This window comes from Nuphar pumila, chromosome 5 (genome assembly GCF_984573655.1).
Source record: "Nuphar pumila chromosome 5, dmNupPumi1.hap1.1, whole genome shotgun sequence".
Lineage (NCBI taxonomy): Eukaryota > Viridiplantae > Streptophyta > Magnoliopsida > Nymphaeales > Nymphaeaceae > Nuphar > Nuphar pumila.
This window is the reverse complement of record NC_143253.1, coordinates 111,670,280-111,742,368: the sequence shown is the minus strand read 5'-3', so window position 1 is coordinate 111,742,368 and position 72,089 is coordinate 111,670,280. Positions and strand designations below refer to the sequence as shown.

Below are 72,089 nucleotides of genomic sequence, written 5' to 3'. Positions count from 1 at the left end.
CATAATCAAATACTCCTTGAGATGAACTCAACGGGTTAGAAGAGGAATCTAACATGTCTACATTATCAAGCTCCTCCCTACCATCCAATCTGGCGTTCCCCTCCCCAGATGCCAGATTGACTGGTTGCTCCTCCAATCTTGGTCCATTACCTTGAATAGGAATCAAATCCTCCAGCATCTTCTTGATAGCATCCACCCCAAACACTTCCACAACACTCAGTGTGCAGTAAAATTCTGACCCATAATGGGTAAGGAAATTTAACCTTAAGTACCGAACCCACTTTGGTTCCTGAAGAGCGAATCTTTGTGTATGCTTTACATTTCCAGCATGGAACTCACCAAGGTAGGTCCAGTTCTCTGTGGGAAAGACCAAACTGCTGAATAGCTCAAAATCCTTCAAATTTGAAGAGTAATGTTCGAGATTTGCAATTTCTATTGTGTCAACTAAGGTTTCCTCTGAGAGTTCTATAACAACAAACTTATGTTCCGCAGAACATGGATTGCGAAGGTATTTATCCTTGTCTTTGTTTAAAATATTTGAGGCACCCTTTGCCTCTTTGTTATAATCCAAGACCTTAGCTCCCTTTGATGCAGCAGCATAATTGTATTCCTTCCCACCAGGATCCAGCCTGTCTATGACGCTCCCAAGCTGATCCCTCCCAGATCTGACCTTGGAACCCATAGCTTTACTTCTGAATTCATCAAGATCAGGTGCTGTAACAGGGAACAACCTATCGCTCTTTTGAGCATCCTCTTTTACATGCGCAGGTCCATAACTTAAATCCTGTGAGAAATGTCTAACATTTTCAGGTTGAACTTCCACAGAGTGCATCAGATCTTGTGTTTCCTCACCCATTTCTCCTGGTTGAATCCTTCCGTAATTAGAAGAAAGTATCCATTCAGCATAGGAGGAATCTGCCACCACTGATTTTAGTCGTCCAATTGAATTCTCAGTCTTTGCATCTTCACCATCAAAGGCATCGGTAGCCATAGATGACAGCAATCCATATCCTCTGATTGAATTAAGAACGTGTGAATAGAAGGAACCATTCTGCTTAGATGCAAACTCATCTCCTAAATCAACACAAAGCAACAGATACCCACAAAAGAAGATGAGCAAAACACCGTGATGACTGCTCACAACAAGATGCCGGAAAAAAAATAGTTTGAAGCTGAAGTGAAATTACACAAACCCATTCAAGATATCAAAGAACGAAATTGGAAATAAAAAAACTCATGGACAAATAAATCAACTCAAGGACAAAAAAACATGATGGATAAACACCGCATTACTAATTCAAGAATATGTGATTACAATCTTACGTCTGTATCCATCACCGCGGTCCATCCACGAAGTCAGAAGAAATATGAGACCCCACGAAAGGAGAACCAGGGATACCGAGAGCTTGTATAACCGCTTTCTGCGCAGGATGATATTCTCCAGAGATCTTCGCTGGAGAAGAGCTCTACGTGATCGCTGCATCGTCTCATCAGACCATATTGCAACTACAAAGTCAGACAGAACGAGTGTAAAAAAAAAATCGTCTTCACAGAAAATAGAACAACCTCTCCCGGAAAGGCTTCACGACAACTTTAGTTTTGGAATAAAGTTCAAGAATTCAATTCCTTTCAGTTTTCAGATGAAAAGGGGAGAATTAACTAAAGAAAAAGTCGAAGAATAAACTTCTGATTCGATAGCATGAATTTCGATACAGTTGGAAGCCCCAAAAAATTAAATTTCCATCCTTCCATCACCACACCAACCACCAAAAAAGAAAAAAAACCTATACAATTATCTCATGAAATAGAACGAAAATCAATCTGTGTTTATCCCTCCCAAAACTAAGATGGTTGCAACGTGGGGACTGTAAACCCCAATATGAAGAAATCAAAGAAAACTGAGTGGAGTACCTTGGCTGACAGGGGATCGATATGGTCGCCAAAAATGACGGAAGAATAGAAGACTTCACAAGCGCAAACAAGACCACAAATTCGTAAGAAAGAGAAACCGATGATCTGCAGAGAGTTCGGACAAATATGTAAACCAAATCCTTGGAATTCCGCAAAATAAGGAGTAATGAGAAATAATTTGAATAGCAATAGCCACCACTTTCAGTGTCACAAACGCACTAGAGAAACCAAATTTATGCGGGGGCACAATTGTCAAGATCCCGCAAAATTCCAAAGATAGGAATAGGTGTTCAACAGACTGGAGACCGCCAACTGTCAGCCAGCCCTAATTTTTCACTTCCAAATTTGAAAATTCTGGGTCCAATTAACATTTGAAGTTTGAACCCGCATAGTATAAGTTATAACAAGTAAAATCGTAACCAATAAGGGTTAAAAAGTAAAGCGAATCTGGATTTCATACATGCTATCTGTGGCCATATCTAAATTCAAACAGAACCAACCCGTTCATAATCACAGATCTAGTTGCTACGGCTACTTTTATATTAGAACATGGGTGATGGGGCTAGGAGCAACGAAAGCTTGACCAAATATTCATGTAGCATCTACGTTCTACTTCTCCGGACCATAGTGACAAATATCGCGATAATATTGCGAGAAATTGCCTGAAAGTTTAAAACGGGCAATTTCTCACGAGATTTTCAAAATATCGTGAGATTTATGAAAAAAACATAAATACTGTGATTTAAACGAGATATTTAAGTTTTAAACGGCTATTTATCGTGGAAAAATAGTGTATTTTTATTTTTAAATAATTTTTATTAATATTTTCTTATAAAAATAATTTTTATATTTTTTAATTACATTTTTTATTGCCAAGATTTTGCCGAAAAAATGTGAGATTTATGGATTTTTTTTCAATTTCTTATGAGTTTTTGAAAAACGAGAAATTGCCCGTAAAAACGTTTGTCACTATGCTCCGGACTATAAAAAGAGGCCCGGCCCATTAGACCCCCAGCCATATCCCCGTACAAAACCGTTGCGTGACCCCAAAAACCGGAAAACCTTGCCCACATGCAACACCTCCGTAAGGGCATAAAAATGAAATTTTCAAACATTAAAAAAAAGTAAAACAAATTACAGTACGTGCATGAACCATGATCCATTAATCGATCTACAAGAGACTGAATTAAGCTTCCAGTTAGTTTTCACTAGCTTACAATAAATCGCGAGAAAAAAAAAACTTATCAGCTATTCACAAATAACTGGCTAACTTTTCAGTTACTCCATTTAACTGTCTGTGTTTTCATGTTTGTAACCTGACCATTGATCAGTCAAACAAAATAACTAACTCGTCCTGAGGCACAATAAGAGAAAACAAAAATGCGGGAATCTGCCTGAGAAAACGATGTCAAATGTAAGAATAAAAAACCAAGAGATTTTTGTAAATAACTTATAAAATGGCCATCTCTTTCAGATTTTACTCTTTTTTTATTGTTTGCACCTACTTAGAGCGTGAAAAATACATTTGTAAGCTTCATTCATAAATTAGATCCCTCCATCTTCTTTTAAAGACATATTATTTGACTAATCATAGAGAGCTTATGAATTATCAGGCCAAACATATACAAAAATATATATATTCGGTGGTTATTTGCAAATGCATGATAAGCTAGGAAGTTTTTCGAAAATTTTGGACTTATACTCTGTATGAAATATCGACGACAATTTCTTGCATGTAAAAGAAATAAAGAATCTAATTTTTGGTGTAAAAATAAAAATATAGTTACCGAGTCTTATGCTTAATTTGAGCTGCGATCCTAACCAGCAAAGGACCATTCCAGGGTCCTTTTTAGTCAGACGATCCAACACTTAAAAAAGAGAAAAGAAAATATCGGAATCTAATACGTTTCAAGCACGATAAATTGACGAAATCTTCCCTTTTAATCCATAAAATCTTTAAACGAAAGATGAACGAAATCCAAACAACAAAACGAGTAAACACCAAAGACTCTTAGGTAGTAGAAAACAACAAATCAAAATGAGCACTAAAGAAAATCGAGATAGAAAGCGATCCGACTAAACAACCCAAACATTGAGGAGAGTTAACGATTTTAAAAGAATTAGAAAGCTAACAAGAAACACAAGATTAAACTCGCAAGGCATTTCGATCGCAGCAAATTTTGATGGTTTTCAAAAAATAAATAAAGGAGAAAAATGAAAATCAAGAGAAGAGAAGGAACAGTAAGAATACCTCGATGGAAACAGAGAGCTTAGGTGGGAAAAATAACGAGCGGAAATTCCAGAATTCTCCACGCAAAACCGAGATATCGAAAGAAAATCAAGCCAAAGCAAGCATAAACTGATTCGATCCGCACGAATTACAGACGATCCCTGAGAAACAAGAATTGTGAATTCTGTAAGGGGATAAAGAATGCCTAAATTTCCTCACCTGCGTTGAATTCCACACCTGCATTAACGATCTGAGACCTAACATGCAAATTCTCCAAAATGAAGCCATCAAAGGGAAAAGCCTAAACCAATTCAATCTGCATAAATCACACATAAACCCTGGGAAAAAAGAACCAGAAAATCAATAATGAACAAAAAGGATACCTAAATCCTCTCTTATCTATGAAGAACTCCACGGTCATTTCCACGATCCGAATTAGCGAAGCCGAGAATTAGCTGGAAATCAAGCGAAGGAAATCCAAGCCTGATAGGAGCTTTTGAAGAACTAAGAATCAAGAAAACTATAGGGAACACAAAAGAGGAGAGCCTAGAGTTTCAGTTGCTACATCGAATTCCACATGCACATTCACAAAACGAGAAGTGTTTCGCCGAAATCAAACCAAAGAAAGTGTAACTACCGAAGAAGTAACAATCGTATACTCTACGTGAACAAGAACACCTAAAGTCCCCTCCCGAATCTCTGAATTCTCACATTCGCGATGCAAGAGCTAACGAGAATTTTCTATACAAAATCAAGAAAGATGACTGAGACCAAGCTAAAGAAAGCCGAACCACGAAAAGAAGAAAGAATGACCGACTTTATATGGGCAAAAAGAGTACGTATACGATTTCTCGCTTCGTAAATTCGACACGCACACTCGCGGCAGGAAAACTTGCAAGATTTCCCTCAAAAGGAACTGAAAACTAGCAGAAATCAACGAAAGAAAGCCTAGCTAGTAAAGAAGAAAGAATCGTAAACCCTACAGGACAAAAAGAGCACCAAACTCCCCTCTGGCTTCATCGAAATTCCGCACGCATATTCGCGTTCGATAAATAACGAAAAAGTCCCGAAATTCACGATGAAAGCGAAAAGTTAAAGAAAACCAGAGCTCAATCCGATCGGCTGAAGTTACTGAAGAACCACGAATCGCAAACGCTTCAACCACAGAGGCACGCCTAAATCTCCTCTACCACACTCAAATTCGCGATCTGAGCTCTCTCTCCGGCAAAGAATCAGAGGGAACCGAGGCATGGGAAGATCTGAATTTACTTCCTCGATCTGCAAAGAAAGAGCGCGCGATTTCTCGCGAGATCCAAAGCAAAACCAGAGAACGAAGAGCTAAGAGAAAGGGAGAAAACCGAGGCCTTCTTCGGCGCTCGATCGGATCGTCGATGCCTCGGCCAGCAAGGGAGCTCGTGAAGGATCATGCCGATGGCATCCAACGTCCCGTTTCTTATACTCATTTCCCTTCTCGTCCCCACTTTTGGACTCGGAGTCGCTCACGCGCACTCTCTCGCCCTTGTTTGGGAGAAAAAAACAGGGAATCGGGAATCCAAAGTCGGGGAATTCGCTCGATCGTAGGAAAAAGAAAAGAAAAGAAAAAAAATACCCCGAGAGAAAATTCACCGTTGTGGAGGTTTCGAAAAGGAAGAAAGAAAATGCGGTGGAGCGCTCATTTTGAAGTTGGGGAAAAAAGGGAGGGCTTTTCTTTGATGTGCGCGCCTGTGAGAATTTTGAAAACGGGTGGACCCGACCGACTCAGTGGGGGGAGCTGAGACCTGGGGCCCACTGTCTGGGTGGGAGCGTAGCGTAGTTCCGGGCAGTGTGTGGGACAAGTGGTGGCCCTGGTGGGGCCTCGACCGAACTGGACTGAGGACGAAAACAGGGTCCGGTATATGGGTTGGGCCAACCTTGGATCAGGACTTTGAAATGTGGATCATATTTGGATCTGGTTCTTGTTCCGGAAAATACACACGAATGTACCAAAAATATGGTCGGTTAATTAGTATATAGATCCTTAGGGCCTGTTTGGAATCTCAGCGCTGGGATAGGCGTTTATGCATTTGGTGTTCCTCAGGCAAAATCTTGATCAACCCTCATGGTGATCCCGTTTGGAATATCGGACCTTGGACTTCCTTTTTTTTATGATGAGGAACCTTCGCCCAAGTGAAGAAAACCCCTAATGGAGCCCCATGACCACTGTCTGCCATTCTTTTAAAAAAATCTTATCTTGAACACATCTGGACGAGATTCCTGCTCTGAATTTATCTTAAACCCTTATTTGGTTCATTTTTTAAGATAAAAAGGTGCATCCCAAATAGGGATGGCAGTGAACCGGGGGAAAACAGGGCCCTGCCCCGCCTCGCCCCGTTTGGACCGGGGATGAAGGATATGAAACGGGGATGGAGGCGGGGACGAAGGTTAAAATCCATCCCGGTTCGGAGATGAACGTACCAGTTTCTCCACCCCGCCCTACCCCGTCCCTACCACTTTTCCCCGCCTCATCCCCGTTTGAACCAGCGATGAAGGCGGGGGTGGAGGTTAAAATCCATCCCCACCAGTGATAGAGGCGGGGATGGTGGTTCTAATCTTGAGGCGGGGCGGGGGTAGAGACCTTGTCCCCCGCCCCACCTCGCCCCATTGTCATCCCTAATCCCAAACATGTCCCTGGAAGCGGAGAATCCCTAGTAGATTCCTAAGGGCATGTTTATAAGCGAAAAAGATGTAGAAAAAGTGATGTAAAATTAAAAAAAAAAAATGTACAAATTTTTTGACCCTTTCAAATCAGAGACTTTTTTTTTGTCTATGAGAGTTTTTTTAAAAGAATACAATTTTTGACATAAAACATTTCACTCCTTCGTAGAAGAATGTTTCCTACCAAAAGAAAATTTATTTTTACACTCTTACCACCGCCACTACCACTACCACCATTGGCCATCTTACTATCACAACCATCATCCATCTCACCACCACGCACCTCCTCTCTCTCACTTTTTTCACATTTTCTCATGCTACACAAATAAGCTAAAAAACTTTTTGTAAAACCTCTCTAATAAAAAAACTCTCATAGATTAAACTTTTTTTTTTCTATAAGAGTTTTTCTCCCTTCCAAACTTGCCAAAGAGTGCTTAGGAACAACCCTAAAGATTTACCAAATCCATGACCTCAGATCCAATAACCAGTTTCCAAACATGCCTAATAGCAATCGTGCACTAGAAAAACAGCCTACACTGAACACGGTCGTCGCATCTTTGGCTATTAAATATTAAGATAATTTTATGTATAGGCAACTAACTTATGAAAAAAACAAATTACTCAAATGATATTAAAATTACTTATTTGACATTAACTGTGTGACAACTACAAAAGTGACATTTAAAAAAAAAATAAATGGTTAAAGTGTCCAAACTCTTACAAAATTACTTATTTGACCTTAGGTGCATGACAACTACAAAAATTAACATTCAGTTAAAGAAAAGAAATAGTTGATGTGTCATTTTTACAGAGTAATAAAGTGAAGTGATAAAAAAAATAGCTTAAAGCGGTTAATTATATGAGCAAATTCTTGAAAAGACAAAGCTTTTATATGAAAAGTTTTTACAAGGTACATAATTTTGTCATAAGTTAGATGTCCATAACGTAAATTCCTCTACTATTAATTAATGGTTATATATGTTTGTTTGCTTGATTGACAACCAAAGCATTGCAATTTAGGGGTCTCAACGGGTAACAGGTAGAACCAGACTTGGATCAGATTTCCCGGCATGATATTGGGCCTGGACTCGGATCTAATCAGGTTCACTATTAGAAAAACCATACTTGAATCCAATAAAAACTACACGGACCAAACCCGGCAAAACCATATTTTTTATCAGTTTTACATTGGAAAATTGCGGGTCTTAATTGAAACTCTAGTCGGGTTCAGGTCTGGTATAAAATTTCACAAACTATACCTGGGTCCATGTATTAATCCAACCTTCCTATCCAGACCCAAGTCTTCTTATTTACCACCATACCCTAGTGGGTTTAGCTTGGGTCGGGTTCGGGTAAACCAGGCCTGATGACACTTTATGCCTTGTTGCACCCGAAGTGATAAATATTGTGATATTTATAAAAAAAGTATAAAATAATGCTAGAAATTACATAAAAGTTTTAAACAGTAATTTCTCATGATATTTTCAATTGTCGTGATTAAAAATCAGATTTTTTCGTAAAAGCATAAATAGCTTGTTTTAAATGTGATATTTATTTTTTGATGAACCTTTTGCCCTTAATTTCAAATACATGGTGATGGAAAACGTGAGTCAATTCTTGTATTGTCACTTGAAAACTAAAAAGTAGCATAGTTAACTTTTAATGATGAAGGTCATTTGTAATTTGACTTATGATTTAACGCAGGTCTAAAGACAATAAAAAATCTTGTTTGACAGTTTTCAGGAAAATTTTAGCCTATATTTGAAATTTCAGAAACTTGTAGCTTATATTTGGAATTAAGAGCAAAGGTTGGTTCCTAAATGATTTTTTTTTATTTTTAATTGCTATTTACAGTAAAAAACGCAAATTATTTTTTATTTGTATTTTTCATAATTAAAAATTATTTATACATTTTTTAATTTGCTTATTATAGTCAATATATTACCAAAAACCACAAGTTTTTTTATAGGGAAGCTGGGGTTAGGCAGACCTCCACCAGTTATATTTCATACCATTGGGATTTGAACTTGCAACATTTCAACCCAAGGTGACGTAAACTAACAGCTCCTACCAAACGGGCGGAGGCATGTTGTTGTTTTTTTCTTTTTTCTTTTTTTTTTTGCAATTTTTTTATGCTAATATTCTGGCTTTTCCTCCCCTATCCCCACTTGGATATGATACTGAGTTGGGGCAGGGGGGGAAGCAGTGGTGGAGCCAGAAGTTTTTTGTTGGGTGGGCAGACTTCGGGTGGTGATCATCGACCTCTGTCAGTGGCGCAGTGGCACGAAGCTTCCATGGTGGTGAAGATCATACATCGAGATCGAAAGCCTGTTTCCGTAGTTGAGACACCTCCTTCTCGGTAGTGATCCAGCAGCAAGCCGAAGGTCTTCCAACTGAGGTGCCTCCTCAGCACTCTCTCGGAGGGGACGGTCCTCGCCACAGCATCGAGGCAGAGCAACTCTGTATCGCAGGGAGGCGTGATCTCCACTCCTGCACGACCCTGCTCTGATCTTCTTGAAAGAATGCAACCTCCAAATCGTGGGGAATGAAGAAGAAGACCCGAGTTGTATCATATTTCGACTCGGTTTCTAATTCTGGGATGGGCGACCGCCCACCCATGCCCACCCCTGGCTCCGCCACTGGGGGGAAGGCTTAATGATCTAATATTTTTGCCGCATTTCTGATTAAGTTGGCGCTTCAAACATAATTAGCTCATATTTTCCTCTTTCATCCTGATTCCCATCTTAAAGAAGTTCCTTCTCTAACTCTAGAAGATCCATCAACTCAGCTTCCCTTTGCGAACATGTCATGGTTGAGCCAACCTCTTGGTCGAGTCAAGTCTTGGACCTATATTTGGGCTCTGATTGGCAAAATACTTCTACAAGAATAAGTCACAAATCTCATTCTATAAGTTTCTTTGCAAGTGATAATTTAATAAACTTGGTTCTTTTTTTTAATTATCAACAAGTCTATGCATGTTTAAGTTTTAAAAAATAAATGTGCATTGCATACAAAACCAATAAAATGTAACAAACATTACTAAATTTTTGTTAAATTTGTCACCAAATCACAGTAGTAACGTGTTATTAAAAAAGGAAAGAGAAAGGGGGCTCCCCTTGTCTGGTAGGAGCAGCTAGTGCACGTTGCCGGTTCAAAACTCAATGGCATAGTTGTATAACTGGTAGGGGTCGGACCAATCCCAGTTTGCCTTCAAAAAAAAAGAGAGAGAGAGGGAGAGATTTTTTAATTTGAAACATTTTCTCAAATCTAGCTTTTTTGTGAAATTTTGTTACATAGATTATGAGATATGTTTTTGGTGGGATGTAATATTCTGACATTGCAAGTCCACTCAGAATCAACCAAGGGGTTAGATCGTTACATACACCTCCCCCCCTTTTTTTTTCAAAATATGTGACGTTATCAATCAGTTTTTATGTGTCAAGGCATGATCTCTGAGGCAAAAGTGCAAAACACTTCTCTCAATGAAACACTCAAGTAACCTCACCCATTATTAAAAAAATATAAATGATAAAAAAAGTAATTACGTAAATGTGATTCCGACTTGAGTAAGGCTATGTTTGGGCAAAGCAGGTTATATGTCCCCCCCCCCCCCCCCCCCCGAACAGGGCAGTTAGCTACATCTCATGTTCGGGGGTCCCAAAGAGCACCACGTATGTAAGCATGTGTGTCTCGTATCTCCATGTTTGTCAGCATTAATTAGCGTTGGAGTTTGATGCGATTGCAAAGACTTAAGTACCCTCACCTCCATTGGTGTAAAAAAAATGACTATTCTTGAAAAGGAGTGGTTGTAAAGACTTAAGTGCCCCGAAGATGATTATTTAAGACCCAGTCTCTGCACTGCATGATTATCCGAGAAAGAAATCTCTCCTGGAGGAGGCCATGAACATCAACCCTCTCACTCACTCTCTCCTTTCTATTTTTGCTTCTGTGCACATCTATTAGAAGATCATACATTGCTCCATCAAGCACCGACTGACCTGCACATTGACTGTTGTGGAGCCTGATTCAGAGTTTTTACCCTTACAGGAGGAGGGTTTGGGGGCTCATCCCAACGTGGGTAGCATCATTCAACTAAATGAGTTGTAGATCCTGATTCAGAGTTTTTACCCTTTCAGGAGAGGGGTCTGGGGGATCCTCCCAGCGTGGGTAGCATCATTCAACTTGAAGAGTTGTGGAGTCTGATTTAGAGTTTTTACCCTTACAGAAAGGAGGGTCTGAGAGCTCCTCCCAGTGTGGGTAGCATCATTCAACTTGAAGAGTTATGGAGTCTGATTCAGAGTTTTTACCCTTACAGGAGGGGGGTCTGAGGGCTCCTCCCAGCGTGTTCATGGCCTTTTGCCCTTACAGGAGGGGGGTCCGGGGGCTCATCAACCCTCTCACTCTCTCTCTCCCTTCTATTTCTGCTTCTGTGCACATCCATCAGAAGATCCTACATTGCTTCATCAAGCACCAACTGGCCTGCACATTGACTGTTGTGGGTCCTTACTGATGAGTTGCCTCTAAATTTATTTGACTCTGGGTCCTTACTGCACTTGAAGTTGAGTCGTTGTATTTTTTGTTGTTCGGTGGGTGGTGAGGCCCTCCTCTACTCTCTCAAGACTCTTAGCTTGGGCAATCTTTCTTTTGATGATTGTGGTTGTAATGTATCGTTGAAGTTAAAATGAGAAATGAAATGACAATAGAAATCGTTGAAAATTTACAGAAATAAACTAAACTCAATAACGAAGACACCACTTTTTACGGATTTGGAATATGACCTCCGGTTAGGGAAATATGGCCCTAACAAGTTGGTCCTAATTCGGGTAGCGATTTACAGCGATTTGCTTACTGAATAACACTACAAATCGCTATAGCGATTTGCGGAAGAATCTACAAATCGCTATAGCGATTTGCGGAAGACACTACAAATTGCTATAGCCTTATTGGAAGGCCCGATAATACTACAAATCGGGTAGCAGGATCTGCGCCGGGGGTAGCCCCCGGACCCCCCTCCTGTAAGGGCAAAAACTCTAAATCAGGCACATAAGTAGAGAGAGAAGGGAGAGAGAGTGAGAGGGTTGGTGTTCATGGCCTTCTCCAGGAGGAACTCTTTACCTCCCTTGATTTCTTCTCTAGAGAGAGAGAGGGTTTTACAGTGTTTTACAAAGAAGGAAGAAGAAAAAGATGGCGATGGAGCAATGTAGGATCGTCTGTTGGATGTGCACAGAAGTAGAGAGAGAAGGGAGAGAGTGTGAGAGGGTTGATGTTCATGGCCTTCTCCAGGAAGAACTCTTTGCCTCCCTTGATTTCTTCTCTAGAGAGAGAGGGGGTTTTACAGTGTTTTACGGAGAAAGAAGAAGAAGACTTTGAAGAGTCAACATCATCCTCGACTTTCTGGATAAAGGACATGTTTATCCTTTTTTTGAACAGAGAAAGAAGAAGACTTTGAAGAGTCAACATCATCCTCGACTTTCTGGATGGAGGACATGTTTGTCCTTTTTTTGAACAGAGAAAGAAGAAGAAGACTTTGAAGAGTCAACACCATCCTCGACTTTCTGGATGGAGGACATGTTTATCCTTTTTTTGAACTATTTGTTTTTTTTTTTGAATGAAGGGTATTTTTGTCATTTTCTCAAACCATCACTTTATGAGAAGAATAGCAAGAAAGGGTACTTAAGTCTTTGCAACAACACCAGAGTCCGATGCAAAGTTATGTCAACATACACGGGAATACGAGCCCCATGTGCATGTATACGTGGTGCTCATTCAAAGCCCCGAACACAGACGTGGGATTCAGTGAATCATCGGGGGCGAACATACACCACCCTCTCGTGTTTGGGAGACTTGAATCGTAGGTTGTGTTGTGGTTTTTGAGGAGTAGCTTCGCTAAAACAGTGCACTAGGAATAGTCCCCCAACATCAGGTTTCAACACCATCCACATATTTCAATATCACACATTGGCAAAACAACAGTTTGGCAACACACTTAAACCGTGTTTCCATCTCATTGCAACCTAAGTTGCTTAGGATTGTTATCAAACATTGGACTGGGGCGGAGGTGAGGGACAAGGTCTCCACCCCCACCCCGTCTCAATATTTTGCCCTTCATCCCCGCACGGGTTTTGATTTTGACCTCCATCACTGTTTCATGTCCTCCATCCCTGGTACAAACAGGGTGAGGCGGAGGGAGGCTGTTTTTTCCCAGTCCACTGCCATCCCTATTAAGCACCCTCTTTGAAGTGTTGCCCCCATAGTTAAAAGAAGCTGGTGTGAAAAACAATCCATGAGGGGAGAAGCTTTTGGTTTAAGAATTATCTTGTGGGATGAAGGATGAAGCATTTAAGAGGCAAACAAGAAATACAACAAAATTGAGTACGAAATGACATAAAAGTATAGCTAAAACATATATTTTCATACTTAAAATTAATTTAGGACTTTTCATTAAAATATATGTGCAAATTTCACAATAAAAACAGAATTTTTTGGAAGAGAATAAAAGCATAAAAAGATAAATTTAAATGATTATACAAAAAGGCATTTCCAATGTCAAGAAAGATGATTTTCATTAGAGGTGGGCTAACATAAACTATATATTATATATGTATAATATATTATCTATATATTATATATAATATAATAAGACTGGTTCGATTAGGCCCTTTCACATAGATAGAGAGGCAAACTTTTTATTTGGAAGAGTTCTCCATAAATCATGGGAAGCATGAAAGAGTATTTAAACATTTTTTTTTTATGATGAGGAGGGGGGGGGGATCGGGGGACCCCAGTGGAATTCCACGACCACCCTGTTTTAATTGGCTCACCTTTGAAAGCTATGAACACACCTGTGTGCCAGCTAGGTTTGATCCGGTGCCTTCATTACAACACTCTCACAACCACCCTGCTGGCCACACGTGTAATATCCCGTAACTTTTCCATGATTTTTAGCCCAAAAAACTATAATATTCAATTATATGCTTGATAACATCATGAAAAATAACTGCATATTAGGTGACGTCAGTTGGGTCTAGACTTTGTCCAGAGCCCACTGATAACATTTAAAAATGTTAAGAATAATCTAAGAAATTTATTATTTTAAACCTTTAAATTTGAGTGAAATTCAAGTTAAGTTCAGGTGAAATTTATCTAAGACCACCATTAGAACTGCCTCAGAACATAGATCTTATAGGAGACCTATTTAATCAAAATCGGATTACGGTTTACCTGAAAATGTATTTTTTTTAAATAATTGACCTCTATTTTTTGAGCTTTTTTTGAGTTAGATCGGACTAGATCCGCTCTGTTGGACCCAAGTTAATATAGGTCCTGACCTAGTCCAGGATTCAAATTGAATAGGATCTAGTTTAGATTGAAATCCAATTGGATATTGGATTTGGATCATAGATCTAATCTAGATCCATAATCCATCCATGACAATTTTAAAACTAGAATGAATTTAAAGTTTAAAAAATAACTTTTAAGTTAAAATAAGGATGAGTAGAATTCTACCTCATATGAACTTTCAGAAGGGAGCATCCCCCTTAGAATATTTTTTAAAATATATAATAAAAAATGTATTAATAAAATAGATAAAAATCTATAAGGGAAAAGAAAGTAGAGTTCTACACTTGGTAGAACTCTACCCTTAACACTACAAGAAATCTGTGGATTAGTGACGGACGTTATCCGATGCTAATCCATCGCAAATCCATCGTTGAATTGTTTAGCGACGGATTGGCGATGACTTAGCGATGGATAGCGTTCATCGCAATTCCTTGGTCGCTAATTAGCTGCATAACTTATTTGTCACTACTTTTGTCGCTAATTTGTGATGGATTAGCGAATGCCATGATCCATCATGAGTCTGTCCCTAAATAAGCACTAATTTGGTTTTGCGACAGAAACATATCTGTCGCTAATTCATCACAAAAAATTAACGATGAATATGGATTCATCTCTACATTTTTTTACCAATTTAGCGACAGATTAGCGTTGAATTACATTCCATCGCAAAACATCAGTTGATTTAGTTTTTGAGACAGATAAATATATGTCTCTAATTCGTCACTAAATTTGTGATGGATATTATTCATCGCCAAATACCGTCGCCCTTTGCGAATGAATTTCTTGGGAAAATCCATCATTGAATATTAGCGACGGATAATATTCGTTACAAAATTTTAAAAAAATAAAATAATTTTGTTTGAAATATAAAAATATCGAGAAAATTTTTCTCGTTATACAATTTATATAACCTGTGTATAAAAAATGAAGTACACATAAAAAATACATATACAAAGTAGGTGAAACAAATTTAACAACCAAGTATAATCCTCGCCAAGTTCTAATTAGTTACAAGTGAACATATACAAAGATTTTCGTTTGAAATACAAGTACGTGAAACAAATTCAACACATGAAGCTACTCCTTGCCAAGATTCGGAATATCATCTTCTTCATTGTCTCGATCTGCCTCCTCCATCAGTTCCTCTACATTGATCATCTCAAGCACCCTACAAGAGAACCGAAATGTTAGTATTGATAAACAAAATATAATAAAATAAATTATATGCATTGCACCTAATCTAAGGCAATCAAAGTAACATGGTTGAATGACACATAGACTAGCAATAAAGTGAAGGACATTAACAAAATTCAGAGGTTGTCAAAAAAAAATTATAGCGATGAAATCATGCTTATATGTGTTCTAAGGTTATCAAAAAACTTTCATAGTGATTCAATCATGCATATATGTGTTATAAAGCAGTAAAAAAAAATTCATAGTGATTCAATCATGCATATATGTGTTCTAAGGTTGTCAAAAAAAAATTATAGTGATTTAATCATGCATATATGTGTTCTAAGGCTATCAAAAATTTCATACTGATTCAATCATTTATATATATACTCTAAGTCTGACAAAAAAAAATCATAATGATTCAATCATGCAGATATGCATTCCAAGGTTGTCAAAAAGATGTCATAGTTATTCAAGCATGCATATATATTTTTTAAGACTGTCAAAAAAATTTCATAGTGATTTAATCATGTATATATGTGTTCTAAAGCTGTCAATAAAAGTTCACAGTGAATTCGTACATGCATATATGTGTTCTAAGGTTGTCAAAAAAATTACATAGTGATTCAATCATGTATATATGTGTTCAAAGGTTGTCAAAAAAAATTATAGTGATTCAATTATGCATATATGCGTTCTAAGGTTGTCAAAAATTTCATATTGATTCAATCATTTATATATATGCTCTAAGGCTGACAAAAAAAATTCATAGTGATTTAATCATGCATATATGTGTTCTAAGGTTGTCAAAAAAAATTTATAGTGATTCAATCATGCATATATGTGTTCTAAGGTTGTCAAAAAAAATTTATAATGATTCAATCATGCATATATGTGTTTTAAGGCTATTACAAAAATTGTATAGTGATTCAATCATGCATATATGTGTTCTAAAGTTGTCAAAAAAAATTATAGTGATTCAATCATGCATATATGTGTTCTAAGGTTGTCAAATAACTTTTATAGTGATTCAATCATGCATATATATGTTCTAATGCTGTCAAAAAAAATTTATAGTGATTCAATCATGCATATATGTGTTCTAAGGTTGTCAAAAAAAAATCATAGTGATGAAATGATTCTTATATGTGTTCTAAGGTTGTCAAAAAACTTTCATAGTGTTTCAATCATGCATATATGTGTTATAAGGAAGTAAAAAATTTTCATAGTAATTCAATGATGCATATATGTGTTCTAAGGTTGTCAAAAAAAAAATCATATTGATTCAATCATTTATATATGTGTTCTAAGGCTGTCAAAAGAAATCATAGTGATTCAATCATGCATATATGTGTTGTAAGGCTGGTAAAAAAAATTATAGTGATTCAATCATGCATACATGTGTTCTAATGCTATCAATAAAATTTCATAATGATTCAGTCATGCATATATGTGTTCTAAGGTTCAACAACAACAACAACAACAATAACTATGCCTTCATCCCAAAATAATTGGGGTCGGCGATATGAACCAACAAAGAAAATCATTTTGGGTCTTCCAGATGAATTCTTCTCCTCCAATCATTTCTATCCAATGCCATGTCCTCGGTGAGGTTCAAAGCATTCATATCCTTTCCTATCATCTCCATCCAAGTCTTCCTAGGCCTACCCCAACCTCTTTTAACTAATATATTTTTCAATTACTCTATCCTTCTAACTGGAGCATCATTAGGCCTTCGTCGAATATGTCCAAACCACAGTAAACAATTCTCTCTCATCTTATTTTCAATGGGTGCAATGCCTACCTTCTTACGTATCTCCTCATTCTGAATCTTATCTTTTATTGTATTTCCACACATCCATCTAAGCATACGCATCTTAGCTACACTCATTTTTTGAATATGATGCCTCTTGGCAGCCCAACATTACGTACCATATAGTAAAGCGGTCCTAATAGTCATCCTATAAAACTTTCCTTTCAACCGCAATGGCATTTTACGATCGCACAACACTCCAATTGCACTTTTCCATTTCATCCACCCAACCTTTATCCTATGATTTACATCTTCATCAATTTCTCCATACTTTTGAATGATAGATCCTAAGTATTTGAAACAATCATCCACCAGTATTTCTTGCACACCAAGCTTCACTACACTCCCATCACTACTTTGTTGCTTACTAAACCGACATTCCATATATTCTGTCTAAATCTTACTTAACTTAAAACCTCTTGCTTCTAATGTTTGTCTCCATAATTCTAACTTAGCATTAACCCCAACTCTAGACTCATCAATCAAAACGATATCATCAGCAAACAACATACACCACGACATATTTTCTTGAATTGATCTCGTAAGCTCATCCATCACTATAGCAAATAGGAAAGGGCTTAAAGCAGATCCTTGATATAACCTAACCGTTATAGAAAAATTGGTTGTCACCCCTCCACAAGTGCGGACATTGGTTACTACTCCTTCATACATATCCTTAATTATACTAATGTACTTGAGAGAAACATCTTTCTTCATCATTGTCCACCAGAGAACGTCCCTAGGTAATCTATCGTATGCCTTCTCCAAATCAATAAAAACCATATGCAAATCTTTGTTCCTCTCTCTATTTCTCTCAATAAGTTGTCTAAGAAGATGTATAGCTTCCATAGTTGATCTTCCAGGCAAAAAACCGAATTGATTCTCCGATATCATATCAACCTTCCTCAACCTAGACTCAATCACCATCTCCCAAAGTTTCATAGTATGACTCATGAGTTTTATACCATGATAGTTTGTGTGATCTTGTATATCACTCTTATTCTTATGTAGAGGCACCAAAGTACTCTTCCTCCACTCATTAGGCATCTTATTTGTCCGCCAAATCTTGTTAAAAATATTTGTCAACCATTTTAAATCTTTCTCTTCCAAGCATTTCCAAGCCTCGATAGGTATACCATCTGGGCCAACTGCCCTTCTTGATTTCATTTTCTTCAAAGCCTCTGCAATTTCTTTCTTTTGAATCTTGCGCATAAAGTCATGATTCATCTCATGAAAAAGAATGGACGAGTCTCCAAGATCCTGAGCATGACTTTCATTAAATAGCCTATCAAAATAATTTGTCCATCTCTCCTTAATCTCCTCATCTTTGACTAAAACCATTTGTGTTTCATCTTTGATACATCTAATCATACCCAGAACCCTCGATTTCCTGTCTCTCATCTTTGCTAGCCTATAAATATCCTTCTTGCCGTCTTTGGTATCCAACTTGTCATAAACCTCCTTATATACCTTATCCCTCGCGTTTCGAACTACTTTTTTAGCTTCCTTTTTTGCTATCATATACTTCTCCAAATTCTCATTATCACGATTCTTACTTAGATTTCTATAACACTCTCTTTTTACCTTAATAGCTAATTTGGCATCCTCGTTCTACCATGATGTATCATTACCTAGCGGTGCAGCGCCTTTAGACTCACTCAATACCTCCTTAGCCACCTTTTTCATGCCACCCGCTATCTTATTCCACATTGATTCTAAATCCTCCTCGAGACACCAATCAACTTCCTTAACTACCTGCTCTACAAACATTCTTTGTTTAGCTCCTTTTAGTGCCCACCACTTAATTCTATGATCTATCCTATGTCTATCCCTTTTGCGGCATTGTCTAATTCTAAGATCTAAAATTAAGACTCTATATTGTGTAGCTACACTTTCTCCCGGTATAACCTTACAATTGATGCAACAACCCCTATCTCTCTTTCTAAGTAGGAAAAAATCTATCTGACTCGTATTAACTCCACTTTTAAATGTTACTAGATGAGACTCCCTCTTCTCAAACCAAGTGTTTGCTAAGATTATATCATAGGACAAACCAAAATCTAAAATTCTTTCTCCACTTTCGTTTCTTTCTCCTATACCATAACCTCCATGGATACTCTCAAATTCATCCCTACTAATGCCTACATGTGCATTAAGGTCACCGCCGATGAAAAGCTTTTCACCATAGGATATCCCTTGTACTACTCCATCTAAATCTTCCCAAAATTGACGCTTAATGGAATCATCTAAACCTACTTGAGGTGCATAAACACTAATAATATTAATAATATCCGTACCTAACATTAATTTAATAAGTAAAATCCTATCACCCTTCCTACGGACCTCAACTACATTATCTATAAACTCACGACTCATAACAGTCCCTACTCCATTCCTATTTCTATTTATTCTTGTATACCAAATCTTATATCCCCGAGGTTCTATCACTTTTGCCTTCTCACCTACCCATTTGATCTCTTGTAGACATAAAATATCAATCTTTCTCCTACACATAACATCTACTAACTCTACCAACTTACCAGTTAAAGATCCTATGTTCTAAGTGGCTAACCTAATTTTATGGTCTTGGACTAACTTCTTTACCCCCACCCGTCCAACAAAGTGAGGTAACCCATGCCTATTTGATAGCACACCCGGGCGCCAGTGTGACCCGTCGCTTCCGGGCGACGACCTAGCAACCCTTGCACATTTATCACTGCCTCGAGACCTATAGAGTACAACGCGTCGCTCAATAGGAAACGCCTCAATGAAATTCTCATAGTTTTTCTTTGTGAATCGAGTGTTCAATTTGCATCAAAGTAGTATCAAAGCAAGGTTCTTCACCGTGATTCCATTTAAGGGATGATCTTGTTGATTTCAGGAGGTGTTGGATGTTCAACTCGAGGAACGACATTGGATTCATGTCAGAAAGATTGCATTCACATGCGAGGTATGATTATTCTACACATGAGGTAGTTGGTAGCTCCCTGACTGATTTCCCAAACAATCGGCATTCACTATCATCGATCAACCTGACCGATTACCCAAACCCTAACCCCACCTATTCTACATACTCACCTTCGTTTTCTGTCTTACCCAGCCAACATCTCTGTGAGAACCCCTCTAACATCCCCCACCATTGTTGTATCTTCATTTTCCCCCTTGCTTTCCACCTCCCATTGGTCTTCCTCTTCTTCACCACCACTGCTCTCCCCACTTTCTTCTTCATTCCAACAACCAGCCAACCCTGGCCAGTGGTGGAATTGGTCGCCAAGGGTTGACCCATCTCCTTCCTATGATGGTGCCAAAAGGTGGTCATTGGCGAACCCAGATTGATGGCACACTTGGTCAACCGTTGTCAGCCCGTGGGGCGAGCCTCCACCAACAACCTCTCTCTCTCTCTCTCTCTCTCTCTCTCTCTCTCTCTCTCTCTCTCTCTCTCTCTCTCTCCTTTCATCTTCGTTCACGTCTTGAAGACTTATAAAAGCCAGACAAAAATATATACCTAATTGCAGGGAACCACACAATATTAAAACATATGTCATGTATCACATCATATGGCATATTAAGATAGAAGCATATCATCAAATCATAGTCATATATCACCTCGCAAACATCCATATGTTCATAAATTGAACCTTGAAGTATGAAGTTCCATGTATGCATATGTGAACAAGTATATCTCGTAATACATGATGACTAAATCTCAATCATATGTAGTTTTTACGTAGTTCAAAATATACATTATGCATATTCAATCTCATATATATATATATATATGTGTGTGTGTGTGTTCTACACGTACTATTATAGTTGTCTTTTATCTGGTGTCAAAACATCACAAACTTATAGCCAAAGTTAATGAAGATGCAATTTCAACTTAGGAGTCTCCTCTCCCAACTCAAGAGTCAACTTACCAAGTTTTGGGATGGCTCTGGTGCAGAAGAGTTGATTCCCAAAGCATAAGAGTCAACTCATAGTCAGAAGTGTTGACTCTTAATCAAAAGTGTCGACTCAACAAGAAGAAGGGTTGACTATTCTTAAGAAGAGTCGACTCAAACCATCATAAGGATCAAAATCTGGGAAGAGTCGACCCTTAGTGAAAAGGGTCAACCCTCATGGATCTTCATAGCCAATACCATACACCTTGCTACATAGGTCGACCCTTAAGAAATAAGGGTTGGCTCCTGCTCCAAACAGTTTGTGTACTCACCTCCAAACTATGTTGAAACTGAAACTCTGAATATAATTATATATTTTAACATTGTGTAATCACATGCAAATGGCATGTGAAATTTTATACCTTGAGATCCATGAGGTATGTTCACTGATAATCCAAAAGTTGAAGCCTAGAGAATGCCTTGAGTTCCTTGTTGCACGTTAAGCAACCTTTACCTAGCTCAAACCATCATAAACCTGCAACTAGAGTCACAAGGGTTGTTATAACAACTTAGGAGTTGACGCATACAGACTAGGGGTCGACACTTGTATATCAGGAGTTGATACCTGCAGATCTGTTGTCGACACTTGCAAATCAAGAGTCGACACCTGCATATTAGAGGTCGACATCTGCAGAGCAAGTGTCAACACCGACATATCAGGAATTGACAACTGCATATTAGGAGTTGATACCTTCAAAGTAAGGGTCAACACCTGCAGACCAAGGGTCGACAGCCGTAGATCAAGAGTCGACACCTGCAAAAGCTAACAAAGGCTCGGGGTCAACTTTTTCTATAGAAGTTGACCCTCTAGAGTGTAAGGGTAGTAGGGGTCGACCCTCTGCAGATCAGAGGTCGACTTTGCCAGTCCAAGCACAATGAGGAACAGGGAATCGACTCATTGCATGGCGTGAGTCGACCCTTGAGCAAGACAAAACTTAGTATAGCTGCAAAAATATACATTTAAAACATAATTTATGAAATAACATGCAATTTACAAGCATTCGATATAAAAATCTATATTTCACGTGCATGATTTGGAGAAATAGTCAGGAGTGTGTGCGGTTGCTTCGACTCTTGTGTGAAGAACTCGGCTTGTGCACTAAAAGTTGCAGTGGTGTAGACGGCAAAGTGGCTAGGGGTTGGTTATGTTACAGCTTAATGGTCAGTGGGGGCTGGAGCAAAGGGATTTCTAAGAAAAAATATCAAGAGGGATTTAAGAGGGTTAGTGAAAGAGGTAAAGAGAGGGACTGAGAGAGATCTTGGGCGGAGGGGGGTGAATGAAGTTTCGTATGGCTGAGTGAGGGTGAGAAGCGGGTTGTGAAGTATTTATAGAGGGAGAGAGATGCTAAGTGTTGAATTTCATTCAACACTCGGTAACTCTCACTCACTAAGTGTTAAATAAAGTCAACACTTGGTGAAGTGATAAATATGTGTTATGGCTTATGATTGGTGGGTCTTGGATCTGGGTTGAGTCCTATATGACCCAATTCAGATCCAAACCATGTTTAAATTTGGTTAGTCTACGTAGTTACATTAACTAGAACCTATTCTAGTTAATGTAACTAAGTCTAAATTAGTTACTTTTAGCTTGGTTATTTTATAACCAAAATAAAGATTTACTAACATATCCCTAAGTCAAATGTAATGATATGTATGCCCCTAAGTTAGTCAATGCTAAACTGGACTATTATGATCCTTAGATCAAAAATGACCCTGAAACTTTTTCAAAATAACCATTTTACCCTTGAACTTTACTAGGTATGTTACAAATCTATTTCAACTCCGTTTTTAACGAAATAAAAACCACCTCTCTCAATTTTCTGATACAAATTCAACCACGTGTTTAAAAATTATAAAATAAGTTTTTAAAATTATAATTTTTCCCTTAACCCTCTTTTATTTCTCAGAACTGAACATGATTTTCAAAAAAATCATATTAAATAGGCATATATATATATAAATTTAACTTAAAAAAATCTTATTTATTTTACCGTGAAAAGGGTACAAAAATTGTGGTTGTTACACAAGTCCCCACCCGATGGGCACACATAGGAAATTGGTTTCCTCTTGTAACTCGCCTCGAGGCCGGTTCAAGGCCCCATACCTGATTGTTGCAGCTCTGGACCCGATTCAGGCCTATTCCTAACCTCGTGAGGCCAGGTTTGGTTTGGGTTTTCATTCAGACTAGACCCAAACTAAACATTTTGGTACCATTCATGTGGAACCGACCCGGTTTGACCCAAACCTTAGTTAACCTCTCTAACCCATATCTGACCCAAAATACTCATGTGTCAAACATGAAGCCTGACCCAAAACTCATTTTAACCTTGTTTTGGATCTGAACAAACTGTAATCCTCACCTCACTCATATTTGGACCCACTATTGTCTCAAAATCTACTTACGTGGACTAAGTGTGACCCAAATACTTAGTATGAACAACCTACCTATCCAAACCCACCAAACAATACCCAAATCTCTCATTACCTATGTCCAGACACTAGCCTAGTCCAAGATCTACAATAAGATTAAACCCATATCTTAATCAAGCACCCAAAACTTGCACACGCTCTAGGACCTAAACATTTACCAAAAACACCAAAGCAATGGCCAGAGCATTGAATTTGCATTGAATATGGTGAAAAGTTTCGTATTTCAAAGTTCATAGATTGCTATAATTCAAAAACAATATTCTTTGATTAGATTCAAGCAATGGAGTGAATCTTTGAAGAGAACCCAATCACGGAGTATCGAAAAACACACTTAACCAGGCTTGCATTATATCAAGAGGCTAGAAGGTGGTTCATGAACATGCAACTTGCTTGTATGAGAATAGAGAACAACGATCACACATGGATCTAGTTAAAGCAAATGATGCAAGTATGTTCCATGGGTCCACTACCCCATGCTTTTGGCCCAAAAGATACCCAAAATCGGTTAGAGTTGATCCCAAGCCTAGAACCAATTAAAGAAGATTTCAATCTAAAATCATGTGATGAGTCCAAATCCATTTTGTTGGATCTTTCTAAACCCATTTTGGTCTCTCATAGACCCATATTAAAAAACCCTACCATGAATCTAAATTCGAATTCATTTGACCTAGTCCCAAAAGAACTAGTCCATTCATCACCTTCTATTCGACCCAAACTTCACTTGTATCCACCTTACCTAAACTAAGCATGCCCTAGAATTTGAGCCTGCTTAGGGTGAAACATCAGCAGTATGTGGAACATGGGATGATAGAGCCAAAAATCCATATTGTTTGTTCGTGGACTACTTCAGATTGAATCAAATCAGCTTTAGATCCATTTGATCCAGATCTTCAAAAAGTGGTAGTAGAGGACTATCGATGGTTCAAAAAGAATGTTCAAGGTTTTTCGATGCATATTGAAGCATATTTTGCTTGGTCTACTTAGTCTGTAGTGCGGTATAAGGATCTGATTTCATATTGTGGGCCTATAACCCACAAGGTGGAATGAGATTGAAAAAAATGCAAGCAGGATTCAGACTTGAGGGCAAGTCTTCCGAAGGGAATGATGTAGGATTATAGCAGAAGACCTGAGTCTATAAGAATCCATTTGGATTTATTTTAGATTTTAGAGTTTTTTGATCTTTGTATTCGAATATTGGATATATCTAAGATCCAAAAGTGAAACTAGGGTTTTGTTTTTCAATAAATACTTGCTACCTAGGAAAGGAGTTAAGAGTTGGATAGTAAAACTTGTTTTTTCTAAATTATCTCGATTTCCATGCATAGGAGTAGCGTAACATAGTTTTTCTTCGCAAATAGAGGGTTCAATTTGCATCAGAGTGCCTTTAAGTGTTGGCACTATAAATGCTTGATAATTGGTGACCCCACTTGGAGTTACCTCGAAAGGAATGACTGGGCCCATTAAGTGACCTGATTCTCAGTTAAGGTACATCATCATCAGCAAAAGAATACATTGTATCCATGTTTAACTTTTTAATAAAAAAGAAATAAATAAATTGGAACTGAAGAGGTTCCATACACAGGATATAAGGCTCCGCAGTGATGATAATGGTGAGTGCCTCCTAACTTACATGGTGATGGTGATGGTGATGGTGATGGTGATGGTGAGTGTGTCCTAACATGGGAGGTGCCATCAGGTGAAATATTGTTTGAAAACTATGGTCGAGAACTCATCTTATCTATTACAAGGGTCTTATATTTAAATTGAACATCCATACTATGGACACGAGGAGACATAATGTTGCTCTCACCGATACCATGTCCAAGTCTTGTCTAGTGACTCTAGTCATGGATGGATTGCATCTAGTCCATTTCAATGGGCCTGGTTTGTCTCAAGTACCCAACCCGATCCAAACTCGGATATTCATGTATGAATATGAAAAATGTCCATTAGAAAGTAACTCGGGTCAATCCAAACCCGACCTGAGTAACATGTGGGTTGGGTTTGGGCTATGATTTTTGTCAACCTGGCAAACGAGAGAGTTTTATTCCAAGTCATGTGATAAAATATATTCTGATAGGTTGGATTTTAGGATTCCAATTTGTCAACCCGGCATAACCTGAACCCGAGTGCTTGTTATTTGGGAGAGTAGAGATCCACCTTGATGGTTCGGATACCTCGACCAGTTAACAGCCTTTGCAGCTTGCCCTTGGTGGATTACTTCAGATTCATATCTAGGATGCCAAACCTTCCACCATCAAATTCAAGTCCTCATGTCCAATTGAGATCAGCTGGTTGTAGGGATGTCAATGTATGGGACTTTATCCGAATTAGATTTAGTTTAGTTGCATTTAATTTGGTAAGCCAAAACCATATCCGATTATAATCGGATGCAGATATTATTTTGATTTTTTGCCATAGAATCTGACAAATATTCGAATTTGATGGATATCTGGATCCATTTATATGTAAAAAAATGGATCTCTTATGAGCTTTTTACCATCCAAATCCGAATCCGTTTATCCAACATCCTATTAGGCAAATACAGTATTGTCCACATGCTATCCTAATCTGAACCGTTTACATCCGTAGCTGGTTTTATTTTTCTTTCTTTGATTGGGAAAGCATGCTAATTGATTTATTGGAATAACGGTGACAAAAGATTATAAGGAAAAAAAAAAAGTGACCATGTATCTATCAAGAAATTTTGAAGTTTTTCAATATCTCACACATCTTTAATGGGAAATCTTGTCAAGAACAAAAAATGTTAAATAAAAATACACATAATACAACATTAAAATCTAAAAAATAAATTAATTTGGAAAATAAAATTAAGTTCATTCTTGTGCGATATATTTGTCTGGATGATAAATATTCTCAATGCATCATTATTTAAGAGTTGTTTTTAACTGTCGTGGAAGTGTTTTTCGTGTTATTTCTCGCAAAGGTTGAGATGTTCATATTTCATACAGAATTAACGATTAACTGAATATGTATAGTATATTTGCATAGACCCAATTGCTGCAACTTAGAAGTTAGAACTGAGGGATGCATTTTGACACAGCATATCTAATACTTCAGCATTTGAATCACTATGATTTGTTTTGTTGAATGAAAAAACGTTCGTCTCTCTCTCTCTCTCTCTCTCTCTCTCTCTCTCTCTCTCTCTCTCTCTCTCTCTCTCTCTCAGACACAGCAAGCTGGGGCTCTTAAGAGTTAAGATTGAGAATTCTCTTTCTTCACATTTCTATGGGATAAGAATTTTCTTTCCATGAGAATTTTTCTCAAGTGTATCCAAACGCAAAGTTAAAATAATAGCTAACAAATAAGATTAAAAGTCAATGGCAGATACCCACCCTGGTCACCCGAGTGCTAGCGGGCTTGGTTAGAAGGTGCTGACCCCTTAGTCCCATGTTCGACCCCTTTGAGTGTGCAGGTGACTTTAACTGGTGGGCTCCGTAAGGGGCTGAGTGGGACGGGTGATTAAGTGACCAAATTCTTGGCGAGGGCTGTTAAGATTGCGATTTATGACAAAGATAGATAAAAATTCAGTGAAGGAGAAATTGTTATCTTTTTATGTTGAATCTTACAATGTTTTATACAAGGAGAAGAATATTATGAGCTTATAAAAAATTCCACGATTTTAGGATAATTCTCAACTAACAATTTTACAACAAACAAATCTAGCAACTATTTCCAATTTGGTTTAGATTAGAATTTTAACCAAAATGGTAAGATCTTGATAGGATCGTCTAGCTCAAATGTCACTGATTTTGGTTCATCTCTAACATGCTCTCCCTCAAGTTGGAGTGTGGGGATTAATGACGCCCAACTTGCACTTAGGCTGAAGAAATTGATCTCGTCCCAAAGGCTTGGTAAACATATCTGTAAGTGTAGATTTGTGAGAACAAATTCAGTTTTGATTGAGCCGTTCTGAATTTTTTCCCTTATAACATGGCAATCAATATGTATGTGCTTAGTCCGCTCGTGGAACACTGAATTTGCCACAATATGTAATAACGCCTGATTATCACAGAACATTAACATGGGTTGAGGGTGCTTGATTCCTAAGTCAATCAATAAATATTTCAACCATGTTAACTCACAACTAGCAAGAGCCGTCGATCTATACTCTGCCTCAACTGACGATCTTGATACATTTGTTTGCTTCTTTGTTTTTCAAGATATTGGACTCCTTCCCAACATAGTGCAATAACCCGAGATAGATATTTGAGTTTCTGAGCATGATGCTCAGTCTGAATCACAATAAATAGATAATTAGAGCTCATTGTCGGATGACAACAGTATGCCTTGGCCAGGCATGGACTTGAGATATCGCAAAAGCCTCTATGCGACATCAAGATATGGCCTTCTTGGTGTATGCATAATCTAGCTTAAGATATTGACACAATAGGCTATATCATGTCATATAATAGTAAGATATATCACTCGACTCACTAGTCGATGATAATAGCTTGGGTCATTCAATGCCTCTCCTTGCTCTGAATTAAGTTTCATATGTTGCTCCATGGAAAAATCCGATGGCTTGGCGCCCAAGTAGCCATGATCTCCAATTATGTCCCATGTGTATTTATGTTGTGATAAGAAAATGCCCTTGATAGATCTTGCCATTGCGATTTTCAAAAAATATTTGAGTACTCCTAGGTACTTGATGTGAAATGCATTATTTAGAAGGACCTTTAGTTGATCAATTTTTGCAGTGTCGTCTCCAACAATAATAATATCATCGACATATACGAGGTCAAATATACATCCATGCTTTATGAAGCAAGAAAATAATGAATAGTCAACTTTAGACCGGGTAAAACCAATTCCTTTAAAAAAACTCAAAAATTTTGCAAACCAATTTCGAGTTGACTGTTTGAGGCCATAAAGGGATTTATTGAGCCAAAAAACTCATTGCTCCTGCTATTAGCTAAAACTAGGAGGCAAATTCATGTAAATTTTTTCATCAAGATCTCTGTGTAAAAAGGCATTATTAACATCAAATTGATGAAGAGCCCAATTTTTTACAGCAGCTACTACCAATAGGCACCAAAAAGTGACTAGCTTAGCCATGTGAGCAAATGTTTCATGGTAGTCAAGAACCTCTATCTGGGTATATCCTTTTGCAACAAGACGTGCTTTATAACGCTTAATGGGCTCATCAGATTTGTACTTGACTTTTTAAACCCATTCGCAATTGATAGGACGTTTACCTAGTGGAAAACGTGTAACTGTCCAAGTTTGGTTGTCTTCGAGGGCTCAAATTTCGGTTGTCATTGCTTCCCGACAATGAGCACACCCTATAGCATGGGCAAAGGTCTGAGGTTTGGTATTTGTGTTAATGGTTAAAAGGAAAGCATGGTGAGATAGAGAAAATTTTTCATATGTCAAGTAATGAATAAGAGGATACCTTGTACCTTTCTGGTTGACACTGAGTGATCGATGTGGGTAAACAAACCGCAACGTAGCACTTATAATCTTTGAGATAAGTAGGTTGAATTCTCTCTCTAGAGGATCGTCTGACTGGAACAAGAACAGGTGGTTCTGACTAGGTCAAACTAGAAGGACTTGGATTGACTGGAAAGGTAGGAATAGATTTAGATGGATTTGGACAATCTTGTGAACTCGACATGCTTTGATTTACAGAATATGGTGTAATGTTGTTCTGAGTGGTAATAACAGTTTCTTAAATTGAAAATGGATTATCTGGTGTAGAATCAAAGAAAGTAATGGATAGGACAACATCCCTGTCATCAGGTAGTGCATATATAGCAGATTGGAATGGAAAAATGTGTTCACGAAATATCACCTCTCTGCTGGTGAAGATAACATGGAACTCAAGGTCATGCAAACGATATACGGCTTGGCCATATGGATATCAAATGAAAATGCACTTCCTCGCTCTACTATAAAATTTGTGGGAGTGGTTTATATTGTGAGCATAGCATAAACACCTGAAAACCTTGAGGTATTTATAATTAAGACTTTTGTGGGACAAGATATCATAAGGAGTCTGTCCATTAAGAGTTTTGTTAAGGACGTGGTTTATGAGATATGGGGATGTCATGATAAATTCTTCCCAAAATTTGATAGAAAGATTTGCTTGAAAACGCAAGGCTCAAGCCATATTGAGAAAATCTAAGTGCTTGCATTCGACCACTCCATTTTGTTGGGGGTATAAACATAGCTATATTGATGAAAAATACCTTGGCTATAAAAATATGCTTGTATTTTATTAGAAAAAAATTCACTCCCATTATCACTCCTAACTTTTTGGATTTGGATTTTAAATTGGGTTTTGATCATGGCAAAAAAATTTGGATAAAGGAAAAGGTTTTGGATTTATAACGCATTAGGTAAACCCAAGTTGAGCGAGAGTAATCATCTACAATTGTTAGAAAGTAATATGCACCAAAAAATGATGGAATTTGATATCCTCAACATAGCTCAATGTAAATGAGTTTGAAAATTGATGTAGAGTTAATGACATTGTTTGAAAATGAAAGATGTGATTGTTTAGCCAAAAGACAAATTGAACATATTTCATCGAACTTGCAAGAATTTATTTTATTAGAATTAATAAGATACTAAAAACAAAAATAATGTCAAAGATGAGCATACCCGAAATTAGAGAGGGTGACTCCACTCTTGATTTCAAACATATAAAGGTCATTTTCTGAAAAATACAAGATTCATTGGTGAAAACAACATCACATTATAAATCTTTTGTCAATTTGCTAATGGATATCAAATTGTATTTGAAGCTAGGAACATATAAGATATGTGATCCTATTGGTAGGCAAAATAATGGGTCAGAAAAAATGTAACAAGTCTAAACTAGAAACTATATGATCAGTGGCCCCAATGTTTATTATCCAACAAGAAGAGCAAGAAAGAAAGGCTAAAGTTTTACCTGCTATGTTGACTTGTGGTTCTGATTTATCTTGTGACATAAGGGTTATGAGATGTTTATATTATTCGAGTGCGATATGAGGAATGGCAACTCATTCACTTAATGTAGCCGAATTCACCCTTGTACTTGTATTGCCATTGTTGGTTGAATTTCGATAACCATGAAGTTGATAACATCGAGCCTTGATGTGACCCAATTTGCCACAATGGTCACATTTGGGTCTTGGACGATTTTGACATGGTCTTGATTGGAAGGGTCTTGCCTTGGTGGACTGTGTTCTCTACTCTGGTTCACTGCGTTGGGTATGTGCCCCACTTCTTTGTTCTAATCCTACACAAAACCCACCGGTTCTGAATGTCTTAAGCCTGAATCCAATTCAAAGCCCACCAGCTTATGGGGATCTTGTTTAGAATCCAAATCAGCAAAAAGATGCAGTTGAATACTATGGATGGTTCAGGAAGAACGTTATGGGTTTTTATATGCAGATGAGATAAATTTCAATAATTTTTTTTTTAATTTTTAGTTATTTTAATTTCTTATTAATTTCTGATTTTTTGAGTTTTTCCTAAATATACAATAGCGATAATCTTAAGTTAATAATTTTCCCATAAATCGGACCCTCCGGTTTACATCAGCATCCTAGAAACTAAATTTTCTTATGTTTCTTTTATCATCATCACTTCACCTGTAGATTACGAAACACAACAGTGGCAGCAACAAGGTTAGTATCATTATCAATATTATTATTATACAGAAATTGGAAGTTACAAAACTAGATCAAATCATGATGAAAGGTGAAAGCATAAAATACAAAAGCTCAAAAAGAAAAAAGAACAAAGAGTAGGATAAGGCCGTCTTATTCCAAAAAGGTGCATTGTTCACGTGAAGAGAAAGATGAGCAACAGAAGGCCAGGAAGATAATAGAGTTACAAACATTATAAAATGGGTGTACAAGTTTGATCCTCCATCATCCAGCTTCCCATTCAACTCCCTCAATCATCGTCTGAAGCTTGAAATACTAACCACCAAATATACATTATCTGACAAGGAGGCTCACGGAGGAGAGGCAACAGGAAATTACTCACAGCACAAGGCCAACGATCTTACAATTGTTCACTGTCGCCATTTGACATTCTCTTGTTTTCCCGCGAACTCGATCCCCACTCCATGGCCTCAACAATTGCTCATTGCTACTCGCTGTCACTTCCGTCATCATCATATCTCTGCACTTGTTGAGCAGGAGGCGGAGAAGGCAGAATATCATTACTACCAAATCCACCAGTTGGCAGCCCAAGAAAACTAAGGGCAGCGACCACATCAGTGATAAAAGGCCGAGTCGAAGCTTCTTCTTGGAGGCACATCGCAGCAACTGCAACTGCTTGATTTAAATCTTTCACTGGGTACTTCCCTTCAAGCTTTGGATCAGCCAACTCGGTGAATCTCTTTTGGTCCCGGAAAATCGGTTGTGCCTATATGATGAAGTGACAGAACCCATGAGCATCTTAATGGCTCTTTCCAAGTAAAACCAATGAGATTGAATGGACTGTCCTAAATAAGCAGGTAAATGTAAAAGCAGTACAAATGCTTGAAAAACTCAACAGAAAAGATCATGAGTGATCTACGTAGAAATTTCATGATGAGATTCATGTTTAGAGAGAGCCAAGGAACACAATTACACAATACATGAAAGAGACCTTTAGCCATGAGAAGAGAGAATAATCAGAAAGAAAAAAAGTATACTTGTGTGAGCTATGAGGCAGATGAGTATCTTTTTTGCTGCACCAAAATTAAGATTTGCCTTATCAAATCCTTAATAGAACACAGAAAAAACTTAACACACAACAAATGCACACATGCAGGGGCACACACACACAGACAAGTATGCTCTGTAATTGCACCCAAACCTACTAGAAGATGCATGTTCAGTTGAGAGTGCATACCCAAGCAACCAAATTCTGTTCATCTCCATGCCTGGTAGTATCAACAGCCCTTCTTCCTGAAATGAGCTCCAACAGAACAACTCCAAAACTGTAGACATCAGACTTGACCGTTAGCTGACCGGTTCTAGCATATTCTGGTGCACAGTATCCGTAAGTCCCCATTACTCGTGAAGATACATGTGGCTTATCCCCACAAGGACCAAGCTTAGCAAGTCCAAAGTCAGATAGTTTAGGGTTGAACTCTTTGTCCAGCAAAATATTAGAGGATTTCAGATCCCGATAGATAACAGGTGGATTGGCTTCGTCATGCAAGTATGCCAATCCTTGAGCAGATCCAGTGGCTATTTTCATTCTGGTAGACCACTCTAAAGGCTCTTGATCAGGTTCCACATCTGCGACATCACGCAGTTGCTACATGTTAGATATCTCCAGAATGCACTTCATGAGAAGAAAGTTTCTATCATAATAGTATTTTCAGAACAGAAAATTGGCAAGTCAATAAAAATCTTAAGCATTGATAAAATAAGATAAATTACAGGATCCCCTAAGCAAACACTTGGTAACATTTATTACTTCTAGAAAACATTGCCAGCCCAATAACTCTCCCAATATGCTCCTTTTCCCAACAAAGAAAAATGATGGGGGATCTTTGTTCTCTATAACAAAAGCATACCATCATTAGCATAGAAAGACCATGGTTGTGTTATTGATCTGATGGTTTCTAGTTATGCCAAGCAGCATAAAGATATTAAATTTATACAAATACGAATTCAAACAATTATTTGAAGCCATACATGAAATCTATGCTATCTCGACAGTCTACCAGTCAGCACTGCCTGACACCCATCCACATGGATCACAACATCCATGCTCCTTGGAGACTTCTGGACTCTACCTGGTTATTGGTTCATGAACATGCAAACATTGGACACACCAAATAGGTGTCCAACGTTTATTAGACACCAACTTTGGGCTATAGGGTTCAGTACGGGTCTAGGTCTAGGTCAAGGCCCCTGCTTCAGCACTACAGTGTTACATCTCTGCTTCGGTCTGCACAAACAGGGGGCGTAACTAGCATTTCTTGTGGTTCAATTAATCAAACAGAAAGACATGGATCAACTCATGAACCATCACTGTGAATTGCTAGGATGTATCTCTAATCAAATAAATAATAGAAGGAAAGCCTGTTCAGCTTTTCTGAGAAAAAAACATTTGGGTAAACAAGGAAACAATACCAAGTAGATGATCCTCTAGCGATCCGTTCGGCATGAACTCATACACCAAAAGTCTTTGGTCACCATCTGCACAATATCCAATCAAGTTGACCAGATTTGGGTGGTGAAGGAGACTAAGCATCAACACCTCAACAAGGAACTCCTTGTGTCCTTGTAGACCATTCCTGTCAAGCTGCTTCACAGCCACAACCTGATCAAGTGAGCTGAAATCAGTTCTCAGTGACATTTAATAATCCATGACTAACTACAACATATAAAAGAGAAGAGGGAAGAGTCATATAAAAGTCACTACCTGGTCAGTTCCTTCAAGCTGCCCCTTGTAAACTCTTCCGAATCCCCCTTCACCTAACAAACACTCAGGTCGAAAATTATTTGTTGCAGCAGCTAATTCACGGAAAGTGAACGTCTGTGCTGCAATATTCCCATTAGCAACTTTGTTAGCAGCGTCCTTATTGCCTTCGGTCAAAGGCTTTTGCTTGGGCTTGCCTGCATCGAGTGATATATAAAACAATAAACTAAATTGCATGAAACAAGGAATATTGAGATAGTTTCCTAGAAAAATCAATCACAAAGTAAATGCAGTCCAACTTTAATGGCAAAAAAGCATAGCAAACATGGAACCATCATTCTCAAAGAAAGAAAATTCTAGGTTTATAAGTACTCGAAATAAGAATCTGGTACCCGTGGTGATAGTAAGGAGCTTCCTGTTTTTTTTTTTTCATATTTCTCTAGAGAAGTACAAAACAACTCCTCATAGTAGGAATTCCATTCCTCATTTGAAATGTATATTCTTAAGGAACTAGTCCTATTTTCATTTTCTCTGTCTTCATCGCTTCGGCGAGGGTTCCTCGTCATAAAAAATATATATTATAGACTTCTTTTCAAACTCAACAAATAGGTCACCAAGCCCATTTCTACTTTTTCCCATAAATAACAAGTTCTACTAATAAAAGTTGCGTTACGCAATTTAGGATAATGCTTTGTGAACGCAAATCCCTACATAAGGACTTTGTGTTCACCGAAATCTGTAGTTCACTCAGAAAGATAAAAACAAAAAATTACCCACATTCTTCTGTCAAGAAAAAACAAAAACAAAGAAACAAAAAAAGAATGTCCTACCACAAAAGTAAGAACCAAAGGACAAAATGACATACCAGATTGTGACGACATCTGAGATACAGACGATTCTTCAATCTCAAGATCGGCCTTCGCTGCCTTCGAGAAACAAGGAAAACAGCTCATTTCTGCAGCTCCCTATTCCAAATTCTCCTCTCCCACAATCCCAAACACCAAAAAAAATTCCAATGAAGCAGCCAAAAATCTGGACTACCCAACAACCAATCTTCCCAAATCAAACAGATTTTCAGTCTAAATCAAACCAAACAGAATTTGTAGCCCAGGCGGCCCTTTCTCCTTTGCTCTCCTCTCTCACACTTGGGGTCTTGGTTTAGGATAGAAGCTGGGCAAAAAATCAAGACCCCAAGTGTTCCAGAGCTAGAAAGGAACCAAAAGGGGCCACACGTCTAGGGAGGCAAGATAAAAAAAAAAATAGGAAGAAAGGTGATCAGAGGAAGAGGAAGGAAGGGGGTCGACTGGGAATAGAGAGGGTAAGGTGGACATTTGAAAGGTGGAAAATAAAAGAAGACTTAAGGCCAAATTTAGGGAGAGAAGGTATGGAGGATCCTTGGAGTTCCAGGCTATGAGGGAGAATAAGCAGTTGAAGGGGCTCGCTAAATTTAGCGGGAGAAATCAAACAGGTTTGACCGGGACAAGCAAAGGTGAGGAAAACGGATTGGGATCCTACTACACATGATGGCACAACGTCATACTCCCCTCCTGGCTGTTCACGTCAATGAGTACTGACCGACCAGGCTCTCTCTTTCTCTCTCTCTCTAACAATGCATGATAGTTGTGACTGAGCCATGATACTTTGCGGTGATAAATACTCTAGTTTTTTTTTAATTTATAACCCGAAGACACTGCACTAGGCACGAAGACCTGATCGGGCTGGCTCATCCTGCCATACCGACGGTTATCGGGCCCTTTGCATAAAACTCCGAGGCTAGGACCCCTGACCCGGGACCTCTGCTAATCATTGGCTTGATCATAGGGGTGTCACCCATGAAAATCAAACCTGCAGCTCATCCAGCAGCCAAGGCCCCACCCCACTACGCTAACCCCCTTGGGGCAAAATAAATTTTCTAGTTTGCATGAATTTAACCATCAAATGCATCAATGCTAGATCTAACCGTGTAAGGTATTTTGTATGATTTATTTAACCAACAAGATTTAACAGTGTAAATGTGTTTAACATGTTTATATTTAGAGGTTTATCTTGTATAATATGCTACAGATTGGATCTCTGAAATAGTGAAAACATTGATCGCTTATAATTCAATAAGATAAAAATGGTTTGAAAATGATATAGAACATGTTGGAGTTAATTTTGAGACATGAAAACAATAAATAGAATATTCTAAACATGATGTCATATATATATAGTAGAGGGTAGCTGCTTGCCCCCATTTTGTCCTGCTACAAGTGAATGGGGGGGTTTTCCGGTTATTTTTTGCATGTCTGACTATATATAATTGTCTGCCACTTTTCTTGCCCGCTAGCACCAGTAGGCTTTTTAAGGGTTTTTGCTTCATGTTTTTCTTAAATCTGACTATAAAAATGTCTTCTGGATGCTTGATTTTATAAGAATCAACTCTTGGGTTGTCTAATTAGGCTACATAGGTAGGTTTTTATAAGATTTAAAATTCAATAATCTAAAATTTTCATAAATATTCAAGGCTTAAAAATCATGTTTTTTATTTTAAAAACATTATCTAAGTGTCGATTCCTAGTAAATTGATCATGTTGAACACATTTGCAAGGTCAAATTTGTGAAAACAGCCCAAAAATGCTTGTTTGCTCGCGGTAAAGTACCAATTCCTATATGCAAATAAGTTTTTATAAGGTTTAAAATTTGATGGTTTAAGATTTTCATAAAATAGTCAAATCTTAAAAAATCATGTTTTTATGGAAAAAACATTATCTAAGTATCTTTTCCTAGTAAATTGACCATGTGGAACACATTTGTACTGTTAGATTTAAGGAAAACATAGAAAAAACACTTCAAAACCCAGTTAGCTAGAAAAGTGGTTTAATCAGCTACCATCTTCTCGTTGTATATATATATATATATATAACGAGAAGATGGTAGCTGACTAAACCACTTTTCTAGCTAACTGGGTTTCCTATATATATATATATAGGAAAATGAAAATATACCCAGAAGAAAACCTCCAAAACCTACCCACTAAGAGATATTTATTGGACTTTCAATGTTTTTTCAAAAATATATGCAATCTATGTAGTGGAGACTATATATGGGGTTTAAGGACACCCAAGGCGGAAGCCAGAATATCATCTTGAGCCCGGATAAAGTGATGTGGCTTAAAAAACAGTGAGATGTAAATCATAATAAATCTAGCCATATTGGTATGGAGCAGGGGCGTCAACAGGTTGGGTTGGGTTCGGACCTAGGTGGAACTAGACTTGGACCAGATTTTTTGGTATGATATCGGGTCCGAACTTGGGTCTAATCAGGTCTATTATAAGAGAAATCATACATGGACCTGATAAGAACTACATGAACCAAACTCAGACCATACCCTGTAAAATAATATTTTTTATCATTTTTACATGGGAAAATTGTGGGTCTTAATTGGAACGCGGGTCGGGCCCGGGTCTGGTATAAAATTTCACAAACTATATTTGGGTCCATGTATTAAACAAACATTTGGGTTTGGACTCAGGTCTTAATCGGGTCTTTTTATTTGTCACCATACCCGAACCCTATAGGGTTTGATATGGGTAAGTCCAACCCATTGACACCCTTACTCTAGAGTGATAGAATCAATAATACGATGAGGAAACCATGGTTTTGTCCAGAACTTTGCTTGTGCCCCATTACCAATATGCCATCGCACATTAAATGCAATGCAACTCCATTACCAATATGCCATCACCACATACCCTTTCTTTTAAGGTACTTACATCGCATAAATCGTCCCTATCGTGACTTAGAGTTGATGCACTGTATTCCTAGATAAGCAAGATTCGCTTGATTGACATCTTTGATTTTTTGGATTCCTGTTCCTCCTAATTTTGGATGATAAAGTTGGTTCCATTTGATAAGATGCGACTTTGGCAGAGGGCTCACAACAGACCAGTGAAAGTTGCTTAACAGTCTTTCTAGCCTTTTTATTGTAACAACCCCAAATTCAATCCCGAAAATACATGATTTTTTTTTAAATGATATTTTATCTATGGTACTGTGTTAACTGAATTAAGCTCTAAGAGGCAGCCTGCGCATGCACCAATATTTAATAACACCTTAGAATAGAGTTCAAGACAAGACATTCAGTTGACTCCAACTATACCAAGCACTAGATAGTCCATCTGAGTGCAAGCGCGGGCGTATATTAGTCTTCTAGTACTAAGGCCAGTACAGAATTACCAAGGTCAAGATTTTTTTGTCAAAATTTTATATTATTATTTTATTTTATTTTAAATGCAAAATAAAACCCAAGGATCTGGGGTTTATCACAGATTCATTTTTTCTACAGTAACCATTCATAACAAACCATATTAAAATGAAATAATTTCAAACCATAATCAAACTTAATAAAGTTTTATAGTTAAGTTCACAAGTGTAAATCTATATCAATCCCAAACATGTAGAAACTAGCCACTAATTCATAAACATCATCACTCTCAGCAAGCTAGTTTCACCATCACACTTCTCAGTTAGGCCTAAGCTTCATCATTTGAAAATATTAAATAATGGGAGAGAACTCACAATTCCCGTATGAAATCTTACATTATACGTAGTAAAGAGTAAAACATAAATCATCCAAGCAAATATTTTATAAATAATTAAGCATAATAATTCAGACATAATAGTTCAAATATGCTTGCACACAAACACATTCAATATAATCACATAACACAGAAATCAATATAGGTATAATGCAAGTATAAAATTATATAGGATGCATGAATCAATGGCAATACATGAAAAAATTTCATCTCTTTCTTAAAAAATTTTGTTGAATGCTTGTAAATGATTAATGTCAAACAATTTGAGTTAATTATCATTTTGATCAAGACCCGTAGGTACCAGACAAGTCAATTCTTGAGGTTCACGGTAATACCCAGTTGTATCTTAATTATATACAATTGTATTTTATTATTAATTGGGCACTACACATGTTTCTCGACAGACATTTGGGGAACACATCACCCTAGGACAGAACATATGAGGAACACATCTGTAAACACCCCAAATTTTCACTCACCTCCCCGACATTTCCACCAAACATCATCATCCAGCCTTTTTGAAATCGCCGAATGGAAAAATGGTCATTTTCTGAGCCCGGACCTTGCAAAAGTCTAAATTTCATTTGCAACTCTCGAAATTCCTCTATTTTTAGCTCAGATGTTCAAAATTTTGTTCCTGACAGAAGACAGAAATCTCCAAGTCTTGGTTCAAGATTATATTGCATAAGACATGACATTGCATATCATTGCATGAGCATTTCATATCACTGCACTGCGCAGCATGTCATTTCGAGGTCCAGAACTCTTGATTTCAAAATTTTCAATCCAGATTAGAATTTTAACTCTTTTCAAAATTGATTTCAAAACCCTGGGTCTTCAAAATTATCAATTCTTCCCATTTTACCCCTAGGGCTCTGAATTTCAAAATATTTCCTCAAGAAAACAATCTAGATAATTTTCAATACAATTCAACTCAGATTTTGCCTTTTTTCAAACAATTTCAAATATCTTCCTTTTACAAAATCGCTCTATAGGGGCCAACTCTTTCCAAAATTTCCTGTTTTACCAATTAGTCCAGATTTTATGAAAATTCCAAAAAGAGGCTTATTGTCTTGTCTTTATTTCAATAAAGAAGCAATGTGGGACCCACACTAAGGTGGTGTCACATAGGTTTTTTTTTTTGAAAATTTGAATTTTGAAAAACCCAAAAATATAGGAGCCTTGTCCCCTGGATTGGCGCCACTTGTCCTTTCTCTCTCCTCCCATTTACCGACCATGTGTCAGCATAGGGTTCACCTAGAGTTGGCGCCACATGTCACCTTCTCTCTTCTGCCATCCTTTGACACGTGTCAGTGTGGAGCCACCTTAAGATGCTGCCACATGTCATTAGATATCCTCTTCATTTTATGCCACGTGTCAATGTCTACCATCTTCACCCTGTGCCATGTGTCATTCCAAGGTCACCATGAGATGCCACGTATCATGTGTTGTCCTGTTCAGAAAAAGTAGAACTTGTCTCCCCTGAGGTGGCACCATTTGAATTATGTCTCCTGCAAGTGACACATGTCACTCTCTTCTTTCCTCAGGAAAAGCAAGCGACACATGTCAATCTCTGCTCCTTTCAGAAAAAGCAGAGGACACATGTCTCCCTCCTATTTTTCTCAGAAAAGTAGATGGCACATGTCATCTCCAGCTTCCTTTAGAAAAAGTAGAAGACACATGTCACTCCCTGCTTTTCTCAGAAAAAGCAAGTGACACATGTCACCCTCTGCTCTTCTCAGAAAAAGCAAGGGACATGTGTCTCTCTCTACTTTCTTCAGAAAAAGCAAGTGACACATGTCACTTTCTGCCTCCTTCAGAGAAAGCTAGAATTCAAATATTCAAACTCCAGGCTGAGGTGGCGCAAATCCTGAACTTCACCTTTTATATTTTGTGTGAGATGGTGCCACGTGTCCCTTTCCCTCCTTTTCCTCCCTCTTGCCACATGGCATTGTAGGAGCCACCCTGAGGTGGCGCCACATGTCCATCCTTCATTCCTCTAGAGCCAACCTCCATTTGAAATTCAAATTCTTCTTTGAGGTGGTGCCATTTGAGAAGGCCTCTCCAGACAGCTGACACTTGTCCGCCACATGTCCAGATCTCCTTTCATCAGAAAAAGTAGAATTCAAACTCCTCTGAGGTGGCACCTTCTGAGCCCACTGCTTTGTTCTTCTGACATGTGTCAAACACTTTTGAGGTGGCGCCAATCCAAAGCCCCACTTGGCTTCCTCTCTTTTATTTAATATATTTTTTTAATAAAAATAGCCCCATGAGGTGGCGCCACCTGAGGGCTCCCTGCAAAAGCCAAATTCGAATTTCAAACCCCCAGATAGCACCCCCTGAGATGGCGCCACATGGAGTGCTCAGATTGAGCCTGTTTGAAATTCAATTTTTTTCAGAAAATCTATAAAAACAAGGCTCCACGCCCAGCATAGAGAGACCATTTTTTTTTGCTCTTGTGAACTTGGAAATTTGACCTAGCCTTCCTGAAAATCCGATTTTTGCACTTTGGAATTCATGCCCCCTTTGGCTCGGTGAAGAAGGCACGGTGAATCGATCTTGGTGAATCATTCGAAGCCCAGAGCAAAGGACGAACAAAGCTCGTGATAGTTGTCCCTCTCAAGAGCTTCAACGCTGCCTAACGAAGCAAGGTGCACCTCGTTTCCTCTTCATTTGATCTCATAATTCGATTCGGGAGTCGTTTGAAGAAAGACCTCATCCGAGAGATGGATTGAGCTATTCTCATAAAACGACATATATAAAAATACATGATTATGATTCCTTGATGATTTTTAACATTCATGCATTTATCTAGATTTAATTTACATTTTATTTCATCAGTTTAGCACGTTTCATGAATTAATTAGGATTAATTTAGCATTTTTTCAATTCTGCTCATTTTCAGTAGTTCTCTGTTTTTGTCAGTCAGTCCACACGTCATTTCATGCATTTATTTTTTATTACAAATCCCAAAAAAATCACGGAATTCGCCCTTAGGTGTCCCTAGAATTGTGCCAAAAATTCGGAGGCATTTGAATTTTTTTACTGCGGTAAACATTCAAAATGGAAAGTCGGGTTTTGTTACCCGGGATGCGTTTTGAAAATCATTTGCTGACTTGTCAAATCGAGATCTCCCTCATGGGAGATCCGATTTTCAATACGAAAGATGTTCTGAACTTGAGAGAATGTCTAGCTTTTAACCGGATTTTCTCATATTTTTATGATTTTTTTTTTATGTCTGAAAAAAATCCGAGAGATCGGGACACGTGTCAGAGCCTGATTTGGGCCTTTGAGATTTTGGATCGACTTAGGGCTATGGTTTCCCTTTCTGTGTTGCTCCAAATCCAAAACTGTAAAAAATGAAAGTTATGTCCGAGATGTTCTCTGTTTGCATATGGAATATTGTGATTTTTAGAATAGTTTTGATACCTGTTTCAGATTTTTTTTTTCAGTCTTTTGTTTTGCTATATTTGTCTGTTCTATAAATTTAGGAATGAAAAGTTATATTTTTACCTATGTCTCTGTTGATCAAATGCCGAAGTCATGAACATGAAAGTTGTTCATGTAAATGTCGTGAGTAGCTCTGATTAATTTCATAAATTTTCATGGCTTTTTTATATTTTTTTAGCATTTTACATCAGATTAGGGTGATTTCTACCTCTGTCAGAACTAAATCCCTGTTGCCGAACTCACCATGGCTCAAATCCCGAGGCTGTAAAAACCAAAAATGTTTCATTTCTGGTCCTTTAGCAGTCAGAAAAATATCAGAAGTTTTCATGGTGTAAATCTTGCATTATCATGTTAAGCAGTGCATTTGGTTCGGATCCATAGGCAAAATCCACCATTTTAGGACTTTCTTTAAATTTTAGCATTTAAATCATATCATTTCGTGATTTTTAGCATTTTAGGCTGTTTATCAGAGTAATTATATACTTCATACCGAATTTGGTGCAATTTGGAATTCATTTGAGGTTCGGATTAGTCATAATACCAAAACAGGGTCCCGCAGGACCCGGATCCAAGTGAAAAACAAGCGAAATTCGTTATTTTGGATAAATTGCAAAATGTCAAATTCTGATTTTGCAGTCCTAATGTGTTTAGAAGCATGTCATACTGCATTTCATCATCATTTGATTCAATTTGAATTTCAAAATCTCAATTTTACCAAGTTTTCCTTCAAAAAAACCTGATTTTAAAGGTATAACTTTAATATTAGGGGTATTTTGGGCATTTTGACCCCAATTCCGAATTTCAAACTATTTTTCACCGAATTTTCTGCATTTACACCATTTCAAATATCAAGGAAGCATGAGATTAGGGTTTATATCCAATTAAATCCAATAATTTCAGAATATTATTGGAAAATCTTAGAAAAACCCACATATTTGAGCTAACCTTATTTCAAGTTTGGCAGGAACATTCAAAATAAGGCGCTGAAGTCTGCAAATTTCATTTTATTTTATTTATTTAGTGATGTAATAATGTAAATTTTGGAATAAGAGATTTAATTTTCTGCTTAGACTAGGATGCAAATCATATAGTTTAAATTTATGCAATATCCTGCTTATATGATTCATACATTGTTATTTCAAAAGCACTATGGATGTTCACGAATGATACGTGCACCAACTCTTAGGGAGTTGATGAACTCGGTGGAATCCATATTTACGGCCCTAGTCGGAATATGGACGAGACCCAGATCCATCATCTTTCTACTAATCACATTGAGCCTACACTCTTAGGCTATCTTAAAAATGCACATCATATTTCTAATATTTTCAAAGTATTGTGCATTAAATCAACTAAACTCTGAACATATTCATATCCACAGTCAGAATATGTGAAGGATTTATCTTGACTTAATGCACATTTTTCCAACAAATTTCTTAGAAAATCTTTCAAAGTGCATTCATACACTCATATCATTTGCATCATGAAAACACTGTTTTTCCCATGATTTCCTTAAGAAAGTTTCATTCTCAAGAAATCAATTTCTCAAGAAACTCTGAGAAATTTTCAAAATCAGTTTTCCCAAGTCAAGTTTTCATAGTTTTCCATGGAAACTAGTTTCTCAAGAGACTTCTAAAATTTCCAAAGGTGGATGTCCAAAATCCAAGTTTCCTTCATTTTTCCTTGAAAATGTTATTTTCTTAAGGTTTTCAAAAAGAGTTTTCCAATCTTCCTCAAAGATCAAAATCGATTTCCAAGTATTTCAAGGGTAAGATTCCCAGGATTTCAATTTCCCAAGTTTCAGTTTTTCTTCTCCAATGAGTTTCCCTATAAAATTTCCATCATTTTCTTAAGAAAATTCTAAAAGTCCGAATCTTCCTGAGAAGTGTTTCCCTTTTCAAATATTCACCTTTTTCTCAAGAATCACTTCTATTTTCCCAGGATTTTCAACCATTCATGATTTTCCCAAGTCTTTATGAACTTTCTCATGATTTCAAAAACCCTTTTTCATCTGAGTTTTCTGAGAAATTGATTTTCATCTTTTTCCTGAGAGATTTTTTTCAACTCCAAATACTTTCTAAGCATACATCATGTTTTCTCAAGCTGCATTTTCCAAAATCTCATAGCACATGCCTGAATTCTCTGTGCATTTAAGATAGAACACAATTTCGATGATTTAACTATGTCAAGCACAATTTTGGTCCTTGGTTCGATTACCCATGTTAAAGGCGGCAGGAACGGTCGAACCTCGTACTGACAGGTCGAGCCCCATCCCATGGATTTTCCCGTAATTTTCAAAACGGAGGCGAGTATTTCAAAAACATTTTCTAAAATCCGGTCAAGTTTGAAGCGCGAATGCGTTTCCCTCTCTCTCTTCCGCAAGGAAGGGAAGACGGGGAAAAATTTTGCGACGATTACAACATCACTCGGATACTGGGACGGAAATGGGCATACATAGCTTACTGCCACTTTCTAAGTATAGCAATACTTAACAGCTGGAGCCAAACATCACCACCCTCAGGCAAAGTGGGAGAAAGTTTTCTACAACTATAGCTCGAAACATGAATATCAATATGAGGTTCTCGAGAAAAATAATGCACACAGTGTTTGGTATCTCAAAGTCCCCAGCGACTTGCAAAATTCAAGGATCCTACTACACAAGCAAGGCAACCAATGACTCAATACATTATTCAAGTCTCTTTTAACTTTTTAAATTGACACATGTTTTTCTCTCAAGAACTAATATGGACTCACAACATCAAGAGCATGCACCTTACCATGCGTTAAACAATGTATCATTATGTGATATCAAGTGTCATCAATCATATGCATTATATCACAACATAAATAATGCATGTACAAGATTATTACATTCATATGCATAAGCAAACTATGTTTCACTGGTCCACTTTCGAAACTAGGACACTGAAATTACAAGAGTTTCAACTCAGAACTGTAGGGATAAAATTTTATCAATCAATATAAGTTTTGTCTTAGTTAGATTACATCAAAAAAAATTAACAATAGATGTACGAATGTGTTAGCTAAATATAGCCGCAACCTTGCCTTATTTAGAGTTCGGAGCAAGGAGAAATAATTATTTTACCAAAACTGGTTTTTCTGCTTCTTAACTGACCTGTCCAGTTCAGTCCCTTCGAACAAGCATCAATTCAGTAACTTTATTGAATAAGAAAATTTTTATAAAAATTATTACAGATAGATAGATATGTCTAAAACAATCTTTTAAAGATATCAAGTCCAAACTTCATCCAAGCTATGAATTAAAATTCATGAATTGCAACCTTTTTAGGTTCTTGGACAGACTGTACTTCAAAAAATTTCAGGTTTCGGAGTCAATGTCTGTGCATTAAATTTTTATTAAAAGTTTTTTAATATGTACACTAATACACATAAAATTTGAATCCATAACCATGAAACAAATTAAGAGAAATAAAATTAACACGACAGTACAGTCGGGTGCAAAAATTTTGTGAGGACAAAAATTGTCTTCCAAGTTTCGGAAGTCGTATTTTCTCATCTAGAACCCGAACGTACCCAATTTTTTTTCTAGGGCTTCCTCTATGAGACTAGAACGTTCTTTTAAAATTTAAGGTTTTTTTGTCAAACAATTTAATCACATGATAAAGTTCTTGAAAAGTGTTTAGGCCCATGAAAACCAGAACAATATGCTTTTCAATTAAACACATAATAAATCTTATAATTTTCATAATAAAATACAATAATATTGCATCTAACGATTTTTAATTAATCATAAGCATAACATACACATGTATATCAACATTGAAACATGCTGTAATCACACTCATAGATTAAAGTTCAATGTTTCTAAACACGAAAACACATTTTTTTTAAAAAAAGGTTTTTGAAAATTATTTCGGGATAACAAACACCTTCGAATAGATTTTTAATACAACAAACTATATTACATCTATGTATGAACATATCTAACATGATATAAATATCATATGTAGAATGAATATGCATTTAAACATCAAACTACATCGTACTAGCATCAAAAAATGAACTAAATCAAACTTACAATTAAAAATAAATAAAATAATAAAATTAGGGTTACATTAAATATAATAATAGGAACATGGTTCCATGCCTAATCAACCTATATCAAACCCTAAACATGTGTAATAAAAAATCCCATAACTGTGATGCGTAAACGAATAAAAAATCACAAAGAATGCATGAACACCTATAACACCAAAGAAAATCTGAAACAAGACCGTAGATCTCTCTTCCTCCTCACTTAGATGGTGTCCAAGGTCGATTTACGGACCTTGCATCAGTTCACCCACACAAAACAAAACAGAAAAATGGGTGTGATCGGCTCCTTCAGCTGGTCACCAAAAAAATGTACCTAAGCCTTCCTAGGAATGGCCGACCCTCTTTTCCCTTGCTTTCTCTCTTTTTCAATTTTTTTATCTACCATTCACCTCTTTCTTCCAAAAACATGAATAGTGTTTTTTGGAAGAGACACAACTTATATATAGTAGGTGGTTGGGCTTCTTACTTGGACTCTAACTAAATCCATATGACTCACCTAGGTTGACTAGTCAAGGTATAGTCTAGTCTAAGACTCTAATTAATTATTTAATTATATAAATTATGAAATCTTATATAGACTATGAACTCTGTCTAAAAAGTACAACATCCACTCCTTTGATCCAACGTGATACCCTAGTTTATTAATCAATTAAACATAATTAATTAATTAGTTATTAAAAATTATCATCAAATGCTAAGCATTACATTTTATGACAAGAGTGGAAAGCTTGAAAGATAGAATCCAATTAAGAGGAATGCTTGACAACATATGTTTGATGAAACATACCCTTATTGCATACGCCACCCATCTAATGTTTTCATTACCTTAGTAAGAAGTTCAGAACACCATTCAACTAGAGGTTTCTAGAGAAAAGCATCAACACAAGATATTTGAAAGGCAAGGTGCCTAGGCTCCACCCCAGCATAGATCGAAATTGTTCACCAGAGCTTTGGTCCACATTGAGAGGAATGAATAGAGACTTGGAATGATTGATTTTCATTTGTTGCTCAAACTCTACCAAAATATTCTTGAAATGGCCAATAGAGGAACTCTTAGCCTTACAAAAAAAATAAAGCATCGTCAGGCGAACATACAGGATGTGACAGGGTCCCGACATTGAGGAATAGCTTGTCTTTGAATGCAGTTGGCAATAATATCAGCTTGAATGCGATGATCAAGTTAATCCATGACCACAAGGAAGAGGTAATGAGAAAGTGGATCTCCTTGCCAAATTAAGTCCCCTAGAGCTAGAGAATTTTTCATTCAGGGATCCATTAAGAAGGACCACAAAATTCACTCTACTAGTAAGACAAACCATGATTTTTTTTTAATCCAAACCTGATGAAATCCTAAATGACGAAGATCATTTTCTAAGAATCACCAATTCACCTGGTGATAGGCTTTGGCCATGTTGAGTTTCGAACAAATAGAGAGAACACTATAATTAACAATAGAATCAATCATCTCATGGGCTAGTAAAATAGTCTCATAAATGGTACGACCCTGAAGAAAAGCTCCCTGGTTTTGAGAGATAATATGGGTGAGGATTGAACACATACGATTGACTATGATTTTATACAAGACATTACAAAGAGCATTACGCAAAACTCATTGAAGGACTTCGCATTCGAGAACTTAGGAATGAGTACAAGATGGGTGACATTGAGTCTACGAACAATTTGGCCTTTGACAAAAAAAGCCTTGGACAGCCTTAATGATATCATCACCCACAATATCTTAGAATGAATGATAGAAGCAAGTAGAGAATCCATAATTTCCGGTGTCCACATTCATCTGGAAAAGATCAACCTCTTGTCTAGACACAGGTTGGCAGAGAAGAAGCAAAGGTGACCTTGGAACCAGGAGCAAGGTTATGAAACATACCTCCACATTGTGGAACCTTGGATAGCACATCATGAAAATATGTCTTTCTCACACTTTGCATATGCTCAATAGAACGAAGGGTTTCTCCTTGGAAGTCCACAGATTGTATGGTATTGTGGACCTGAGTGGAAGTAGGAGTTGTTGGCATCACCCTGATGGAGCCATGATAGTCTAGATTTTTGTCTCCACTAAAGCTCCTCTCCACGATCAATTCTTGACCAAGATGGGGCTCACCTTCAAGAGTCATCGTGTCACCACTTTCCACATCAATGGCATTGGCCTCTATGTGTTCCCTTATGATATTCACTTTCTATTCAACATCCCCAACAAAGAACCAATTCCAAATTCAGAATTGGTGTTGAATCATGAAGTTTAAGCATCACACTCTCCATTGGACAACCACTTGGTTAGGAATGCCAACATCGCTCATTTTGCTTGCATTGGGGATGGATCAACCACATCTTGAAAAAACTAAATGGTTTGACACCAGAGGGGCATAAATGAAGGAAAGAGTAGAGAGGAGGAGAATGATCAAATATGGTACGGGGTAGGACCTTTAAGAAGTGATTCTATCCCATATTTTCAAGCCATGTCTGATTGATGAATCCTCAGTCCAGTTTACAAAAAAAGAGTTTAACACACTTTCTGGGGAGGGTGTTGTGTGTTCTCACCCGAAGACGCAATGTTTGCTACAATGTGTGTTCAGGAGTCTGAATGAACGCCACGTATATAAGCATGTGGGGCTCGTATTCTCGTGTCTGTCGACATCACTTAGCATCGGAGTCTGGTGCGATTGCAAAGACTTAAGTACCCTTTCCTGCTATTCTCGACATGAAAATGATGATTCAAGAAAATGACAAAAATGTCCTTTATTCAAAAAAAGGGAAATGATGGTAGAAAAGGACAAAAATGTCCTTCATCCAGAAAGTTGAGTATGCTGTTAACTCTTCAAAGTCCAAATGTTTCATTTTTGCCCTAAGCAGTAAACTTTTGCACCATTTGTTGTAACAGAAGCTCCCTTTGATGACTCAAACTTTGTCGTCGTCTGCTGCCACCGGAGTAGCAGCCTTTGTCGTCGTCTCGAGTCGAGGTTCCCGCCTTCTCGTTCCTGCCTTGTGTTACAAAATATTCCCAGGTTTGCGATCGACCGGTTCGATCATTGGTGGGCGTCATAGGGGCATTTGTCAGCCATCGCTTTTTACAGTCTTTTCTTCTTTTTCGTCGTTGTTAGGCATTATGGAAGAAAGCAATGATGCACAAACATTTCAACAAGTGCCATTAAGGTGTCGTGAGTAGATTTCCATGTCATCATGTTATCGTTGAAGAACGTATGTCATCGTGAGTGCCATTAAAGCATTGTTTTGTTATTGCAGGTGGATCTTGTCCTTTCGATGGTTGGAAACTTAATGATATTTGTAAGACGCTGGGACCTGTTGACAAGAATGCTTGTTTACATATGTGAGGAAGGGCATCTACCCCATCGAGTATCCTCTATTCACTCAGTATATGCAATGTATCGCAAATCATGGTTGTAGTAACATACTACCGATTTATTAGATATTATTTTGTTTGTTAATATCGATTTGTATGCTATTATGTTGAATTTTTTATCAATTTGTAATATATTTTGCGATATATATATCGATTTGTAAGATATTATGTGTTTTGTAGTATCAATTTGTAAGCTATTATACTGAATTATCGTATTGATTTGTAATATATTATGTGATATGTATATCGATTTGTAGGATATTATGTATTTTCTAGTATCGATTTATAAGATATTTGTAGAAAAAAATTTAAAACGTGTGCATGCAGAAATACATTGTTACACGCTTGCGGTAGCGAGTTTCGTATTCAAATCGCTGCTCATTTAGCGATTTTTATTGAAATTGCTTCACAGCATCGTAGATATAATTAAATCACTATCGTCAACACACATATACGACAAATTGTTTCTTTTATTGGCATGGTAATTAAAAACTCGATTCATAGTATAAGCAAATAACAAATCGATGTTGCTTTTATATTGTGATTCATTCAATTGTTTCTTTGACTTGCTTAACCTTATCGGTATCCGTTATTATATGCATCTTGAATAAATTGTAGTAAACGTATGCGCTTGCTAACGCAAATTGATATCTTGCTTATAACAGTGGTGAGCTTATCATATGGTTGTAATGAAGATGATCTATCTTAATCATTTGAAAGATATAGAGAAGTGAACATCTGTACTAATGACGCACCTGAAGAAGTGAACATGTGCACTAATAATGCACATGATAACAAGGGTCTAGGCATTGGATTCACTCTTGACTTGAATGTTCCAGCAAAAGAAATGCAATTCGATAATAAGGTAGATGTTCGTGATAGTACACTTGATAAAGGTGCAGGCAGTACACCTGACTTTGTTCTCGTAGAAGGAATGCAGTTTAATAATGACGATGCTGCATATAAATGTTACAATGATTATGCCTTAAAATTTGGCTTCAGTGTTACAAGGTATTCTTGGTCAAAAAATGCATAGAGTGTCGTGGTGAGAAAGACATATGTTTGTTCTAAGAAAGGTTGGAAGAAGTCAAGTGAAAATCCCACAAGGAGCATGCCAGAATCAAGATGTAGATGTCCAACGAGGATGGTGTTAAGAAGATTTTTGAATATGAAATATGTAATTCATACTTTAATCAGTGATCATAATCATGATTTATCTGCTTCATTTATGACTCCTATGTTAAGGTTATATTGTAAAGTAACTGAAGCGCATGTTGCAATTGCTGAAATAGCTGATAGCGCCGGCATTGCACCAAGAAAGACATATAATTTGTTTGCGCACATAGATGGTGGTTGTGAGAATGTGTCATTCACACCTATGGATCTAAGAAACCACTTGAGAAGCAAGAGGATAGATAACATGAAGAATGAAGAAATATGTTCTTTGGTTGATTACTTACAGAAGAAATCAAGCATTGACCCTGGTTTCTTTAGTGCAATGCAACTGGATGAAGATGGATATGTTGTGAATATGTTTTGGGCAGATTCAAAGTCAAGAGTAGATTATAAATGCTTCAATGATGTACTTATTTTTTATACGACAGTGCAGATTAATACTAAATAGTGGCCATTTGCGCAGTTTGTCAGAGTGAACCATCACTCACAGAGTTGTATATTAGGCGACGCTTTTTTGTATGACCTGACCAAGGAAAGTTTTAAGTGGTTGTTCAGAGTATTTACACAGGCAATTAATGGGAAGCAACATGAAGTTGTACTTACAGATGGTGATCACGCAATTGTAGTTGCAGTGTCTCATGTGTGGCCAAATGCACATCATTGCCTATGTTTGTGGCATATCTTTCAAAATGCAGCAAAGAACATAGGACGCATATTTAATTAGAAGACAGGGTTTGAAAAAAAGTTTATAAGATGTATACTTGAGAGTGTAGACTCGGTCACCTTTATGTCTTATTGAGAGGAAATGATTCAGATATACGACCTTGAAGATTGTGTGTAGTTACAAAATTTATATGCATAAAAAAGAAGTGGGCATTGGCATATGGAAGACAATACTTTTGTGCAGGTATGATAAGTACACAAAAAGTTGAATCGATGCATGTCATACTGAAGAAAACCCTGTATTCATGTTTAACAATGTTTCGCTTCATGGAACAATATGAATTATTTATAGACGGTCTTAGACAGAATGAGCTTGAACAAGATGTGAAATGCTTTAATACACGGCCTGTAACTTTGGACATGAAAAAATTGATGTGACCTGCAGATCTGTATACACTAACTGTATTTGAATTGATTAAGAAGGAGGTTATACATGTCATGAATTGCAACATAGGACACGTGCAAACCGAGAATATGCACAAATATCATATTTTATGGGAGGGCAAAGAGCATGAAAAAAGGCAAGAAGCATATGTCACGTATAATGTTGACAATGAAACAGTTGAATGTACATGAAAAATGTATGAATTCAATGGTATTTTATGTAGTCATGCATTAAAGGCACTTAATCAAGAGAAGATACAAGCAATACCTGAGTCATATTTAATGCCAAGATAGAGAAGATAAGCAAAGATTGAACTGCTGGATACAGATAATGTCAGTCAATCTGGTGTTAATGAGAAGTGTCACATAACCTCCTGTTACCAACAACTGTGTAGGTCATTTATGTATGTTGCAGATTTGGCATCAAAAAGTGAAAAAGCATATATGCATGAGAAAAGCATCAAGAAAGTTACTTAAAAATATGTAGTTAATTCACCATCAGTTCGTTGCAGTTCATGAAGACCAGTCTAAGAAAATAGGAGCGAACAACAGAGGTGAAAATCATGTTTCCCTTGACACTCATAAGAAGTTGCGTCGAAGCGTAAACATCATCTTCAACAAGTTAGGAGTTAACATTGTAGATTATGATGAAAAAATTCACCAAGTGAAGGGTATTAAAAGAAAACATGCCTCTGATCGCAGTCATCAGAGGACAAAGGGTGCACTAGAATTGGTTGGTAAGAAAAGGTCTAAGAAACAACCAACCTCTAAGCAAAAGCAACCAAGCCATTCGCATGAATAGGTATGTAAGACATTATATTGCTTCCTAAGTAAATTGCATTACATGAAGCTTATCAATATCTAACTTGTGTATTTTTTAACATGCAACAATACCCTACAGACGTAATTTTCAACGTTGTAACATTCAATTCTCCCGACTAGTTTTTCTGGAATGAAAACTTCAGTTTTACAAGTCTTTTGGTATGTAATCAATGTTGGGAGGATGTTTGCATTTCTTGTGAAACTTAATGTAGTGTCTTATATTGTTCTGTTTCATGACAGGCTCAGATCAATTCGAAAGCGGGCTATGAAACACATGAATCATGTGTGAATTATGTTTAAGTCTTACCATAAAGTTAGTTGTCATGCCTCTTTGCATGACCCAATTTCCATATTGTCGGATTTGTTAAGAGTTTAACAAAATAGGTGGTGAATATGCTTATACATTGGATGGTCTTATTAAGAAAGAGTTTTTGGATGAAGCCATTTTCATGAATCGTGAGCCACAAAAATAGAATTATTAATATTTTTGTGGATCGCCGTTTATGAAAATGGTTTCATCCAAAAAGCTATGGAACAAAGGAATCGTGTGTGAACTCTGTTTAACAATGTACCTTTCACATGTATAAATCCTTGTAATATGTATCATTAAGATATATAAATTATAGTTAGTGAAAATCGGGTATTGTATGTGAAGTGAGTGCTTATATAATTAGTGAAAATTGTTGTCTCATCTAACCTTCACATATACAAATCATTATATATATATATATATATAAATTGTATCATCCATATTGTATGGGAGGGCCTCTACAACATTCGATATTGTCCGTGAATAATTTATTCACAAACAAAGCCACACGATGTATAGACTTAGTAAAGAACAAATCGAGAATAATTCAATGATACAAATCGATGTAACTTTATAAATACAAATCGATTTTGTAATCAAAGACTAACAAAGATATATTATTGTCGTGGTAACTTCATAAATACAAATCGATTTCGTTCTTAAAGACTAACAAAGACATATCGTTGTCGCGATAACTTTAAAAGTACAAATCGAGGTGATTTACAACCATAATCATTTATGAAAAAACTGAGTCTTTTTTACCTGACCACAATGGTTTGGCTTAGATAAAATACATGACCATCATCATCAAAAAAACATATATTATCACCAGTAGGTTATTAACGGGACGTCTAATTGTATCAAAAAAATAAATATGTCTTTGTTTGTCTATGTAAATGATATCGATATGTAATATAGTGATTTACTCATAATATTTTGCAACTGTTAATTGGATTTGTACTTTACTAAGTCTAAACATTGTGTTGATTGTTGTACACGGGCGTAAAAGCCTGCAAAATATAAAACCCTAATATAGATTTATATATAAAACCCTACCCAACCCTACCCAACCCGTTGTCTAGGTCTAAAACCCTAATCTATTTAACCTCTCTTCCTCTTTCTTTTTTGCGGCAGCGCAACTTCTTCTTCTTCTTCTTTTTTCTCCTTCGCCTTCTTCGTCTTCTTCTTCTTCTTCCTTTTTTTCTTCTTCTTCCTTATATTTTTCTTTCTTCTTTGTTCTTCTATGTTTCTTCTACATGTACTTGATAGATGGGATTTGTTGCTGATAACATAGTTGTTTCACGTCGTGAGGAAAGATTTGTATAATCTTTGATGATGATTATGGTGGTTATCTGCATGATAGACAGGCAGGGTGATGTAGATGTCCATCTATTTGATCTATTCTTACTGTCGAACCCTCCATTGTTCGCAAACCATACTTCACAGTTGGAAAAATATCTGCCTAATCTTCGATATACTACATGACAAATACGTAAAATCAATTTAGCATGTAGCCCCTCAGCTCCTTCAAGGAGATGGTTCCTGACCTTAAGCTCTAAAGCTTATTGTCAAGAGCGCACCAATGCTAGAGTCTCTAAGAATTGGCCTTAGTCCAAGAAAAATGTTGCAGTGGGCTGCCATTACTATTGAGCTCATTTTCTTGGATAGGATGTATCCTCAACTTCACATAGAATCGCTTTGCAGCATAGAAGGATGTGATGATGAACGATATAGATGTTTTGGTGATCTCTTCTATAAAAATGAGTCTCTAAAAGATAGATATGTGTTCGATAAAAATGTCATCTCATAGATATTGTAAATAAATACTAATATTTTTTCTATATGAATATGGTTGTAAAATATGTGGATTTGAAGTTACGAAGTTACAGCGAGAATGATATGTCTTTGTTTGTATTTGTAAACAAAATCAAACTGTATTTAAGAATTTAACTCATTTTATATCGTTGAAGTAAAACCCAAAATCCTTAAACCCTCAACCCCAATCGCCCGTAAAAGCGATTACAAAATATCGTTGACATAGCCATTGGCCGTAAAAGCAAATCGCGATAGCACGTAGCCTTCATACATTATTGTATAAATCGCGGTGGTATGTATCGTTCACTTAGACAAAGCTCATTGACTAAAAGACAGACATCATTATGTAAATCGTGAAGGTATAACGATTTACACAATGACGTCTATGTCGATCACAACTGGATAAAAATCGCTCTGTGCATAAGTACAAATCGTGGTAAAAGTGCACTGTCAATGCTTGTGCAAATCGTGATCATTGTTTATGAATGTTTGTGCAAATCGTTTCAGCGTTATATAAACGCTTGTTCGATTTTAATTTACGAAGGCCCATCATTACAACTATTTGTTCAGTGACATTTGTGTGCCACACTGATTAAAATAGATTTATACACTTATAGAAAGTCAGGTTAACGAAAATAGTTCATTTCCACTTTACACAATGCTAATCGCTTTTATGATTTTCAATTATGAAAAGTGAACATAACAACAATTTGCTTTTAATATATAACAGTCCAACTTATTGGCGTGTTTAGTGAAATTGAAATTTTATTTATTTCAACCTAAAGATATTTACATAATTTTTATACATAGTCTTACAAAAAAATTTATACAATATTTGGTTGTACAGTTTATAAAATCTATTAGAAGTCTATGTACATCATGTTCAGTGACATTTTTGTGCTACACTAATTAAAATAGATTTATACACTTATAGAACATCACGTTAATGAAAATAGCTCATTTTCACTTTACACAACGCTAATCGCTTTTACGATTTTCAATTACGAAGAGCGAACATAACAATGATTTGCTTTTACTATATAACAATCCAACTTATTGGTGTGTTTAGTGAAATTAAAATTTTATTTATTTCAACCTAGAGATATTTACATAATTTGTATACATAGTCTTACAAAAAAATTTATACAATATTTGATTATACAGTCTATAAAATTTGTTAGAAGTCGATGTACATCATATTACTCCTAGGGGGGTCGGGTCCTTCGTTGCCTTCTAGGTATTCTTGCCGGCTAAGTTTTTTTCTCTTTAGTAATTAGAAACTCTGTCAATTTTTTGCATAGTTCAGTGCAGAATCTAGGCATATCAACCTGCAACAAAAATTTAATGTGACACCAATATATACATTGAGTCCCAAATAATAGAGGGTAATAAAGAGCATACAACATCGAAATCAAGTTCTCGTCCATTGTATATTACTTCAATATACTTCATTACAAATACATCATAATTGATGCCATTATTTTATAAAGGAGCATCGTGTGCTGAGCGAAAGATCCACTCGCCAATCTCGACACCCAAAATGTCTTTGACGAATCCCACCTATGGTTAATGCAGAAGAAAGTAAAATAATGGCCACCGTACATGATACGATACCCTTATAGATGGAAACTTACGAAATACAAAATATCACGATGTACACCACTGTGTAAGTCCAATGAATTGTAGCACCATAGTTGTTTTTCATGTAAATCCATCACGTATAAGACCCAAAGCTTTTCAGTTTGTCAAAGTGTAAGAATCAATATCTACAAATCGATAGTACAAATCGTGTTAGGACTGTTATGCCTAAACCTTGCACCAAAGGTTTGTTCACTTACTTTTTCACTTAACCAAAAATCTCTGCAATGATCATTGTTATCCCAGTATGGTAGTCCATCTTGAAATCCAATGGAATATGGCAATCGACGGACGATACTATGTTGAATAAAACTGTGATAATAGTAATGTTAAAATACGAAGCAACAAGAGTAAATCAAAAAACAAAATAAACATAAAAGAGAATCGATATAGCATGAAATAAGAGTTGACGATGCATCTAGTATTGGTTGTTGCATTGCTTTGAATATACTTGACGAAATCGGATATAGTCTGTTAGCAACAAATATGAACTTATGAATATACATACCCATGGCATACGTAAATATATAACTGATAGTGGTTTAATGCATACAAAATTATTGATAGTGTTCCCTTCTATATATTCATTTTGCATCTGTTTGATGTTATCTTGGAACGATTTGTTGAGTTTTTGGGCACCGCCTTTTGTGGATGTTCCACTAACATTAGCATAATATTCAAGAAACGATATTCAAATTTCATTATACAGTACACAACATAAATCGCATAAGTGCCATAAAAGAGACAATTTTTAAAGAGAATTGACACGTTGTTTAGATAATATACGCCTGATTTATCATTGTTGGTCGTGTAGCTGTCATCTTCTCCTTCCTTGTCTCCTTCATCGATATCAATACCCCCTTTGCGATGAAGCAGGATATGTGTTTGATTCACGAACACGTTGTTTATAAAAGAACCATCAGTTTGTCTGCTCCTTGTTCACGAAGCAAAGCAAAACCACATCATCTAGAACTTGTGCGATGTGTCATTCACATATAAAGAAAACATCATTTCACAGACCGCCAGTTTTCAAAAAAATAACGCCAGTTTTCAAAAATCATGTGCAAATAAATTGCATTGCGCATTAATTAAATTAAAAATTGTCATTTCATCTACATTTTACAAAACTGATCAACGTGATAGACGTATCAATCAAATCACAATAGCATATCTCGTGTGGATTTATTTTTCAACCTCTTTTTCGTCTTTTATATGTCATTGTGTAAATCGCGATAGGAAAATCGTTAACTTAGACAAAGCTCATCAAAACAAATCACGATAGGACAAATCGTTACAGCGAAATTGATTTGTAACTATGACTTAAATCAACATGAAGTTATAAATTATGATAGAATATATCATTCACATAGATAAAGTTCATCACCCTAAACCCAAATCCCTAAACCAAAAACCCCTAAACCTAAAACACAAAGCTCGTCAATCGCGATATTATATATCGCTATCGTTCACAAAGACAAACAAAGATATATCATTGTCATGGTAGTTTCTTGAATCCTAAAACCCTACTACATGAACCGTAAACCATAAACCATAAACCATAAACCATAAACCCTAAACCCTAAACACTAAACCCTAAACCCTAAAATCCAAAATCCTTAAACCCTAAACCATAAACCATAAACCATAAACCATAAACCCTACTACCTAAACCCTAAACCTTAAACCATAAACCCTACTACCTAAAGCCTAAACCATAAACCCTAAAACTTGCTACCTAAACCTTAAACCCTAAAGCCTAAACCCTAAATCTTAAAACCTAAAACCTAAACCCTAACCCTAAACCATAAACCCTAAATCTGACACCCTAAACCCTAAACTGTAAACCCCAAACACTAAACCCTAAAACCCAAAATCCTTAAACCCTAAACCATAAACCCTACTACCTAAACCCAAAACCTTAAACCCAAAACCTTAAACCCAAAACCCTGCTACCTAAACCCTAAACCCTGCTACCTAAACCCTAAATCCTAAAACCATAAACCATAAACCATAAACCATAAACCATAAACCATAAATCGTAAACCCAAAACACTAAACCCTAAAACCCAAAATCCTTAAACCCTAAACCATAAACCCTACTACCTAAAGCCTAAACCATAAACCCTAAACCCTAATACCTAAAACCTAAAACCTAAAACCTAAAACCTAAACCCTAAACTCTAACCCTAAACCCAAAACCGCTTATGAAAGTTTTTGCATGAGTACAAAATGTTGTAAAAGTGCACGGTCAACCATTCATGAATATTTGTGCAAATCATTTCAACCATTTATGAATGTTTGTGCAAATCTTTCCAGCCTTATATAAACGCTTGTTCGATTTAAATTTATGAAGGTCGATCATTACAATGATTTGTTCACTGACATTTATGTGCTACACTTGTAGAATGTCACGTTAACAAAAACAACTCATTTCCACTGTACACAACGCAAATCGTTTATAGGATTTTTATTTACGAAGGGAAAACATTAAAAGGTTTTGTTCACTGTAGACAACGGTAATCGCTTTATGATTTTCATTTACGGAGGGTGAGCATTACAAAGATTTCTTGACAGTACACAACGGTAATCGTTGTTACGATTTTCAGTAACGAATGGTGAACATTACATCAATTTGTTCACTATACACATCACTAATCTCTTTTGCGATTTTCATTTACAAAGGGAGAACATTACAACGATTTGTTTATGTAGACAAACTTTGCAAAAAGCAAATCGTGATAGGACAAATATTATTTGCAAAATGATGTCTATGTCAGAGCCAACCTACGCATGGTATACTAAGACATAATGCCTTCTTCTTTTAGAAACCACACTAATGCTCTGAAAGACTTCAGATTTCTCAAATTTTAAGTAGAGATACATGTATAGAGAGTAGTCATCTATAGAGGTAACAAATAAGAGTCCAACTTATTTGCGTGTTTAGTAAAATTAAAATTTTATTTCAACCAAGAGGGATTTACATAATTTGTATGCAGTCTTACAAAAAATGTCTACAAAATTTGGTATACAAAGTCTACAAAATCTATTAGAAATCTTTGTGTATCATATTAATCCTGGGGGGGGGGGGGGTCGCGTCGTTCGTTGCCTTGTAAGTACTATTGCCAATTGAGTTTTTTTCTCTTCCGCAATTGGAAACTCAGTCAATTTTTGACATAGTTATGTGTGGAATTCAGGTATATCATCTTGCAATAAAAATGTAATGTGACACCAATATATAAATTTAGTCCTCAATAACAGAGGATAATAAAGAGCATACAACGTCGAAATTAGGTTTACGTCCATTGTATATTGCTTCAATATACTTTATTACAAATACGTCATTGTTTTGTAAAGGAGCATGGTCTGCACAGAGCAAGCTCCACTCGCCAATGTCGACACTCAAAACGTCTATTAGGAATCCCTCCTGTGGTTAATGCATAATAAAGTAAAATCTGGGCCACCGTAAAAGATACGATACACTTATAGACAGACTCTTACTAAATGTATAATGTCACGTTGTACACCAGTGTGAAAGTCTAATGAGTTGTAGCATCATAGTTGTTTTTCCCGTAAATTCATCACGTATAAGACCCAATGCTCAGCAGTTTGCCAGAGTGTAAGAATCAATATATGTGAATCGATAGAATATCTTAGAAATCGATAGACAAATCGTGTTAGTAATATTGGGCCTAAACCTTGGATAAGAGGTTTGTTCACTTACCTTTTCACTTGACCAAAAGTCTCCGCAGTGATCATTGTTACCCCAACATGGTAGTGCATCTTGAAATTCAATGGTGTATGGCTTTCGGCAGACGTAAGTCTGTTGAATGAAATGGTGATAATAGTAAGGTTAAAACACGAAGGAACAAGAGTAAATCAAAAAAGGAAATAAATAAATAAGAGAACCGATATACCATGAAATAAGGGGTGACGATGCATCTAGTATTGCTTGTTGCGTTGCTTTGAATATACATGACAAAATTGGATATAGTCTGTTTGCAACAAATATGAACTTGTTAACATACATACCCATGGCATACGTAAATATATAACTAATAGTGGTTTCATACATATAAAATTACTAATAGTGTTCCCTTCTACAAATTCATCTTGCAGCCGATTGATGTTTTCTTGGCGCTTTTTGCAGCATTTTTGCCCACCTTTTTTATGGATGTTCCACTGCCATGAGCAGAATATTCAGTAAACAATATTGAAATTGCTTTATATAGTACACAACACAAATAAAATATACGCCATAAAAGAGGCAAATGTTAAATGAACCAGTCACGAGGTTTAGACAATATACCCCTGAATCACCATCATTGGTCGTGTAGTTGTCTCCTTCGTCGCCATCGCTGGTCATGTAGTTGTCGTCATCTTCGTCATTGCCATCATTGGCCGTGCAGTTGTCATCGTCTTCTTTGTCGACATCATTGGTCGTATAGTTGTCGTCGTCTCCTTCCTCGACAATGATACCCCCTTTACGATGAAGCAGGTTATATGTTCATTTCACGAATACGTCATTTCTACAGAAATCGTCGGTTCAAATGTTCCTTAATCATGAAGCAATATGAAGCGACACCCTCCTGAACTTGTGTGATGTGTCATTCATATATAAAGGAAACGTCATTTTACCTACCGCCTAATTTCAAAAACCGTGCACAAATTAATTGCATTGCACAATAATTAAATAAAAAAAATATCATTTCATCTGCCTTTTACAAAACTAGTCAATGCGATAGGACATATCTAGACTGAACATTTGGTATCAAGTTGTAAAATGATTTGTGTTTATGAAGTTACCTCAATTTTACTTTATCTAGACTGAATATCGTCTCGATTTGTTTATTATTTTTCTTTTCTGCCATTTATAAATCAATCATTGTGTAAATTATGATAGGAAATATCATTCATATTGACAAAGCTCGTAACAGCAAATCGCAATAGAACAAATATTATTAAATTATGAAACTTAAAGTATTGTGGTTATAAGTTGATTTGTATTTATTAAGTCACCTAGATTTGTAGTTTACCAATAAAACATCATGGCAATTTGTATATCAATTTATATTTATGAAGTTGCCTCAGTTTATAGTTTATCTAGTATGAACAACGTCTTGATTTATATAATGGCTTTAGGTGGGGGAGTGACCTGACCTGACCCGTTGTCAAGGTCTAAAACCTTAATCTATTTAACCTCTCTTCCTTTTTCTTTTCTGCGGCAGAACAACTTCTTATTCTTCTTCTTTTTTCTCCTACGCCTTTGTCTTCTTCTTTTCCTTCTTCATCTTCCTTGTATTTTTCTTTCTTCTTTATTCTTCTGTGTTCCTTCTACCTGTGCTGGATGGATGGTGTTTGATATTGATACCATAGTTGTTTCATGCCATGCAGAAAGATCTGTATAATGTTTGATGATGATTATAGTGGTTATCTTCTGTGGATACATCGATATATTCATGATATATACGACTGCGGAGTATTTGTCGTAAAGTATATCGAAGCTTACACAGAATATAATGACCATAATCATCCTTAATCTCCGCCGTCATATCGGAGCAAGCACAAATATTCTGCATGATAGACATGTAGGTGTTGATGACCATCTATTTGATCTATTCCTATTGTTGGACTCTCAATCGTTCACAAACCATACTTTTTAGTTGAAAAAATATCTGCCTAATCTTTGATATACTTCATAACAAATATGCTAGTCGTGCGGGTTGCATCTTCTCTGCCTGTTGGGATCCATACCTTTATCTGCTGCCAATATACTTCATGAAAAAAAAACTTATAAATAGATAAGGACCTCCATTGGTAGATAGATTTGCCTTCAATCGTTCCTAGTGACTAGCGAAGGCTACTCAGTAAATTGAAGCTGCCGATGCTGATGATGATGTTGATGACATTTGTTTTGAAGCACATCACTATTTTAACGTGGGTTGATGTTGATGATGATGTATGTTTTCTTTGATGATGATGATGGTCATGTATTGTATCTAAGCCAAACCATTGGTCATGATGTATTGTTACTAAATACGCAGGTAAATGAATGTGGTTGTAATGTATCGTTCCAATTATTTATAATAACGAGTGCAAAATATCTTACGACTGTTACTACGAATGCTAACGATTACAACGACTTGCACTAATGAAAGTTAAATGCTATAGCGATAATGATTTGTACTAAGAAATACAAAATTCTGCAACGATCATTACTTAGGAATACAAACGATTATAATGATTTACAGTACTGAAAGATAAATGTTAAAGCGATAATGATTTGTACTAACAAAGACAAAATCATGCAGCTATGATTACTTAAGAATGCTAAACATTTCAACGATTTATACTACTGAATGATAAATGCTGAATTATATGCAATCAATTTTAAACCATCTACCTCATTTAATTGCAGACCATCTAAAATGAACTTAGCAATATCTTGCATTACATTATTTATAGCCCACCGGTCGATCTTTGGAAAACCATAAATCGCAGGACCACACTAAGGCTGCAACGCGACAATATGCTCACACGCCCAAGCCTACAAAATCAATTTATTAGTAAGACTATAACCTTCAACAATGTTTTCTTTCTACTTTTCGCTTTTTATCGGTCATTGTGTAATTCGCGATAAGACAAATCGTTGTACAGGTATTGTATTTGAATCATTATACCAGCTATTGCCCTAGAGCGATATAGACAATGACGTCTGTATCAGTGAAGTTAACTTGATTTGTTCTTTACTAAGTTTAAACATCATATCGATTAGTTTATTTTTTCTTTTGTCATTTTTTATTGTCATTGTGTAAATCACAATGGAACGTATCGTTCCCTAGTACAAAGCTCGTGAAGGAAAATCGTAATAGGATATTCAAATAGATTTGGATCGATTATTTATGGGTTTAAGTGGGATGGTTGTACTGATCGTGATAGAACACCTTCTATAAAAAATAAATTGTGATCTCTTATATACAACTACTTGCAAGCCAATAGTGATTTCTTATAAAAAATAAATGTTATCACTTTTATTTATGAAGGTCAAACATTACAATGATCTGTTTAGTGGCACTTTTGTGTTACACTTATTAAAAAAAGAATTAAACAATTAAAGAATGACATATTACAAAAAAAAATTATAGAATTACAAAAAAAAATTATAGAATTATAATAAATAATTATCGGGATAAAAAGAATCGCTATCGTTTATTCAGTGGCACTTGACGACTCAAATGGAGAATGACGATATACAAATTGTCTCTTTCTTTTACTTGGTGGACTCTCTGTCCTCGGTGGCCTCTTAGTTCCCTCGATCTTATTATAAACATTGGTCATCATCTCTACTAGTGACCACATTTATCTCCCCAAATTGCTCACTTCCTTTCGTAAGTCCTTATTCTCTCTCTCCAATATCTTGAACCCAGTGCCAAAGACTATGTTCTCTTTTGTGAGTTGTGTTCGCTTATCATCGTGTACTGCAACTGAGGTAATCATTGTTGTAGCCGAAGAGAGACGAAGAACGTATTTTCTATGTTGGGATGCGACATGATGGGGGACAGGAGGGAGGCATAGGCTTCCAATATTCTCAATATATAGATTTTGATGCATGGGTTCCCAATATTTTTGAAAATAGTTGGGATCATATTGTCGTTCTTTATAATCATATGCTATGGCATGGACACCTTCTTTGTTCGAGTTATCCAATTATTTCCTATAGCGTTTGTGCCAATTCACATTCCTGGCCCCACCACTATTCATCTTCCTTCTGACTTCCACAGGATTCTTTGGGATAGACTATCCCAAGCAAGATTATAGAAGAACTTGACTATCATACTGCAACTCGGCTTCATAATTGCTAAACATCCAAATATCACGGTCAGATAGTCTCGCACCCTCAACAACAGCCTCTTGGTCCTCGTCCTCCCTATCTCCATACAGTCTCCACACAACCTGTACATTGGAGATTATGGTTTAGGTATAGACAGTTATTCATGCTAATGAATGCTAAATATTAAAATTATTTATAATAATGAGTGCTAAATATATTATAATGATTGTTACTAAGAATGCAAACGATTATAACGATTTACAGTACTAAAAGATAAATGCTAAAGCGATAACGATTTGTACTAACGAAGATAAAATTCTGCAACGATGATTACTTAAAAATGCTAAACATTTCAACGATTCATACTACTGAATGATAAATGTTGAAACAATTTTAAACCATTTACCTCATTTAGTTGTAGACCATCTAAAATGAACTTAGCATTATCCTCCTTGACATTTATTCTAGCCCGCCAACCGATCTTTGGAAAACCACAAATCGTAGGGCCATACTGAAGACACAACGCAGCAATATGCTCCCATGCTCAGGCCTACAAAAACAATATATTAGTAACACTACAACCTTTAACGAGCTTAGTTTACAAGTGATAAATATGTAATAAATAAATACCTGAGCAAATGGCCAAAATCCCCCGACGATTTTCGTACCCTTACTCGCACGATAAAGTTGATTGTATAAGTGTACGAGCATAGCAGTACCTCATGCATAGTTGTCGACTCCATCTAAGTCTTCCAAGAACTGCAGCTACAAGTAACTTATTCTCGAACTAGAACAATCGGAAAATAAAGTAAGACCAAAAAAATAAAGAAGGAAGTCGTGCAACTCTTAGTCAGCTCTTTCAGATACACATGTTGCAGACTAGCCTTCTCATTTATCATGAAAAGAAGAAACTTTCATCGATATAAAATTGTTTCCACCAAAAATACATTGACTCCAGTCGTTCATCGACATTCCTAGGAGGGTCGTGCACTTTTCCCTTGCATTATAGTTTGAATCCCGTAATAGGACAACACTTCCATGACACTTAAGGTCAGTAATCTGCGTCACATCTTCTAGGGTCATGGTGATCTCAAAAAAATAAAACTGGAATGTATTCGTCTGATGATTTCACTTTTTTACCAAGTGGGTCATGGTGTTCCAGCACGTTTCAAAATAATGTTTGTCCAGAAGGCCGCCAAAATGCATATTTCGTAATCGATCATTCTGATATTCACTCAGCTCTCCATACCAAGACAGAACTACAGGACACTGACATCGTCCTCCGACCTTTTCATCTGGTGCTCTACTTCTCTTCTGACCTCCCTATAACACAAAATAGTATATTATTCGTATCAATTATAAATTAGTCTCATTTGTACTTATACACTTCACTGTACACAGTAATCGCTATAAATAATAATCGTTACGCACACGCTATCACAGTAATCACTAACATAGTAATCACTAAAACAATAATCACTATATATAGTAATCGCTATATATAGTAATCGTTATCACAATAATCGCTATACATAGTAATACTTATCACAGTAAATCGTTCACAGTAATTGTTATATATTGATCGTTATCACAATAATCGCTATACATAATAATCACTATCATAGTAGTACCTATCACAGTAAATTGTGATAGTCAGGATTGATTTACGTACCTTAGTCACACTTTTCTTCTCTTTATCCCCTCCCTCCATCCTCTGCCTTTCTTGTTGGTCCGCCACCTCCCACTGCTTTTTTACTTCTTCTGTCCTTCGCTTCATCACCTTCCTCCTCTGCTTTTCAATTTCTTTCTTCCTTTCCCTTTCCTTCTCTTCCTCCTCTTGCTTTTTGCTTTCCCTTTTCTTCTCTTCCTTTTGCTTTTTTCTTTCTCTTTCCTTATATTCCTCGTCCTCCTTATCCTTCCTTTGCCTTTTCTTATCTTCTTCGTTCTCCTTCCTTTGCCTTTCTTTTTCTTCCTCGCCCTTCTCCTTCATTTGTCTTTCCTTCTCTTTCCCATCCTAATGCTTCTTCCTTTGCCTTTCCTCTTCCATCTTCATCATTTGCCTTTTTTTCTCTTCCTCCTCTTCCTTCTTCTTCAATTGCCTTTTCCTCTCCTCCTCCTCCTTATTCTTTTTTTGCCTTTTCCTCTCCTCCGCTTCCTTCTTCATTTGCCTTATCATCCTTTGCTTTTCAAAATATTTATGCTTCATCAGTTGGCTTTCCTTCTCTTCCTCCATCTTCTTCTTCAATTGCCTTTTTTTCTCCTCCACCTTATTCTTTGTTTGCCTTTTTTTCTTCTCCACCTTATTCTTTGTTTGCCTTTTTTTCTTCTCCTCCTTCTTACTTTGTCTTTCCTTCTCCTCCTTCTTTTTCCTTTGCCTTTGCTTTTCCTTTTCCTCCTCCTCCTTTCTTTACTTTTCCTTCTCTTCGTCATCCTTTTTCTTCTTCTTCTTCTTCTTCTTCATCTTTAGTTCTTCCTCATTCTTCCTTTGTACTTCATCCTCAATATCTGATAGATAATCCTCCGCATAATATAATTCCAATGCTTTGTCCCTGTCTTTATCATTCTCAATCTTCATTATATTTTTGTATCGTTCATAACGCTCATATAGATGGGACTGGTGGATAACTTCTCTAATATTCATCTCATAGAACAAAGAGAAATTTCTTGTGTGACGAGCTTTAGACATTGCTAACCTATACAACACATAAATTTAACCGCATCATTATATGTTACAATCGCCTCCTCAAGTATATAATAATATAAATTATCCCATTCGTTACACAATCACCAACATTACAAATCATTGCAATATTTGGCTTCATAAGTAAACATCGTTGTAAGATTTAGCAAACTTAAGTATAAATCAAGGTAACTTCATAAATACATATCGCTAGTACTTTAAATGTATACATTGTTGCTGCTTCAAACTTACAAATCGTTGTATAAATCACAACCTTCATAAGTACATATCGTTGTAACGTTTAGCTTCATACGCATATGTTGTTGTACAATTTATCAAACTTAAGTACAAATCATGGTAGTTTCATTAAATCGTTATTGTTTCAAACGTATAAATCATTGCTGCATCAAACGTAGAAATTGTTGTAGAAATTTCGCCTTCATAAGTACACATCGTTGAAATGTTTGGCCTTCATAAGAACAAATTGTGCTAACTGTTTTTCGACGCTCAAAAGTTGGATAGGTACAAATCGATTTGTTTCAGTATGAAAATATGTGTTATTTAGCATGAATAGTAAAACCAGTTGTAAGATTTAGTATTCATATTTACAAATCGATTTGTTTGCATAACAAAACCTTGGTAATCCGACAATGGAGGAGAAACACCCAGAAGGTATACGCAAATAATGGTGGCAATGATGCTGCCACTACGCAGTCGATGGCAAAGGATGCTCTGACAGTAGCAGACGACGGAAAAAGGTGCTCCGACGATAGCAGACGATGACAAAGGGTATGACGGCGCAGATGACGACAAAGGATACTCTGACGGCAGCAGACGGCGACAAAGGAGGGTCCGATGACAGCAGACGATGACAAAAGGTGTGTCATCAAAGAGAGCTCCTGTTACAGCAGATGGTGCAAAAGTTTATTGCTTAGGGCGAAAACGAAACGTTTGGACTTTGAAGAGTTAATATCATTCTCGAACCATCGTTTCAATTTATTAGATGGAGGATCTTGAACCATCGTTTCCCTTTTTTTTAAATGGAGGACATTTTTGTCATCTTTCTGAACTATCGTTTCATCCCAAGAATGGTGGGAAAGGGTATTTATGTCTTTGCAATCACACCGGATTACGATGCTAAGTGATGCCAACACACACGGAGATACAAGCCCCATGAGCTTATATATATGGCGCTCATTGGGACCCCCGAACACGCACTGTAACGACCGTCTTAAAGGGGGGGGGACATATAACCTGCTTCCCATTTTCTATGATTTGAATGGAGTTAGGATTTCATAACTAGAAAATACGAACCTCTCCTTTTCTCACCTGAGTCATTCAGTGCATATGAGTTGTCCCAAAACCTACTCAAAATAGTATCCAGCCGTTCAGGGAAAAGGTGTGAATCAAGAATGCAAAGTTGTGTCCGACTTATGAACGTAAAGTTGGTGCTGCAGATCCCGTTGGGTGCCCTCATTTGCAAGACCCTTAATATTCCATGAAAATACCTTCATCTCATATTAAAAACTCCCATAGGCAAAACTTTTACAATGAAAGTTTTTCTCTCTTCAAAACGTGCTCCTATGAAATTTTGAAAAGTTTTTAAAGCAAAATTATATATATATGAGATGTCCACACTTCATCATTATTCAGATCCTTCTCTTCCAATTGCCAATTCTGATATAGCAAGATCTAGACTTAGAACGATCTTAAATCTCAATGATATTTCAGAATCTCCACCTGTTCATGTCAGATCTCTCTCTCTCTCTCTCTCTCTCTCTCTCTCTACATTGAGAATTCACAAGAGACTTTCCAAAAAGAAGGGGGATTCTTTTATTAGTAATGATAGGGTATTCCCGGAGTAACTACTCCCACGTAATAAAAGTTTTAAATTTTAAAATTTTAAAACATTTTTTTGTTGATCGGACCCTGCAAGATCTACAATCATTATTTAGTGGAAAACAAGTTTTGAATCAAGTGATTATTTTATGATCTTCAAAAATCAATGGCTCACAATATACCAAAATTTCATGACTTAAAAAATCTTATTTTTATGTCCAAAAAATGTGATCCAAAACATGATTCCTATCAAATAAACTATGTTAAGTACAAGGTCAGATTGAGAAGATACAACCTACAACTATGATTTCTAGTAGGTGGGACTAGGTGTTCTCGGTGCACTCCCTAGCATTACTCTTCTTTTATTTAAAATTCTTTGATTTGAGAATTCTCAAAACTCGGGACAATTTTGATAATTTATCCAAACGCACCCTTATTTAATTTCATCTTACTTGTTCACTTGAAAGAATAAAAATCGAAGCCGGTTTGAAATCTCAGTTCCTGTCACCATAGCTGATAAACAAGTGCAAGTCCGAGCCTTTTGGGTGGGTCCGACCCGAACCTTTGCAAGCCCCATGTCATGTTTGGTTACCCATGCAACATTCATAGCAAGTCTCACGATAAACTAAAAACGTTTGTTTTCACTATGAATTCTTAAGAAATTCCTAGTAAAAATATTAAAATATGCAAAATTGCAAAAAGCATTAAAAATATAAAAAGGTGTTTTTATTGACGATGAAAAACAATATACTAAAAATAGAAAATATATTGAAAGTTTCAAAATTTTCAAGACTACATAAGCTTTTAAAAATATCAAAATATTGCAATTGTTTGTGGCATGGGTTTGAAGCACGGATGCAAACGAGTGGCCTACAATCTAGATCATGTTACATAAGAGCCGAGTAGAAAAATTAAGCAGCAAGTCAGGATTAGAATCCAGATCCGAGTTTGATCCAATCTAGCAGAGCTGAATCCCAATCGAAATCTCAAACAACAATTACGGGACGCAATAAGAAAAAATATTGAAAACAAGAGTTTTACACGTGAAAAGCATAAATAAATTGGATTTGATCCAAATCCAAAGATAGATCAGAGAAAAACTACCAACCTGATTTTGAATTCACACACAAATAAGCCCAAAGCAAGCATGTCGGGATCCGATTCAAATCTTATTTAAAGACCCCTACCCTTGAAGTAGGGATGTCAATGGGTCAGTTGTAACCCGACATCCGACCCAAATTTGAATCCCATTATTCGGATTCGGAAGCCAAATCTGGATCTGATTAAAAATTAGATTCAGATTCGGTATTGATTTTTCATTGAAATCTGAGTCGGACTAAGATCGAAATCCACTTAAATGCAAATATTGGGTTGTAGACTAGTCTGATCCGGATTTGGTTCTATCTTTTTCCATCCGACTGAATCCGACTAGGTCAGATCAGGTTAAGTCATATCCTGTAATACCTAAATCTGACCCGAATCTGACACATTGACATCATTACTTAGAACTAGAACAATGGTTTTTTTTTTATCCATGGTCTCTCCTAATGCGGTCCATTTGAACTTTTTTTTGAAGAGGGAGGCAAACAGATACATTTGAGCTTGTTTTTCAACTTTAAACAACAAAGAAAAAGCGAAAATACAGCGATAAACTACCGAGGACAACCACGTCATTCCCAGAAAAAGCCACCACACATTTTGGAATTCAAAACACTATAAAGGGTTAGGGTTTTTGCTTTGTGCCGTCTTCTTCTCTCCGCCCCCATCCCCTCCTCGCGCCACCGTCTTCTGGGTGCCGCCAGAGATCCCTCCTTCGTATTCGCCATGGCTGAGCAGGTGAGAGATCCGTACTCTCCTTTTCGTTCTTTGCTTTTGATTTCTAGGGTTTTCTCGGTTCACGGTTCTCCCGGATGGATGATTTTTGTTTTCTTTGCTAGGTTCTACGTTTTCTAGGGGTTCTCTTTTGAGTGTGGGTTAGGGTCTTCTGAAGCTAGCTGTTTGTGGTGTTGCAGTTTTGCCTTTTTTTTTTTGCATTAGCTGTGCTTATTGATGCTCAAACAAACGGATTCCTATGTGGGTGTATATCTCGCTTAAGAAGCATATTGAATGATACATGTTTCGTTGTGTTTTTCCCACCAGCAATTCTACTCAAACACTAGTCAATTGTTTAGTCTCAAGTGGTAACATGAATAGAAAATTTTACCATCCTTATTTATTGGTTCAAGTTTCCAATTGAATTGAAATCCTTCAGGGGTCGTTTGTTTCATGTTGGACAAAAAGAAATCAGCAGAAACCGAAATCCCCTCAAAGACCTCCCTTTGGTGAAGGGTTGAAATAGACAACCCTCAAGGAAAAAGAATTAAATTGGAAGATATCTCTTGTTTGTAAAAGAAATCAAAATAGAAAAAAAGAGAGAGGAGATGATAGATGTAGACCAGGGTTAGATTTGGGAACAGGGAAGGACAATGACACCATGTCATGTCCTTTCCGCGGACAGTGCTGGACAAGGACCCATCAGAACCAGACCAATTGTTAATGAATAAAGGATTTTAGAACAGACTAGTTGTCTCTTTGAATAATTCTTTATTTCATATTTAGTTTATAGCATTGTAGCCAATTTTAGAAATTATTGAGAGCTTGTTTTAGGATATATTTAAATTAAGACTACATAGGCTGCGGTAAGAATATACCTTCTATTTTGATATTCTCCTTATGATTCTTTATAATTTTAAATGAATAAAATTTATGATTTGTTATTGTTTTTGACTAATTTCTCGACAACCAAATTTCGGTTAAGGTAATTGCAACCATGGATTTTAACTCTTTTTCTACTTGAATTCATATTGGATCAACTAGAGAGATTGGTGGGTGTTACTTTTCTTGTAACCCAAATTTGTGCAATCATACCAAAATTCACTCTTTAACCAATGTTACAGAGGACACCCTCTCTATGTCATTTAGCATTCTCATGTGTACATGAATGAGGAGGGTGGAGAAGAGGGTGAAGTTTAGAGTCAAATTGGATCCTGGTCCAAATTAGACACAAACCCTTGAGAAAAACATTTTTTTCAGTTTGGTGAGACTTGGTCCACCAGTCAACGTGGCCTAGTAACCCAAGATGAGAAGCCTGACTCATCCAATTCAATTGTAGTCAAATACCGTATGGATTCTTCTATGAGAGAATGCTCTCAGCCAAGGTTCGGGTTTAGTAAGGCCTTTTCCCTCAAAAGTAGGGGTGGCAACGGGTTGGGCTGCCGCGGGCTGGCCTGGACCACCCAGCCTGATTATGTGTGTGTGTGTCAACGGGCTGGTCCAGCCAGTCTAATTAGGCCCATGTCCTAGTGGGAAGGCCAAGACCAGCCATCCAGCAGTAGCAGGACGACTGGGCCCAGGCCCAACCCTACTTTTGAGTTAGGGCTGTAAACGGTTCGGATTCGGTTCTGTGCTTGGTAGGAATGCAAATGTTTCAATTTGG

The 72,089-nt window shown here is 36.7% G+C and overlaps 2 protein-coding genes across 2 annotated transcripts in view; both read right to left on the bottom strand.

The window, feature by feature from the left end:
- Positions 1-1,483, bottom strand: part of LOC149838136 (SUN domain-containing protein 4-like) — an 8,345-nt gene extending 6,862 nt beyond the window's left edge. The window contains exons 1-2 of the mRNA XM_090008193.1: positions 1,324-1,483; positions 1-1,074 (exon numbers count right to left, since the gene is read on the bottom strand). The exon at positions 1-1,074 is cut by the window's left edge and continues 269 nt beyond it. Of these exons, the coding sequence (XP_089864319.1) occupies positions 1-1,074; positions 1,324-1,483 (1,234 nt within the window). The remainder of the gene's footprint in view (positions 1,075-1,323) is intronic.
- Positions 1,484-31,195: 29,712 nt separating this feature from the next.
- Positions 31,196-61,816, bottom strand: LOC149838135 (putative serine/threonine-protein kinase PBL25). Its single transcript, XM_090008192.1, has 7 exons — positions 61,774-61,816; positions 60,574-60,746; positions 47,909-48,218; positions 33,920-34,113; positions 33,628-33,817; positions 32,393-32,784; positions 31,196-31,921 (listed from the first exon to the last, which is right to left on the bottom strand). Exons 1-7 carry the CDS (start codon positions 61,814-61,816, stop codon positions 31,643-31,645), a joined length of 1,581 nt encoding a protein of 526 aa, XP_089864318.1. The 3' UTR covers positions 31,196-31,642.
- Between the last annotated feature and the right edge of the window lie 10,273 nt (positions 61,817-72,089).

Bases quoted from the DNA above. Each gene is read 5' to 3' on its own strand.
- LOC149838135 (XM_090008192.1), bottom strand. From the start codon at position 61,816: ATGACGGCGGAGATTAAGGATGATTATGGTCATTATATTCTGT. The intron at 34,114-47,908 runs GTATGTTTCATA...CACTCGATGCAG, and splicing joins CAAGGTTCCACAATGTGGAG to GCAAGCCCAAGCAAAAGCCT. The intron at 32,785-33,627 runs GTATTGTTTCCT...GTGATGTCGCAG, and splicing joins GCTAGAGGATCATCTACTTG to ATGTGGAACCTGATCAAGAG.